The 59,299-nt window shown below is 39.9% G+C and overlaps 4 protein-coding genes across 9 annotated transcripts in view; 2 read left to right on the top strand and 2 right to left on the bottom strand.

The window, feature by feature from the left end:
* Positions 1 to 2,217, top strand: part of mtx3 (metaxin 3) — a 7,935-nt gene extending 5,718 nt beyond the window's left edge. For both annotated transcript variants that reach the window (XM_059337524.1, XM_059337525.1), the window contains one exon: positions 111 to 2,217. In XM_059337524.1, coding sequence (XP_059193507.1) covers positions 111 to 206 — 96 coding nt within the window. In that variant the 3' untranslated portion in view covers positions 207 to 2,217. The remainder of the gene's footprint in view (positions 1 to 110) is intronic.
* A 2,854-nt stretch (positions 2,218 to 5,071) lies between these two features.
* On the bottom strand, positions 5,072 to 20,552 carry cmya5 (cardiomyopathy associated 5). The gene is made up of 14 exons (XM_059336695.1): positions 20,446 to 20,552; positions 18,953 to 19,625; positions 15,400 to 18,744; positions 11,689 to 11,784; positions 11,370 to 11,588; positions 10,658 to 10,680; positions 9,800 to 9,924; positions 9,569 to 9,703; positions 8,864 to 9,010; positions 8,507 to 8,654; positions 8,146 to 8,279; positions 7,429 to 7,546; positions 6,298 to 6,474; positions 5,072 to 6,221 (listed from the first exon to the last, which is right to left on the bottom strand). The coding sequence occupies exons 1-14, from the start codon at positions 20,550 to 20,552 to the stop codon at positions 5,969 to 5,971; spliced, it is 5,700 nt and encodes a 1,899-aa protein (XP_059192678.1). The 3' UTR covers positions 5,072 to 5,968.
* A 1,447-nt stretch (positions 20,553 to 21,999) lies between these two features.
* tent2 (terminal nucleotidyltransferase 2) lies at positions 22,000 to 28,742 on the bottom strand. 2 transcript variants are annotated; one of them, XM_059338205.1, is made up of 15 exons: positions 28,684 to 28,742; positions 28,201 to 28,377; positions 27,638 to 27,766; positions 27,256 to 27,505; positions 27,049 to 27,163; positions 26,883 to 26,971; positions 26,716 to 26,773; positions 26,216 to 26,282; positions 26,018 to 26,094; positions 25,775 to 25,903; positions 25,634 to 25,677; positions 25,327 to 25,463; positions 24,134 to 24,225; positions 23,969 to 24,048; positions 22,000 to 23,847 (listed from the first exon to the last, which is right to left on the bottom strand). In XM_059338205.1, the coding sequence occupies exons 2-15, from the start codon at positions 28,317 to 28,319 to the stop codon at positions 23,761 to 23,763; spliced, it is 1,473 nt and encodes a 490-aa protein (XP_059194188.1). In that variant the 5' UTR covers positions 28,320 to 28,377; positions 28,684 to 28,742; the 3' UTR covers positions 22,000 to 23,760. The 2 variants fall into 2 exon arrangements, with proteins under 2 accessions (XP_059194188.1, XP_059194189.1); XM_059338206.1 differs by having other exon boundaries at positions 28,489 to 28,712.
* Positions 28,743 to 30,970: 2,228 nt separating this feature from the next.
* On the top strand, positions 30,971 to 58,352 carry homer1b (homer scaffold protein 1b). Of its 4 annotated transcripts, none has more exons than XM_059338208.1 (10): positions 30,971 to 31,037; positions 31,225 to 31,644; positions 38,573 to 38,729; positions 42,109 to 42,240; positions 44,443 to 44,535; positions 48,330 to 48,478; positions 54,170 to 54,326; positions 54,560 to 54,670; positions 54,772 to 54,852; positions 55,717 to 58,352. In XM_059338208.1, exons 2-10 carry the CDS (start codon positions 31,625 to 31,627, stop codon positions 55,906 to 55,908), a joined length of 1,092 nt encoding a protein of 363 aa, XP_059194191.1. In that variant the 5' UTR covers positions 30,971 to 31,037; positions 31,225 to 31,624; the 3' UTR covers positions 55,909 to 58,352. The 4 variants fall into 4 exon arrangements, with proteins under 4 accessions (XP_059194191.1, XP_059194193.1, XP_059194192.1 ...); XM_059338209.1 differs by lacking the exon at positions 30,971 to 31,037 and adding an exon at positions 31,071 to 31,105; XM_059338207.1 differs by lacking the exons at positions 30,971 to 31,037; positions 31,225 to 31,644 and having other exon boundaries at positions 38,427 to 38,729.
* The last annotated feature ends 947 nt before the right edge of the window (positions 58,353 to 59,299 follow it).

Genomic DNA, 59,299 nt, shown 5'->3' on the forward strand with positions numbered 1-59,299 from the left:
CCAAGGAATTGGTGCATCCCTAAAATATAGTGTCTCCTACTGAATCATTGTCATTGTATTTTCTGCATGCGAATGTTTGCTCTAACAAAACTGGACATTCTGCACCGTAGATGGATGACAACCTTCGCAGCAGCCCTCAGCACAAACCCCACAGACCAGAGCCCAAACCCAGTCTGGCCAGCGAGAAGAGCTCTACTCCTGCCTAAGCCCTGACCTGTCCACCCCGATCCAGCCTTATGAACGGAGGAACAACAGCCTGTTGATGAAAGGTGCAGCTCTGAATCTGACTCAGCATCCTAAAATTTAAGAAAAAATAGTCATCCAGCTGAACTATAGTTTGAATGGAAAGTAACCTAGTAATTAACGGACGTATGACTAAATAATTATTAAAGAGACTATTTTACAGAAGTATAATGATGATAGAATTCAAAGATGTTGGTCTGAAATAGTGGAAAGTGCATGTGTGAGGATTTTAAAAGGTTTAGTGCATGTATGTGGTTAAGGATGGAATGCTATGAAGCGGTGTTTGATGAGAAAGACACAGAAAGTTCAGAGGAAAGACGAAGAAAATTAAAAGTCCAGCAGGGAAAAGAAGTGGCACTGTTTGACCTCCGAGTGGACCACTTAACCTCTTCTTCCTTTTGTTTGCTGTATGTATATTCTGTTTGAAATTTTTGATTTTTCATTGCACTACAGTCAATACACCGTAGAAAATGTGTGAAATGTCCTCACTAGGGCTGTACTGAATATCTTTCTTTGTTTTTTTCTTAAAATTCAAAGCATGACTGCAGGATTGAGGTTTTGATTAAGCTTTGAATGTCTTTTTTGTTTTACATTATCAGCCTAAAAAAGAAAAAAATCCTCAATTTGAACAAAGTGTATCAACCTGGGAAGAGTGACATAGCGATTAAACTGTGGAATTACTACTTCCAGGTCCATCGTGCCCAAAATTACTTTAATAGCCCATTATAAACTTTCACTGTGAAAGAAAAGTCTGTAAATAAGTGCATTTTTTTGAGCGCCATAACCCTTAAAATGAATTATTTCAGAATTTGATCCATTCAGTCCAATAACATTTGGAAAGTCTATTGCACCCCTAAATCGGAAGTTCGTTAGCTCAGCTGGAAGAAGTCTCTGCGGCTCCATGGTAACCACAGAAGTGCAGAACTTCTGGCAATATTAAACAGAAGCTGAACTTTTTTGGCTTCACGTATCACTGAGTCACTTTTACAGGATTGAGCACAGCCCGGAATCCACTGCAATATCCTAGTCTCTTTATACATCCATTGATTCATGGGAATAATCAATTTGATCTTTCTTTCTTTAATGAGTCCAACTCTTCAGTTTCATCAACATAAATACATGTTAGATTGCTACGAGACCATCCTGTTAATACATATGTGTGCATCCCTTTGTGTGCAGAAAGTGCCAGAGCAAACACGGTTAAAAGGTTGTTTTTGAAAGGCTAAACACCAACAGATGTAGAATGAAGCAGAATATATTTTTAGACAACCACACTTTCGGAATTTCGGAAATGATTACATCACTCTTTTTAAAATACATCTTGACTTTTGGACTTAACAAGACTCTGGTGTTATTGGAAATGTTTGGATCACACGTGTCAGAGACAATCCTACGCAACAGTCTAATCGTACAAATAGTTTATATAATAATACTATTTATGCATTTAGTTGTTTAAACAGATTACGAAAACATGCTAAAAAAAATAAAAAGCTTACAATAATGTTTCGATGCTTCTTACTGTTAGGTACAGCCCTAGTCCTAACCTGTGTCATGAGTATATTATAATAAATTATTATTATTATCAGTTAAAGATGCAGTGGTCACTAAAATAGTACAGTGTTGTGCTTGAGCACTTAGATTAGTTAAGTTACATTATGTTACTTGAGGTTATAAATCTTTGTTCTCTGCTCTGTTCCCACGTCCTTCCTCATATCCACTGTAAAAAAAAAATTCTGTAAAGTCTAATGAGATTTAAATTAGTGTAATGTACAGTATGTCTGCAATCATGACTATAGGAATATCCAGTCACTCGTTCTGCTTTGCTCTCTCCTCTCTTGCTTTGTATAGCCTGTATAGTTGTAAATATTTTCATGATAAAGATCAATGCAATTTGCTTTTGGCTTCCTCTGATAGGGCTGATCAGCTTCTCCACAATCTTTGCTAGAGGTAATTTATACACACTGTGTTAACTTATTCATGCAAAATACATGGGACTAACTTGTGTCTGTGTGTGTGTGAGAGAGTTTTCCCAGACAGCAGTAATTATTTCAATCATAGTCTCTTGTTATAAAGATATTTGTGTCCACACACTGTTGCTGCCTTGGATTTCCACAGCCAATCTTGTACAACATTTATTTTTGTTTGGATTTTTCTGCTGTGTTGTCATTTTCTGTGCCTATTTAACAGTCACCTTGTTAAAACTGAAGTTTGTGTCCCATTTGGGAACGTCTCATTAACTGCCTTTTGTTTAAGACTTTATTTTTACTGTCTGTATTTTTGAAATTGGTTAGTGAAATAAGTTGCCAACTTTTTTCCATGTTCTCTAATATGGTCACAGCTCATATATTGTTTAACTGTGTCTACTCTGTGCGATTACTTTCATGATTTCTCTGTGTCTCAGTCTGAAAGTATTAATACTTAATAAGGCCTGGGCTACTGCAACTTAAAAAAGAAAATCTCCTCATGGTTACATTCCCTTTAAAGCACCATAAATAAAATCGTGTGCATGCGTGTGTGCGTGCAATTACAAAATGTTGTTGGACAACAAACAGGCTTGTGAGGACCATATGGATGCATTGTGCCTTCATGACTGCTGGTGTCTTTGTACAATTGTCCAAATGTCAACAGTGTCCTTTATAATTTTGATACATTGCCATGAATTATCTTTGTCATTTCTGTTACTGTTGCTCATTCTCTGTGGATGGTTGGTAACAAATGTTTCATTGAAATACAGAAATATGATAATCCGACCAAGACCGCTGTGTTTTTTTCCCCCTCAAGCAAAATAAACATCTTAATATTTAAACTAGAACATTTATAAAGAAATTTTGAGTGTGCTTGACTTTGGCCCATGACTCTCACCCATACGTTATTGACACTGCTGAGTAGTTTACAGTATATTGTCTCTATTGTTGCTTAGGTATGTGACTGATCAAGGCTTTGGTAGCAAAGCAACCAGGGCCAGGTGGCGGCCACCAGTCAAAGCAGAGCAATCTACTGCAGCTCCTCCTGTGACATTTGACACCAGTGAGAGAGAGAGAGAGAGAAAACTAGCTGAAAGTTCCCCTCTACAGAAAGGATTTTTGGCCAAATCGTAGCTCCTATCATTGAGCTCCGACTTCACTTTGAGCATCCTGAGTTCTTCCTGAACGTCTACATATGTGTTTTGTGAAGAAAAAATAAGAAATTGTTTTTTTAGAGTGATGAGAAGAAATTGGTACCTCTGCTTTCCTCTAGAAATGTTCCCACCTTTTTAACATGCCGGTCTATGAAGCTGTGGATGCGTGTTGGTGGCGCCCAAACTATAACTCTGGCAGCTTTAGCAGACAAATTTGAGTGAGGAGACGAATTTTCCTACGTTACTAAGTATAAATTACTTCTGCAGAGTGGCATTGGCGCAGTGCAGTTTCTGAATTTATTTTAGACAATTCTTTCTCTCTCTCTCCACTCTAGTTATGATGTCATCCACTGTAGCTTCTCCATAAGGTAACATTGGGGGGATTTTTTGGTGGGTTTTTGCCGGATACTTTGAAAACTATTTGCTGAAACCCTTAGAAAAGTCATAGCACACTTGTCATGGCCGAGCATTGTCAATTTGATACCTTTTTAGTAAATATGCGACCAAAACTCAAGGAGGAGTAGTCGACCGAAAAAAACACGGAAGAAACGGAAGAATAAATAGGAAGAAGCCCGGTGGATAGTACATAGTGTGGTCTTACAAGCACACTCAATAACACTATTCCATAGAAGTCCTTACTCTAGCCATATCTTACACATTGCACCTTTAAAATATACTGTAGATGTTTCCTCCATTTCTAAGCCTATTTAGCAAGCGTGCTATTGGGTGACTTATTTTCTGGATTTTGCTCTTGCCCATCATGCTTATTGTGTGATTGGCTGTTTAGATGTGGGTAGGACAAAGAGCTCTTTGTTTGGTTTTGGCCTTAGACATGGAAAAAATGAGTATTATTAAACTAAAAGGAGATGATGCACACCGACATCGGATCTTGTCGGAGTCATCCGTCATGTGAGGGAGAGACTCCTGCTGAGTATTCTGTTGGCTGGCCTTTTCATAGGTGTGGTTATGGGAAATAAATAGCACATTTGGGCTTTATGTCAATTTAGTGTTAAAAAAAAAAAATCTTTTTAATTACACTGATTTGTCAACACTATTGTCATTCTGATCGTCTACGTTTCTGAGTTACAAAATATACATTTGTATAATTAAATCAAACCTAATAGTGACAAAAAAAGTTCAGTCTGCAGCAGTGAGACTGGGTCGTGACTTTCCGCTGTAACAGAAACAGATCCTTCCTGAGTTCAGCTACAATAAAAAATGTTCCAACTACCCAACCCAGTCTTATCAGTCCTAGTAAAACAGGGCTGTCACTTTTCAAAGAGTCCTTCATCTTCCAGCTGAGCAGTCCCGTGAACGTCTGCAGCTGTTCCTGATGGTCTGCATGTGTTTGCCCCTCACCCCTCCTCTCTCTGTTTCCCCAGAAATGAGGAAAGGTGTCACAGCTGAGGGGAAAAGGTACCAGTGCCTGGAAAAATAGCTTTGTAATAATTGTGAAATGACATGTCCGCTTGGAGAACCATGTAGCTTTGACAGGGAGGTGTATGGCTCCCAAATCTAGAGTAGCTGCACATCATCACAAGCAATCTGGACGTCTAAGTGCATGATAGATTTTGCAGAAGTTGTTAGGATTGGTGGCAGAAATGTGATTGAGCCAGATTTTTGACCCACTAATGGAGTGCCAACGCCCTCTAGTGGTGAATGCATGCTGTCTTATGAAGCTAATGAGCTGAAAACAAACAATCAGTCCAGTTGTGCAAATAGAAAAATAAACATGTTCATTGAGCTCAGATGTGAAAATCAGTTTACAAGACAAAAAGGAGGAAAACAGTATCTCCACTTGTTGCGAGTTGAACGTAACAAAATATAGAAGAGATCACATATGTTTACAAAGTTATTTACATAATTTCACAATATCAAATACAGAAAGTGCCACAGTTTGATTCTTGGAGCTTTGAAGTCAGTGTTTAAACTTTGTGTTGACAAAAGATTTTGTTCTAGTTATGATGCAGTGTGTGTTTACATTTTAAATGCAGTCAGATCATGATGGATTACTGAACTCATTCGTATAATCCATCCATGAGTCAGACCCTTTACTCACAGTATCATTAAGGGTTTAACTAAAGAGGAGATGACTGAACAGTACAATCACATCAGCAAATGTTATGTGGTCAGATTTACAAAAATGATCCACAATATTTCACTTGAGGAAACAAAACAAAACACTCATTTGTGTGGAAAAAAAAGAAAGAAAAAAAAATCAAGGCACAAAATCTCTATCCAGTTGTATTTCACAGCATTATTCAATTTTACTGTCTCTGCTTTTGGTTTGTTTTAACAACTTTGAATTTTTGTTTGAAAAAATATAAATGTTGAATTGATTTCCTGTTAATGAGAGAAAACTTACACTAAATTGATGAGGTTTGATCTCATTAAAATACATGCATGAGGTCTGTACAGAAGAACGGGATCCAGTATCTCTTATCCTTTACTGTGAATATGAATATATTTCATGTCCTGTGTCATAACTGCAGTTTTCTTGGTAATAAAATAAAAGTAATTCTAATCATTATATAGTAAGATCATTCAAATTAACATACAGTATGTCCAACATGAACTGTAAACTCCTCAGTGAGGCAGGTAGCAGAGCTAGCTGTCTTTGGTAAACTCCGGCACCTCCGGCACCATGCTGACCTCGAGGCTGCCCGGCATCTCCAGAGCCAGAGCCGGGTGGCATGGCTGGGTGAAGCGATGGCAGAAAGTGCCTAACAACTGACCACTGTCAGCGTTGTAGAAAGATAAACGGCCGAGTTGGTAATCAAGGAGAGTACCCACCCGCTCCGGCATTGCAATCACAAACACAGTGGACTGAACGTCATTGTGCAGCAGCTGGTACCTGCAGCTGCAAAGAAGGAAAGAAATTAGAGCAGAGCAGAGATGAGAAGTACAGTAAATGATGGGAAATGTTTCATGCATACCCTGATGGTGATGGGATACTCTGCAAACACCATGACAGGCTGTTTTCTCCCAGTGGGCTGTTCATATTGGCTGTGCTGCACGCCACTCCAAGCCTGTACGCTGTGCTTCCCGACACGAGGGTCTCCCAGTAGTAAAGTCCCTGTGCCGGCAACAACTCACCCAGGATGGATGGACATCTAGAAAACAACACAAGCTCTGGTTTACACATCTTCTTTAACCCTTTATCAGGCGAAGAATGATATTTGGTAACTTCAGTGGATATCAAAATGGGGTCGAGAAAAAAGTTGCAAATTTACTAGATTAAAGTGGCAAATCTACAAGAAAAAAAGTTGCAGATTTAAGAGATTTAAAGTGGCAAATCTGTGCAAAAAAAGTCACAGATTTAAGAGATTTAAAGTGGCAAATCTGTGCAAAAAAAGTCACAGATTTAAGAGATTTAAAGTGGTGAATGTACGAGAAAAATTTTGCTTTTTTTCCCACTTCTCTCTCATAAATCTGTGACTTTTTTCCACACAGATTTGCTTCTTTAAATGTTTTATATCTGCAACTTTTTTCTTGTAGATCTGCCACTTTAATCTCGTAAATTTGCAACTTCTTTCTCGAAATATTTTTATTTTTTATTTTGGATATCCGCTGAAGTTACCAAATACGGTTCTTCGCCTGATAAAGGGTTAACCCTCCTGTTATGTTGTGGATCAAATTGACCCATTACAATATTTAAAAATCTAAAAAGAAAATAATAATAAGTATTTTTTCATCAAAAGATTTTTTTTATATAAAAAAAAAATCAATGTCATGTAAAACCATTGTATATTTTATATGTAGGTCTTTCCTATGAACATTAAAAAAAGTTTTAACATGCATTTTTTTTCAAGTGAATTATCGTCATTGCACCATGATCTGTGAGAGGTTAAGAACACCACTGCACTAAATGTTGATTAAAATGGTTGGTAATGGAGTTATTAATGAAATATGAACAATGTTTATTGGGATTTTTTTAGTTTCTGACACTTTTGGATGATTAAACATGCCCCAGGTCAAATTGACCCACGAACATTATTGCTGTTCCTGAGAAACGAACATAACAGGAGGGTTAAAAGGCTGAGTGGTTGGAGGGGACTGAAACTCACTGTTTGTCTGGAGATTCGGTGTTTTCATGTGCATCCTGAGAGTAGTGCAGGGTGGTCTGATCCACCGACAGATCCAGAGCAGGGTGAGCTGAGGCCTTCAGCAGGCGGAACCTTGTCCCTGAAAATAGTGACATGTAAAAGTAAATTATATTAAAATAAACAATGATGATAACGTAGCCATGGAAGTGTAATGCATCCGTGTGAGAAAACTGCCTCGTTTTTTCTGAAATGATGAAAAAAAAAAAGATGAAAAAACGAGAAAAGATGAAAAAAAAAATTCTTGGAATATTGCCATAATTTATTTCAATTAATTAAGTGAAATGAAAATCTTTGTCTAAATTTTGACATAATGATGTCATTTAATCATGAAAACGTTTCTCATATTATTAACATAACTGTCGTATTTATTCAGAAAAACAGTGACAAGTGTTTGTGCCATTAAGTATGTTGCTATAGTTTTGAGATAATTATCTAATTAAATCAGAAAAACAGCAGATATTACCCCATGAAAATAATTTCTCATAATTCTAAGATAATTATCCTGCTAATAATAAGGAAACACACTTTTTTCTCAAGTGAAAGCATTACATTTCCATTGTAAATTACAAGAATGCTCTACACTTTTTGTATCTGTGTTACAAATACAAATACAAATAGAAGTACAAACACATTTAAACTGAGTGTTTTGCTTCTTTTTTCTTATTTTTTTTTTATTACCTTTGGTGGAAATGAGAGCAGCCTCGCTCTGTTCGCTGGCTCCAGACTCATTCACAGCTTTGATGTAAAATAAATAATTCTCATTGGGCTGCAGGAGAACTTTCTGTTCACAGCTTTTGATTCCTGAGATGGACCTGCAATTAAAAAACAAAACAAAAAACTTGCTGTACAAAATGTTTTACTGCAGATTAATGTCTGGCAAGTATAATCAAGAAGTATAATTATGTCAGAGTCATGTGCAGTTTGTTATTTATTTGTTTTAATCCAAACTGACTGGCTGCCCTATTATGGTTAAATAACTACACTTTTTTTCATTCCCACCTACTGCACTTGTACCTATTTTGGTAAAACAAACACCCACCTGAGCCCCTCTCCCTCCAGTTCATACTGGCGACAGTACTCCAGGGTGAAACTCTGCTCAGGCGTCTGATTAGCTGAGCTCCACCGCAGAGTGGCTGAATCCCACATGACGGTGCAGCGCTCTGTGTCAATCACCGGCACTGATGGAGCTGCAACAAAGAGAACAAGATGTCAATAATAATTTGAGATTCATGTTTGTCTTACAAGGTCTTTCAGGACCCCTCAAAACTGTAGATACTGCACACAAGTACAAATTAACAATCCAAATTCCATTCACAATATCAGTAAAGAATGAAATGATGCTCTCCAGTTCTGTCATAAAAAGTTGTACGGTTTTTTTTCCAGTGAACAGACTGACCAGTTCTGAAGGCGAGTCTCTCGCTGGGCAGGGAACAGCCTGTATAGTTGACAGCCATCACCCACACCTTGTAGGTCTTATCAGGCTCCAGCTCCTCCAGGACACAATAACTCTCCTTCACTGTCACACGGTACTCCTCCGACACAGCTGTGGGCAGCAGCAGTCACAACACATGCACTATGTTGGTTTGGTAAGTCACAGTTAGGTTCCATACCAACAAAATGTCCAACAAAGTTTTCTGACAAAGGACACAGGGTGAGTAATAGAACATCTATGTTAACCCCAGTCTGTGGACACCTTTAAAAAAGGGCTTAAAACTTTTTTTGTTCAGGGAGGCATTTTTAGGTTGTCCCTAGATGTTTTTATTATTGTCTCTGCACTTTAATCTCTTAATAATGTACTGTGTCTTTTTTTTTTTTTAATCTACTGCTGATTTTAATGTGTCTGAGTTTTCTCTTAGTCTTTTGTCTATTTTGTTTCTGGTTTCTGTAGCACTTTGAGATTTCTTTATGAAAAGTGCTTTATAAATAAAATGTATTATTATTATTATTATTATTATTATTATATATTAATCATCACTTTGTGAATGAATTGTTCTATTGAATAAAACTATACATCAATATTAATTCATGTCAAAACAGTACATCACTTTACCTGAAGTAGATGGTGATTATCCTGTAAAAACATCATCCTGAAAGTATTTACCTCCATGTGGATCCTCCATGCAGTAGACCTGGAAGCAATCTATGATATCTCCAGGGTTGACCTTCCAGTAAACAGTGACACTGGTGCTGGTGGCTGAGCCTGGCTCCTGAAGCTGCAGCGTTGGCCTCTGAGGCACTGACATCAGAGACATAGAAGATTTATAACTGCCACATACATGCACAAGACTTCTTCTAGATACCAGGTGTATCTGCAAAGAGATGTCAGACCTACCTGGGATTCCCTTGCGCTGTGCAAGGTGAGAGCTGGAAGTGTTGCCCTTGGCATAGTCCTCGAACACCAGCAGTCCCTTTGGACCCAGCTCCAGTGACATGGCTGAGTCCAGAGCTGCTTTAAGACTGAACACAACCACAGCAGTTAACCTTTGGCCACAATCACAAGTCAGTTTAAAAAAAATGTCTGATCAGAGCAAAGGTTATAGCAGTGGTTTCCAACCTTTTCCCTTAATGCGACCCCTTTTCTATCATTGACTGACTGTATTCAATGCATAACAATAACAGTACAGCTGTTAAAGTGTACAAAAAGTGAATGCAACAACTGCAGGCTGTTCGTATAAAACAAGTGATTTGAATACATTTTGAGTAGATGATTTTGTAAATATTGCAACAAAAACAAATGTTCCTGTTATTTTTAGGACTTTTTAATACAATTCTGTCTGTATTATCTCCTCTTCTGTGAAATTTTAACAATCATACATACTTAATAAGCTTCTTTTTTGTACAAATTCAGTGTTTTTTTTCCCTTAATGTTTGGCCACTGTTCTATGAGCTTTTTTTTAATGCATGACGAATCTGTTTAGCAGCAACAGAAGGTTCTGTGAATACAGCTCGTGTGTAGATCTTCAATGTGTCCTTATTCTGTGAGATTTAAAAAAAAGTTTATATCTTGAAAAATAATTAAATCGCCCATGAAGCTTTGGTGACCTCTAGTGGGGCTTGGGGACCCCAGGTTGGGAACCAGTGGCTTACAGCTCTGCAAGTCATGCAGCAAACAGTATTGGTTATCACTATCTAGTATAAACTGGTTAGAAAACCCCACTAGCTGACGCCGCATTCACTGAAATCACCTTACCTTGCTTGAATGTCTTCAGGTGACTAGTGGGAGAACAGAAGAAAGAGATATGTCATATCAACCCTGATTATTGATGTGAAATATAAATTATTGACATTTAGGGCAATAATGTAAGTTAGCACAACAAAGGAAGCCAGTTGTATGCTCAAAAACAACTTTGTGAGTTGTTGTTACTTATAACTTTAAGCTGGGGTTCACAACAAGGGACAATAGTTCTGCTAACTCTTATTTTTTTGTTGTGAAATGCGGGAAAGCGGTGAAATTCGGTCATTAGCGAAAGCTAGCGGCTAACTGATGCTAGCGGCGCTGCTTGTTACAGCCATAGACATATATATATATATCTATGGTTACAGCTACAAGAGTAGCCATTAGCGTATCAATGCTAATTCAAAATTTTTAGTCGCAACATTAGCTGACATTTCATAGCGGCGTTACAATCGTGCCAATTCAGCACATTGCAGAAGTTAGCAGAATTAAAAGATTAAAAGTTATTATAATTTATAATGTAAAATTATAAGTTAGTACAACTTACAGTTGAGTTGACAAAAATCTGAATTCAGAGTTGAGCAAACTCAAGAACAAAACTTAAACTTAAAATATTTAGTTTAAATGTCCAACTTAAAATTTTATCGAAGTTTGTTGCCCTGAAATTTTGAGTTGACCCAACTTTTCTTTTTTTGCAGTGCACTGATCAATAGGCCTGAGGACTCACCCGTGCCTCAGTGTCAGCCTCTCTGGCCGTGGTCTCCAGAGTGCCCTTTGCGGAGTCGATGCTCTCCTGGAAGGAGACAATCTGGTCGTAAAGCTGCTCCAGCTTGGCCTTCTTTTCCTCCTCCATGCTGATAGACATGTTATTGTACTGCTCCATCACCTGAGCCATCATCTCCTCGTTCTGCGCCTGCATCGCTGCCTCGCTCTCCACACACTGGTCCTGGTCGAGAAGAGGAACATTCACAAGTGCAAGTATATCACAATGTGTATCATGTGATGTAATGGCAGTGTCATGTTTAGTATTGAATGTAAAGTTTTACCTCCACAGAGTTGTAGGCCAGTTCGAGCTCAGACACCAGATCCTCAATGTTCTCTGACCTCGCCTGAAGATCCGAGATCCAGTCACTCAGCTTCTCCTGATAAATTCGATTAGATCAGATTAGATAAGATAAGATTCAACTTTACTGTCCTTGCAAGTACAGATACTAAGAGAAAAAACAGCAGTTTAGTATCTAACCAGGCATACAGAAAAAGTGGAGAGGTTAAGAAGGAATTCTTTCATAGCCTGCATAGTGAGCAGGAACACTTACAGTGCAGAATAACACCTGAAATGTACATATGGGCATGTGAATAGTATCATAAGACAGACTAGAAAATTAACCTATCATTTGAGGAAAAAATATAGCAAGTTAATAGTATGATATCTGAAATATGATTTTTATTAAGGCCATGTGATGGATCTGTGGGTTCTTAGTTAACAGCAGAATGATTCTCCTTTGTGTTGTTATTACATTAACAGGGTCAATCTTTAGATAAAATGTTGCCTACTGCAGCTTTAAGTGGATAGGATATACAGGGGGGATATTGGAGGAGGAAGAACGGCGGCAATCCCCTGTCACCACCCAAACACAGACAGCTACGAGTCAGAAGACAGGTGTGTGAAGAATGTGAACCACACGTCCATGTCCTGAGAGGTGAAGTAGAGCACTGCACACTCAGAGAACTGGACTGGATACAGTTTTGCGTAGTTTGTTTTGGTAAACCTGGATCGATTTTCCATCTCTGTGGAGTATCTGAATAGGTTGCACTTCTCTGAGCTGAAGTCACACTTGAAATATTGCTTTGATCGTTTTCTTATTTACAATCCAGCTGTCATCATTTCACATAAATACAACATCACACATGCGAAAGACCTGGTTCAAATGCAATCTGGAAATTTGGAAATCTGATCATCCTCAGTTTGATCCAGCTTTCCTCTGATTTAGATGCCAGAAACATTACTCTGATTATTCAACACACATCACTCACTTCATCCATGTTGTCTAACGCAAAGGTTCTCAATCTTTTTGAGTTGCGACCCCAAAGAAAAATGTTTCTCTATCCCTGACTCACTTTAACACCACCCTCTCTTTGTTCCAGGACCTCCTAAATTTACAAACAATCTCACACAGTAATGTAAAAAAAAACTGTGTTATTTTATTAGTTTCTTTACAATAAAAATATAATAAAAATATTATTGTACATGTCATATACCACTTATACTATCCTGTGTATATGCTGTATCTGCATATATTTTAAATATATTTATTCACTGTCCATGCTACTACTACTAGATGCAACAACTTATTTCACCCATTTAACATGCTAAAATATATTTTCTCAAATGTGCAATATCTGTAGTACTTTCAGGAAACAAACAAAAAAAATAATAATAATAATAATAGATGCCAAAAAGGAGAAATGTATGTATATAATGTTTATGGATTGTATGTATATGTCTTATTTTTATATTCTTATTCTTATTCTGTTTTTATATCTATGTGTCTGTATCTTGAGCTGCTGTGACAACGAAATTTCCCCACTGTGGGATAAATAAAGTCTTATCTTATCTTATCTTATCTTATCTTATCTTATCTTATCTTGTCTTATCTTGTCTTATCTTACAAACATCTTGCGATTCCCATAAAACTATCCCACGACCGACTTCCAGGTGTAGAACCACTGCTCTAATGTATCATCACAGATTACAGAAAAAAAACACTGAAAACTTGCTCTTTGAAAACTCCAAGTAAAGGACAACAACAGGATTTTTTAATTGCTAGAGGCTGCTATAACATTAATAACGATTTTTTTAAAAGGCAGATGTCTGACCCTGTGCTGACCCACAGGCACAGCGGAGTGAACAGATCACATGTCAGTCTCCCCTTGATGATGTCAGGCTGGACCTTTCCACCGATCAAAGCGGAGCATTACATCACAGCCATTCAATGCGCTTGGCTGCAGCTGGAGAGCATGCAACCTGCCAGCGTGGATGGAAAAGTTATAGCCAACTAATTTAGGAGCACTTTAGTATATGATGACCCAAACTAATGCCAGTAAAGTGTGTGATGATCATAACCGTGTGTTGTAATAATGCTGGTAAAGAGTTTGATGATGAGCTGCTATTTGATTACAGCACGAGTCAGACGTGAGAACTGCTGCTGTGTCATTTCAGCAGCAGCCTGCTAAGATGATCAAACATCTTGGAGACACTGTCAGAGACTCCTGAGGCCACAAACACGAAGTAAAGACCCCAAAAAAACATATTTTCTGATCCATCAAGCTCCTCGCCTGTGGAACCAGCTCCCAGTTGGGAGAGACAAATATATACAGGCAGTATGAGGAAAAAACGACTGTCAAAGGACTGTCTATTAGTGGTCGACCTATACGGGTTTTTTAAGGCCGGTGCCAATACCGATTATTTTGACATCAGTCTTAACCGATCCCCGATATGTGCTGCCGAATTTTTTGGGCTGATTCTTGAAGCTGATATTGCCTTTTCTCCCTCCATTTACATGATAAATATGACACAATGATAACAAATGTTACACAAGTCTTAATTTAAACAAAAAAAGAAACAAAACAAACATTCTTCGGCTCGATCTTCCTTTCCTTTTTGTATGTTGTTATAGGCCTCGAGGTGGTGGTGTTTATCAAAATCGCTCTGCAAGTGGTCTGAGCATCATTTTTTTTGTATTTGTTTGCCACTGTCATCATTGTTATAGTCGTGGTGTGGACTCCATTCAATTGACTGTTAGCAAAAGGTCCGCCCCCTTAGTTACTGTTGCTATGCCCGTCAAGCTTCTCAGACCAGCAAGTGTTTTTGGAGTAATACCTCCATGAGGTAGGCTGCCCATTCACAAAATGCTACAAAGATTGAAAGTTATTGTACAACTAGTATAACTGTACAGCCCTGTATTATGTTACGCTCCTAGCAACATTGCTAGCTAGCTTAGCATTCTAAATTTACAGACTGTGTCATTAACATTAGTTTGTTGGACTAGTCCTACACTAGTAGTGGTAATAAGTTGACAGGAACCATGACTGTTAAATCCGGTTTGGCTTATCTCATCGAACATAGCTAGACAATTGTTAGTTAGCTCATGTTTGCTTGGTAGCAGCTTAACTTGGAGCAGACAAATGTGTGTCTTTTGAGCTTGGAAATATTAAGTTGTGAGAAGGGCCTCCCACACTGCTTAATCTACAGCCAGTAATGCCCCTCTTGTTTTTTGAGTTTTGGAAAAGGGGAAAAAACATCTCCTCCTGCTCAACCCTCAGGATCACTGGTGTCAGATTTACAAATCCCGTATGCACACGTTTCACCTTGTTGCTCACCTTCTTCTCTTTGTAACGGTCGCTAAGGTATGATTGGACGAGGAGCGTTTAGGGGAGGAGTTTTTTGCGAATACTCAATTGAGTTCGAATGATTTTTAAGACTATATATTTTAAGTAATATTTATAGTTGTCATTCTTGCTGTGGATGTCCCTGTTTAAGCATGTAAACATGTCCTAGAAGCAACACAAAATACAAGTATGAATCTGAAGCTCATAATGTTCCCTTTAAATATGTTTTGTGAGTTAAGAAGGAGCTGGGGACTCCAGCAACTCTTACACAACATTAGGGTTAAAACCCTGCAACAACCATCACTATAAACTCTAAACTGAATGTTAATGCATATATATAAAATGTTTACATTCACACAGTACATTACCTTTATTTCCTCGTAGGCTTGGTCCACAGCAGTCACTTCGTGCTCGTGATGCTCTCCAGACACACAGTCTTCCTCTGACATCAGACATCCACACGAGAGGCAGAACCAGTCCATCCCCTGCAGCTCAGCAGCCAGCCGGGCCTGACTCTCCTCCTCTGCATCGATGATTTCATAATCATCCTCAATGAGCTCTTCTTCAGGGGACAGACCAAAGAATTTCTCCTCCTTCTCCGTCTCCTCCTCCTTCTTCAATGCCATCGCCATCTCCATCCTCTCTTCTCTCTCCTCCTGAGCAGACTCAGGTTTTGGTTCCTCTGTAGTTTTCTGTGTTTCAGGTTCCGGCATCTCTTTTGCATCCTGTTTAGATATTACCTCATATTGAAGCTCCTCTGCAATTACCTCCAGAGCCTCTGCAGCTGCCTCCTCCTGCTCCATCGTTTGCTCTACATCCTCCCTCTGCAGAGCAACTTCTGGAATAGAATCCCCTTTTACAATGCTTGTTTCTGGGGCATCTTCCACTATGTGCATATCTACCTTTTGTTCCAAATCTTCTTTCTGCAGAGCAACCTCTGGTATTAAATCCTCTTCAACAATACTTGTTTCTGGGGCTTCTTCCACCTTGCTTATCTCCACCTTTTGCTCTACATCCTCACTGTGCAGAGCAACCTCTGGAATAGAATCCCCTTTAACAATGATTGTTTCTGGGGCATCTTCCACTATGTGCATATCTACCTTTTGTTCCAAATCGTCTTTCTGCAGAGCAACCTCTGGACTTAAATCCTCTTCAACAATGCTTGTTTCTGGGGCTTCTTCCACCTTGTGTATCTCTGCCTTTTGCTCTACATCCTCACTGTGCAGTTCAACCTCTGGAATTGAATCTTCTTTAGAAATGCTTGTTTCTGGGGCTTCTTCCACCCTGTGTATCTCTGCCTTTTGTGCCAAATCCTCCTTCTGCAGATCAACCTGTGGGCTAAAATCCTCTAGAACAATGCTTGTTTCTGGGGCATCTTCCACCCCGTGTATCTCCGCCTTTTGCTCTACATCTGCTGCTTCTGCCTCTGTATCCTCTCTGTGTAGCCCAGACAAATCCTCCTGGGGAGTAAAGCTCCTCAGAGGGGAAAAGACGCCTTCGTCTTCTTCAAAGTCCAAATCCATCCTCTGCTCCTCAGTGTTGACGTCCTCCACAGGTGCAAGAGGAGTAATGTCTAACTCTTCCCTTGGTAATGCTTCTTCCTTTAGAACAACATCTGGTTTTACGTCCTGCTCCTCTGTTGTTGTTTCTTCAGTTGGTGCCTGAAGAGTCTCCAGGCATGATGTGGTGATTTCAGGTGCTATGAGATGTTCACATGTGCCGTCAGCTTCAGAGAGAGCTACTGTTTCACTTGTAGTCTTCTCTAATGACTGACTGATCTCTATGTCCATCTCTACTGCTTGTCCTTTAGGGACAAGGAGGATTAACTCATCACCTGCTTTGACCATCTCCTGAGCAACAGCCCCAGCGTCCTCTGTGGGGGTTTTATCTTCAGTTATCAGCTCACTGTCAGTTACCGACTCCTCTTGCTGAAGCTGCTTGGGTTCAAGAATTTCATGCTGTTTTTTCTCTGAATCTGTCTCGACTTCTTTGGGCATCACAGTTACTTCAGTTGAAATCTCTGCTTTAACTTCTGACTCCTGATCAGCTTCAGTAATAAATCCATGCAACTGGCTCTCAACTGCAGGTTCCTCTGTTAGAACGCCATGTTCTTCCTCTTCTTTAGCTGTTGGAACATCTGTCCTTTCAACACTTGTAACCTCCTGAAGATCAATCTGAACTTGAGTTTGGATCTCTTTCTCATCCAATGCTTTTTCAGTTACCTCCACCAGCGCGTGCACTGAAGCATCACAGTCTGTAATGACCTCAACAGGTGCAACATCCTCAGGAACAACTTCTGCTGCTTCTTTTTCCTCACGCAGAGTCGTTCCAGCTGATGTTTCTATTTCAGAGGTGGACACTTCCTGTCTTTCAGTCTCAGGTTCTTTCACTTCAGCTGCTTTGACCTCAGCCAATACTTTCTCAACAACAGCCAACATCGTAGTATCAGTAACGGCCTCCTCAGACAAACTCCTCTCTGTGATGATGTGAGGCGCCTTGCTGCCTACAGGTGTCGTCTCCTCTGCAGCACTTTCAACCACCTGAGCTGTTTTTTCTGCCACTTTTTGTGACTCACATGGCTCCTCAGTTTCAAAAACCATTTCTGCTGGCGCTTCTCTCTGATGCTCCTCACCCTTCTCTGATTTCTTTACTTTACTGTCCACCTGCTGAGCTTCAGGATGTGGTTCATCAGTACTACTCTCAGGAGGATCAGTCAGGTCTCCCTTCACCTGCCCTTTCACCTCCCGATCCTCCATCTGATCCTCTATCAGTTTAGACTCCTGAATTGATTCTTTTTCTCTGTCAGCCGGTTCTTCAGTCACCGGGGAGAGTAGTACCTCCTCCCTCTCATTTTCTGTCTCTGTAACTATCTCTTGTTTTTCTTCAAATGCTGCTGTTAGTAAATCTTTGCGCCCCTTTTCAACTCTGACCTCCGGTGTCTTTTCTTCCTCTAACTTTGTCTTGTCCTTGTCTTCTTCTTTGACCACTCTTGTTAGACATCCTGTCATTTCAAACTTACTCTGCGACCACATCCTCCTCCCCTCCCTCTCCCTCTCCTCCTCCTCTGACTCTGCTGGAACCTCCACTGCAGGAATTTCATCCTTCAAAGTGAACTTCTCCAGGTACCCGTCCGCCTCCTCTGAATCTGACAAACGTCTCCTATAAGTCTTCTCAGATGCCACGCTCTCTGCTTCGGAGTGCTCCTCGTCACTCCTCTTCCTCTCGCCTACAGCGTCCTCGTAAAGGTCTGAGTACATGAAGGACATGGCGGTGGGCTCATCCAGCAGAATCTGGTCGATGATCTTAGGCGGTCCAGGGGAGATAAAAATGGGCGTGAGGATTGTCTCTTCACTCCCAAACAACACCGAACCATTCTGCTTCCCAGATCTCTGACTCTCTCGTCTCATTCTCACCCTAGCCTCCGCCTCCTCCTCTTCTCTCCGCTGCATTGCATCATCAGGAGCTCCTTCCCCGTAGAAGACCTCATCCAGGTGTTCCCCGACTATATCCACATCGGTAACAAACACAAAGGATTCCTCTGATGCAGAGGGGCTGTCTGCGGCTGTCTCTTTAGCTGGCTGTTGCTCCTCTACTTGGGGCTTTGCTGCAGGTTGTTCTGCCTCCTCCTGCAGCTCTGGAACTTGTTCCGCAGGAGCCGCTATATCCACCAGGGTAAACTTCTCAAAGTAGTCTATATCACCAGTGCTCTCTTTCTGAGTGGGTGTGTGACTGAGCTCTGTCTCCGCTGATGGCTGAGGAGAGTCCAAATTTGAGGACTAGGGAAAGATCACAATCAGCAAGTCAATCAACAGAGGAGAATTTAAAGTTAAATACTGCATTTTTCTAGATTAATAAATGTATTAACTTCATGTGGAAAAGGCAAATAAAAACCAATACTAGTGCACACTGCAAATGGAAAACTGCATCATGAATCCCACTCAAATCAATAAATACCTCTTGGTCATCCAGTAATTCCTCCTCCGCTGGCAGGACATGATTCTGTTGTGTCCACTCATGGTGGTTTCGAGACTTGATCTTTGGAGTCTGGTCCAAATAAGACAAATTGTCCTGCAGCTCTGTGCTCTCTTCCTCATCAACAGTGGGAAGTTTGGAGGGGACTCTGATGTTGAGAATCTCATAACCCTCTGAAATCAAACTAAACAGCTGCTGATCTTTGCTTTTGATTTCCTCCAAGTCCGGCTCTGTTTGGGTTTTCTCCTGTTTGACATTTGGGAGAGAAACCTCCATCATCTCCAGTCTCTCCACTCCCAGAGCTGAAGCCGATCTTGAACTACCAGGTCTGCTCAGCCTGTCCCCCAGCCGGCTCCTTCCTCCAGACCTTGTCCTCCTGCGGATTACTTTCTCCTCATCGAAGACGATGGTTATCTTTCCTGCGGCTCCGGAGCCCTCCATGCTGTAGCCTTCAGAGATAGAGCTTGTCTCAGAGGCCCAGGGGGTAGAGCAGCGGCTAGAGGCCGTCTCCCAAACAATACCACTGTCCTCGCTCTGAACTGTTACCATTGAGAATGATGGATCCACCATCAGGCACTGGATATTGGGCTTCACAGAGTGGTCCTTGGTAACCTCTCGCAGGCTGAAAGAGAAAGAAATGGACAGAGTTAGAGGAAGGAGAGCAGGGCATGACTAAGCTGCAAGAGGAGATCCTTTTGGCACAGCTCATGGAAATGCAAGCAGAGAACAAACCAATGAATCAAAACATATCCAAGCAAGATGTGCCTGCCTCGAAACCACATTCACGTTTTGCACTTGAGGCAACTTCGCAAATCTAAGCTGAAAACACGATGACACCCGCTGATCTACTCCCAAGATGATTACTTGAGAGGTGTAGATCTCCAGTATTAGACCAGGTGTCTGGTGCCTGGCTGCCAAAGTGAGTGATGAGCTGAAAAAAATAATGATCAAATGCAAGCTGTGAGCTGCTATCAATACAGCTCAGCCCCTGCAGGGTTACAGCAAGGTGACGTCCCAGAGCGTCATTCATGTAATATTAGAGAAGAGATGCCTGGCCTTTCCCAGACACCTCCAACATATCAGTGTCTTCTACTATTTATGACATGGCAAGGATAATTAGAGCTCCCAATATGAAACATGATAAATGAGATGTAAAATATTGGATGGTGAATAATATCAGATATTAGAATAGAGTTGGCTGTAGTGTAGATGAAGAACAGATGAGCATTTAGTCTGTTAAATGAAATAGAGTGACACTTGGGTACACAGGTCCAGTTACACTCTCCACACATACCTCTCTTTAAAGTAAAATGTGTTTAAGCTAGCACAGAAACAAGAAGTGTATCACAGACTCCATTCACTACATTTCATGGTAAGACCTCCCTGCAGAAAAGACACATTACACAATCATAAAGTGAGCCGCAATTGAGGTTATTTAGCACCTGTTCTGCAGTTCCTCCACCTCGTCCTCATCGTCCTGGCTGATGGCCTCCGAAGCTTCACTCTGAAGCTCCGTCATCTCCGAGTCCAGACTCTCACACTCCTCCATCTTGGTAATATCCTCCACTCTCTTCCCTTTGCAGTCCCCAATGTTGTTGTTTTTTTCTGTATTTTAGAGTCCCCTGGAAGTTTTCAGCCACTCTGATCGGAAAAGAGTTGGTCTGCCTGTTTGTGTCATTCTAAGTTGGGAGCAGTCCATCTGACTCAGCCAGGGACAGAAATAGATGGAGTGGGGAATGAAAAGAGGGGAGTGGAAGTAGAGAGGGGAGCAGTGAGAGAGGTTGGTCTCATAGGGGTCTTAAGAGTTAGTTGTTAAGTGTACTTCACCTAAGAAGTAGTTAAGATTTTATACTTATGAACAGATTGTTGTAGATTTGAGGAAAATCACCATAATCGTATAGTGTGACAAGCTGAATGAGCTGGTGTGACTTTAAGATGTAAATCCCCCATGCTAGGTTAAATATAGGCCATGTGCTGAAACAGTACCCCTCTGGTCCCCCTGCTGCTGCTGGCAACACTAAACAGGGCCACACACACACACACACACACACACACACACAAACACACCTCTTGTAAGACAGCTACCCCTATGAACTACTGACACTATGCAGAACTCATAAAACTAGGTGTAATAAGGTGTCAAACCACAAAACAAAAACCAAGCTGTTGGAGGAGCCCACAGAGAACATCTAAAGAAAAAGTGTAGATATCCAGGAGTCATCCTCAGTTTTAGCATTTTTTTTCCCAAGGCCTATGAATCACAAACACCAATGACGTACGACATGACATCAGAGCTCTTGATGAGGAAATTTAAAAAAAAAACTGGCATCAAAATATCAGGTGGATAGGACCAGATCTATGGGACAGTATTAGAGCTTCAGATTAAAGGAACAGTTCACCTTCACAATATTCACTCTTACCTGTAGTGATTTTTATCAATTTGGATTGCTAAGTGTTGGAGATATCGGCCGTGGAGATTCTGCCTTTTCTGGAATATAATAAATCGGTAACGCTTTATATTAAGGTGCTTGTAATAACCATTAATTACAAATAATAAGGCCCTTGTAAGTCCTTACAAGATGCTTATTAACATTGTGTGTTTATAAGCTTATATAAGTGTTAATAATGGCATTACAAACACCCATGACCCACCCATTATGTCTTTGCCATGCCTTTATTAATCTTATTTTGTTTGCTTATTGATATTAAAATATACTTTATTGCTCATCTATTATAAGTTAACTATAAGTTAACTATGCTTTTTGCAACTACCGGATCTAAAGCGAGAACAATGCCCTATTACTTGTTAATTAATGGTTATTAAGGACCTTATTATAAAGCGTTACCAATAAATCTATATGTCACTTTGCTTTGAGTGCTCAAAGAACCAAAACATACATTTTGAAAACTCCAACAGCAATGTCTCTTTCTAAAAATCATGACCCAGTCTCTTCAGTCAATACATCTGGATATAAATGATAGCTGCGAAAAAAGAATCCAATATACCATTTAATATGATTTTGGAACACCCAAGAATTCAGCAAAAATATAGAGTGAAAACAATCATACATCTTCAGAGATTTAATTTTTTTAAATAAACATTTTAAAGTCAGTAATGTACAAAAATGTACAAAAAGAGCTGAGGAAAATATAAACCAAAAGGGGAAAAAGTCACACTGAAGTGTAAGTTCTTCTAATAATTTATACATTAACTGAACCAAAAATGAGTGTGAAACATCAGTTTGTCCAAATAAATGAAGCAGATACTGAACATCCTGACACCCGTTTAGGGGAAATAACACAAACAAACAAAGATTGACAATAACCAGTTTGACCTCTTTACAGCCCTCTAAGGATCACCTCAATATCACTTATATTATGACAACTTATACATTGTTTTAACATCCGTTTTCAACGGAACTTAGAAACCTTAGATGGTGATAATGAAAAAAGGGCATTTAATGCAGCTGTAGAAAAACGTTTGTACCCACAATAGCTTCACTACTGACTTAGAAAAATAGAAAAAAGGCTTTGATGTTACAAGTTGGTCCAGACAGACTGAAGACAATATACTGTATATACTGTACATATATGTGGCAGAAGCAAATTATTGGCAGCTTCTAAACTTTGCTACTTGGCTCTAGCAAGTGGATTAAACCAAAACTGAGATCAGAGATAAACTTGGTTGAGATTGGTCAAACCTTAACGCTGTCGTTTCCTTTTAAAGTTGGCTTCAGATATGAGCAGAGTGCAGGTATTTTTTTTTGTCTTTTTCTACTTTGTCAATATATTTAAAAGGGATATCTCAGATTTTTAAAGGGGCTGTATGAGGTACTTATCCATAGTCAGTGTTTTACATAGGGTGGATTGCAGTTGGAACGCAACAGTTTGGAGAAGCCGGCAGGAGTACCCACACAGCAAATTAGAAATGTACTGCTTTGGACGGTGGCAGCAGCTAAATGCATTCAAGTGACCTGAAAAGGTAGCTATTCCTTGATATAACACAAACAAACTAAGCAATCGAGGGAGCAGTAGATTAGCAGCTCCTTTGTTCTACAAAGTGAAAATACAGTTTTGGTCTGGTGGCTTTAAGGAGAGCAGAGAAAAACTTCAGTATCCTGTTGAAAAGTGATGTCTGACGGATAGGTAAAGCAGTGAAAATATTCTTCACATATCATGCATTTAAAGAGATATTGATTTTTTAGGTGACTAAAATGTGTTTTGCAGCCGCCATCCACACCAGCACATTGTTCAGCTTCCGTGCCGATACTCCTGCTTCTTCAAATTTGGGATGTGCTGATCACCATCTACTGTAGTATATACACACACAAACTATAGGTGAGAACCTCATACAACCCCACTTCAATAAATCAAAACCATCCCTTTAACTTCGTCTCGGGAATGTTAAGTTGACCATGCAGCGGAAACAACCATTTCTAATACCACTGACCACTTTATGTGACAGGATGATGGTGTCCATCCACAAAAAATATATTTTTAATTATCAGTTTCAATCATTTGGCAAAGTCTGCGAAGCATTGGAAATTGAGTGCAGTTTTATGGATACGTATTTCACAGGAAATACAGTATGTGACTGATACCAAGGCAGCCAGAGCATTCAGAGTCTTTCTAGCTGTGAGGTGCGGAGGCAGCGGGGCTCCTCTCGCATCACAACCAAAAGCTCTCTCTTTGTTTCTGCAGACAGGCCCATCCTGAGGTAGAAGACTCCCGCCCGATCGTCTCATTAGGGGAGCCCCTTATGTCCTGGACGACTCCTTGTCCATGATGTTTCTGACTGGGAGGATCGAGTTCAGGTCTTTCTTGTCCCGTAGTATCCGATATGACTGTGCAGACACAGAGAGATGAGAAGCAGGAGGATTATGAATAACTCATGGATGGCCCACAGCGGCTTTGAGGCAGAGAGACAATATGTAGGGAGTATAGTTATCAGGATTAAGCGTGTACCTCAGCAAACTGAGCTTTAATGGCATCAAACTTGATCTTCTCATGGACTGCTCTGGCAACATTATTTTTTTCGAATGGCTCTGAAACACAAGGCATTTATGTTACTAATCGGGACATTTACTCCATAAATGTTTGGTGGTGGTGGCGTGTTATGTCCAGGTTTACCTTCCACACAAATGAATTTGTTTCTCCACTCTTTAGAGTTGTTCTTCGAAAAAGCCGTGGCCTCTCGAACAGAGATCACCTGCCTGTCCCACCTGCAAGACAAGAATTATTTCATGCTTATTAGACTGAAAATAAACAGAATCCTGACCAAGGTCATGGTCAGGACAAACTAGGGGCTGTTGCAAATTTCAGCTAATCAACTCCGAAAACATGCACATTTTACTGCCAACAAAAACAAGGAGAAGTTTTAGATCTGCTCGATTGCGGCAAAAATCATAATCATGATCATTTAATAATCAATAATGAGTTTATGATTATTTCACACTATTTTCATTGGTTTATTTTTCTCATAGATTTTGAAAATATCATGCATTTATTTAACTTGAATAGATGACATAAAATTAATAAATACAATAAAAAAATAGGATTAACTGTATTAGTGCACATACAGAACATACTGGAAACTACAAATAATGTATATTAAAAAACATATAACTATAAATAATACCAAAATAAATTTGATCAAATATTCTGAATTGCACTGCCACAACCTACTGAAAAACCCTTTAACATGTCGTAAACAATACTCAATATATTTCAGTTAGTAACTCCAGAGTGTGTTGGACTTGCAAACTCATTCCTATTAGAAAATAAAAATGCATCCGAGACTTGAGGGTCGATATATATTAACCTTCATACTATTTCCTGTCTTTCAAATCTTAAGTCTTAAATGTCTGGGTTTCATTGAATGCATCAAATACAAGGCACAAACATACTTTGCAAAAAAAAAAAAGACGGGATGAGATTTCAGTCTTTGCAAGTTTCGTTTGATATGAGGTGGTTGGAACAAATGGCTGCCAAGAAGCACTATTTGTGCCATGGATTTTAGTTCAACCTTGCGACTGTGGTGTGGCACGGTAACACACATACTGCAAACACAGAGATTGTGGTATGTCATGTTAGTGCCGTGTAAGGCCAGAGGTCCCACCTGCTCCTGCCTCTCACCAAGAAACATGAAACCAGAAGAGAGGATGCAGGATAGAGGAAAGAGAGAAGAGATGGGGGACTGGAGAGGGGAAAGAGGTTGGCAAGAGGAGCAGCGGATGAGGAATGGCAGCAAGAAAATGAGCAGACAAAAAACATGGGTGCATCTGAAACACTACACTCAGTAATGTGATGTCCTTGTGAGATACCTGAAGTCTTGGGCATAGTATTTGAGAAAGCCCAGAAGAAGATCGCCCAGAGAGGACTGGTTTCTTGACACGTAGGGGGGGATGTGTTTGGGTCCCTCTGGAACAGCGTCAATTTCCAAGAAGGGATAAAAACAGTCCTGAAAATAAAGTCAAAGGACAAATGCTTAAAAAGTAAACACATTCAGACATATTCTTTGTGATGGATTGAACAATGTTACACACTATTTGACTTAAGTCTACAGGTGCCTTGTGTAATTAACCTGGAAGAGAAGGTAAAAACAAAGAACTGCAAAAAAGAAACACTTACTGGGTAGTCCTTCTGTAGAGAGGGAAGGACAGGGTTTCTGCGAGCTGTAAACAAAACAACAAATTCAATAGAAGATTCACAATGAGTCAAAAGTACAAATTTAATAAAAAATATTTCGTCTGTGTGTGTGACTGGACTGACTTTGGAGGTAGTGCAGCACCATCAGCACGAGTGTGTAGCTGCTTAACGTTCCTTTGCTGGCATCGTTGATTTGATTGTGCCGTGCCCATTTCTTGATGACAAGGATCATGGGTCTTATCCTGAGATCAGCTGGGAGGGTAACAAAAGACAACAGGTCAAAACTTTATCGTCTTCCTTACAGGCATCAAGCGCAAAGTTGCTTTTTTAGTTAAAAATCAAGGTATTATTGACTGTCTCACATACCATAGGCATAACTCCTCAGAAGGAATGTGTTTCTGATGCCCACTGTGTTGTTGACATTCAGATCAAACTCCAGATCACTAAAAGAGGGTAGAAAAAGCAGAAGAGTCATATTTACAATTCTTCTTGTCATTGAGGATGTAAAAACAAAACAGAACAAACTAAATAAAAACCAGACACACTGGTCTGTTTTGCTCCTACCTGCCTCTCTCTCTGAACCTGAGGATCGGCACTTTAGCTCTGATCAGCTGAGTCCTCTCCACATATGCTATGAGCCAAAACAAACATCATGAGATTTATGGTTGTTTTAGTTTCATTTCCTTATAAACCTGAACCTCTTTATCCACTGGGCAAATAGCGCCTCCTGGTGGAGTCTGTGAAGAACATAAAATCTGTACACAAAACCCGATTCCAGAAAATATATAAAACATAATCCAGTCAGTAAGTCAGCAAAAATGAGCAAAAGCACACTGCTTTAATTTAACTTTAAAAATGCTGTATTGACAAAACTTGACAAAAGGAGAGCGCCATTTGAAACGGACAGGATCCATAATAATCATTGTATGATGTATGTCTGATTAACCGCCCAGCCCTAAAGGTAAGTAGGTGAGAGTTTTTCCAATGTTAAGAAGTTAATAGTGTACAATAAATTATTCTAAATTATTTGATATTTTTAAAAAAAGTGGTTTATTATTACTCACACAGTGACTTGAAAGACCTCTGGAGTACAGAGAGTACGTGAATAGGCTCATGTTTTTTCTGGAACAGAAAAGAGAAAAACGTGTTTAAGAGGAAGCGGGTATCTATGATTGTACAGACACACACACATTTTGGATGACATTCAGAATGCAGATTCAGAGAAACTCACATTTCCCTTAATGACCAGACACAGATCAGCATCACTGCTCCGACAGCCGAGTCCATTCATAGAAGATCCAGTCAAGTAAAGCCGTGATACTGTGAGAAACACACTTAGTGAATAAGGATCACAGCAGAAAGTCAGAGGGGAGTGTGACTGTGTATTTCATACACACATGGATAGTTAGTCTGTATGTCTGCTTGCAGCCGAGTCCTGATAACCTCCTTCCGGGCCAAATCGCACAATTGCTGCTGGCACGCCTCAAACAGCTCCACCATCTGAGTGCTTAACTGAGGGCACAAACACATGCACAGTGACTAAACTCAGCACACAGTCAGACTTTATATTTCAGCTGCAGATTGAGGTCAGTTAAATGCACTACCTTGTCCTTAGCGCAGACCTTCAGGCCACTGGAGGTATCTGGGACAGCAGACACTGGAGGGTGGGTATGGCCACGTGGGCTCGGATAGCAACCATCATAACCATAAGGTAATCTTGATGTCGAGGGCACTGGCTGGTCAGGATGATGTGGGGGAGGGGTCCGTGATACAGGGGAGCCTATTAAGGGATGCGATGGGGAGTCAAGGCGTTGGCGCTTCACAACATTGGGGCTGAATTCATCATTCGTCCTCCTGGAAGAAATATAATGATGAGGAAACAAGTCACAAGATATGTTATAGTCAAATGTTCATAATATGGAGGTGAATTTAAAGAAATAGAAGACAGAGCTAAATCAGTCATTAATAAATAGTGAAATAACATACTTGAGCCCATTGGTCATGGTTTGTGTGTGAGGAGGAGGGACTCGAGGAGGAATCCGTGGAGGGACTGGAGATAGTGGTCTGGGATTCCATTCATATGCAGGCAACCTTTCTAGTCTAGGGACATAAAAGCTACCAAACAGACATTCACAGGTTACTGTACAGGACACAAAAGTGCACATGTGATCTGATGTGGAAAACTTTGACTTCAGGTTATTGTTCACTTTGATGAATAACAGGATACACTTGTTTAGCCTCATTTGTCTTTACTTGATTATCTAAATTTATTATGACACAAATCTGGCCAAAGAAGTTTTTGGCACATGAGCATGTACAGAGATATACCAACATAACATAACATTGTACTCACTTAACCTTGTACAGTGTATCCAACAACCTAGAGTAGGGCTGGGCAATGATGATGATTTATATAGTTTAAAAAATAACAATAACAAACCAATACTAACTAAACTAAACAAAATAACCTTTTTCTACGTTTACTACTGTTTAAGTAAAGCAACTGATGTCTTGCACACAAGAGTGGTTGTTTTCTTTGTCAAACTCACTTGTTGACACCAGTCTGGCTCTGGTGGTTGTAATCGTAGCACCGGGGCACTGGCGGTGGCGGATAAAGGCCGTTCGGGTAGGCTGACCGCTGCCTCGGTGCAGCGCTGCGGGGGAACATGCTGCGGGTCTTCACAGAGCTCCTGCATCAACTTCAACTGACTAACTGACAACTCCTCCTGAAAGAGAGGCAACAGCTGGTAGTATCCGCAATCAAAAAGAACTGTCGCTACCACCAGTAACTACTGAACTCACCACCCGACGGTTATGGTACCGTCACGAAAACTTACCTAGGAAACCGAAACTTATAGTTAGCTAACCGACGTTAGCTCGTTAGCTATGCTAGCTAATTCAAATATCGGTAACGATTTTATCACAAAATTAAAACGCGTTCTATGTATATGTATGTGTAGGCTGTGTCTTCGTGTAATGTGCCACTAAATGTTAAAAACGTTTACCCCCAAACTGAACTCTGTAACACTTACCAAATTGCATGTGACATGTAAACAAAACTGAAGCTGTTAGTTTCCTGAGTACCTACTTCCGTATTGGTACCATGACGTAATGGAACTCGATTTAAAGGGAACGTGTCAACACTAGTTAAAGGGACAGTTCACCCCAAAATAAAACAAAAAAATACCTATTTTTTCTAATACATGTAGTTCTATTTATTAATCCAGATTGTTTTGTGTCTTGGGTATATCAACCATGAAAATATGTGCCTTCTCATGCATTTTAATCACCTAGATTTTTTTATCAATTACATTTTGTTACTTCATCCTATAAATAAAAAACCTTTTATACCTATTATTCCTATGCCCTCTATAGTTCAACCCCTACATCAAGACTTCAACTGATCTGCAACTGTAGTATTGGTAACATTGGAGTATGCTCTTTAAAATTGTATTTGCGATACCGTGTATCCAAATGAGTTCAATTTGGATGTAGAGTGTGGAACAGTCAATCAGATAAGCCCAGTAAAATCACCATGGCTGCAGTCAGGTTGTCAATTATCCATTGTCTGTGAAAACAGCCTCTAGATTATTCTTTAGATGACGTCCTCAAGACAGTCAGTCTGTCTCTACTGTTTTGCTGAAGTACTAATTTGCTCAAATTCAAACATTCACACTGATGTTTCAAAAAAATATTTATTTTAGGAGGCTTACCCTCTTGAAGGTCCACTAAATACATCAATGATTAGAGCGAGAAAACAATAGAACTGGAAGTCACTACTGGCACTAAATCTATATCGGCACTGTTAATAAACAGACTGACATTGTTTTTTTTTGTATTGATTCTTGTTACTGTTGTAGCTTTGTGACCTATGTGACCCACTATGTCCATCATTCCTGCATTAATTCATTATGAAGCAGCTAGATCATATATGAGTCTAGATTCTCAGGTCTGTTTTACTCTAGATATGACTGATTTAGATAAGAAATAGCAAAATAACTTTATTTGTGACCTAAATAGAACCAATTAGACATTAAGAAATAAAATTTAATAAAACAGCTCACATAGACCAGGACAAGAGAATAAAGAAAAGAAAAAGATGCTAAGAAAGATAATAAATAATGCTTTATATATTCATAATAATGCATAATTCAGTCATTTAAAAGCAAAATCCAGACTATGTTTGCAGGCTGTTGACGATTATTGATTTATTGACAGACAGTAGCCCAAAAACTCATGGAGCATGAATTGGGTTATTTATTGGGTTGTTTATTATTAAGTGGAGGCACTACTAGTGAAAAGGGGAAAACAATGAACTAATAGAGATTACCATGAAACTTCCACAGTTGATTACTTTTGTTGACTACATTTTTTGCATTACAAGTTTTGATAGGGTTGTTACAACACATATACTGGTATTATTTAAAACATGAAATACTGATGTAATTTTTTATAATGCACTTTTGATAAGATCATGTGTAAGTAATCAAGCCCATATTAAATGTCTGTTTCTTTCCGTTCTCACTTTTTCTTTATTGGCATTCATTTGCTATTAGAGACAAATAAACACACAATTCATACAGTTTAAGATGAATTTGACTGATACATTTATGTATATATAATTTTCAACTTCTCTATAAATATCACAACAATATGTCAATGTGCAAATGAGGCATTATTTAATGTTAACTTTTGATGAATGCGGGAGAAATTGTAGTAAAATTAACACTTAAATGTGTATTTTGGATGTTTACTCTCCACCTGTGTTTGAAAGACTTGTCATGGAAACAATATCTCAAAATTGACTAGTGCATGTTTTTGCCTGACATGTCTCACATTAAATCGTGTTATATTAAAAGGAGCAGTGACGTCTTCACTGGATATAATAATACAATAAACACTGAAAATGACTTATTACAGCCTTTGAATAGAATAACATTTTCTTTGAGCATCTGGTCTAAAACAATAAAGCGTCAAATGGCATCAGTCCCTTGGGCACCGAGTGACGTCACTGCGGAGGACGGTGCGTGACGTAGGCAGTTCAATACCGACAGTGATCTGAGTAGGAGGGAAGCGGATGCATCAGCCAGATGTGGAGCGGCTTTTGGGGGCTGGTGGGGGGCTGGGTACACATATGGGTCTGTGGATTAGATCAATGAAGCACACATACAGAAACTGCAGGATGTGTTCAATCTATGCAAACGGCTCCTGCCTCCAGCATTGATAAGGAGAGGAGGGATTTGTCACGTGAATCGGTAAAAAAAAAAAAAAAAAGGGAAAAAAAGAAGAAAAAAAGCATGAATCGATGTTGCATATTGCACAAGATCTACTGTAGGTTTAGTGTTAGAGCCACATCAGAAATCGGCTTTATTACAGAGATGCACTGGTAATACTGAGTGTGTGGAATAGCTGTAGTCTGGGCGAGAGAGTGGGGGTGTAGCCTGTGAGTCTATGGTAACGAGAGAGAGAGAGAGAGAGAGAGAGAGAGAGAGAGAGAGAGAGAGAGAGAGACGCGGGTGGACAGTGTGATGCTGTGCGTTATCTAGTGGCTAAATGAGGGTTGTCTTTCCCAGTTCAGGCAGCGGGACTTCTCCACCCTTCCAGCGAGGATCTGTAATTTACACGACAACAGCAGGGCGCCTGTCGGATCTCCATTGGACTCTGCGCTGGATCTCCCACAGCTCCACTGCTGCTGCTTCTGCCGCTGCTGCCGCTGCTCCATCACCAAACCCTCACCGCCAAAAGAGGAGCAGAAGACGGTCTGGTTTCCGTGCCATGTGCAGAACGACATGTATGTGTGATTTCATGCGGTGACAGCAGAGGGGAATGGACCAGTTGTCATCAAATTCCTGCAGACGCACCGACGGTGATACACTGAGAGCTGTCGTTTAGAGAGAAGACCTTCATACGCAGCAGCCAATCCGAGAGAAACGTTTTTTTTATTGCCTGTGAAAAGGATCAGAGATCGCTTCCATGTCTACCATAACAATGGGGTAAGTGTGATTATTATCCCACCGGGAGAATGTGAGTTCCCTGTCACTCCTTTCTGTATTCATATCAGCTGCGGCTGCTTCACAGGGTATGAACTTCACCTCCATGGAAACCACACCACACATAACGCAATAATGACCCGGGTGTATGCGTAAAATGTATCTCTGTCTTACGTGACGTCTAATAAACTTGATGGGAGATAGCTCAGGTAGGCTGTGATCTTCTGACGGCCTAGATGTGCTGCACACTGAAACAACATATTTTGAGTCATGTAGTGAGGCAAATTACTCATCTTTCTCCTCTCAATATGCTCTGTTTGATAAAATAGAGAAACGCTTAAGGCCCAACACGCTGGCACACAAATGCAGGTGCAGAAGTGGCCTCATCATCAAACTTTTAGGTTTAAAATAGTGGGTTAATCTGCAGTGATTCACAAAGTGGGACCACGGGGGATTTTGGGTGTTCTCACCAACATGAAGCAGAACTTAAATCCCCTTTTATTTGCACTAGAACAATGAGAGAGTCTATAAAGATGCTGTTTTTTTCTAGGTCCCTCTGTTCCGCTGTTTACTCCCCACCTACATTATAGACAGTTATGTAATTCTGAAAGAAGGCATGTGTGGCAACAGCATTTCTTATCAAATATTCTCAAACAGAGATCTGATTTGCTGTACATCCTGTTCCGGGTCCTGCTCCAGGGAAGGTTTGGGAGCAGTATACTGACAGAAGCAGGGGAATGTCAGCAGCTCCAATGCTGCACAAGGCCCTAGTGACAGAAAGTGGCTTCCTGTCTCTATGGCAGCACAGTGACCGCTACCTTACACATCCTCAACAGCAGGCGCCCATCAGTGAGATATCCGCCTAGTGCGTTGCACTGCTCATTTGCATGTCCCCTAACCCTGAGCTCAGCGGTCCGTTTCCCCCCACCAAGCCTGTCGTTCATTAACAGCTGTCTCCTGCAGTTCATTGTGATTAATTGCACAGCAGGAGGTTAACAATATGGCACAGGCATGGTGCGATTTCAAGGCATCAGCCAAAACTCCTGCATTAACTATTTACAATACACTGGAGGCTTCCCACTCTGCCCTCCTACAGTGTGGGCAGCACATCATTCAGCAGTCTCCCACTCAGCCTCGGCTCTCCACTGGGCTCTGCCATACTGGTGACTAAGTTACTGTTATGCAACTGACTCAATGACTCAATTGATCCACAGTGGAATAAATTGTAAACGGAGATTCACAGCACTTTGCTGCATACAGTGTGTGTATTAAAGTCTGATTATGTGCAGGTGCAGATGAAAGCACACATATGTGCAGATCTGGTGTCTGGCTTCCTGTCTGGCAGTAATGACACAGACAGATAGAGTCATATTTCACGCCCGGCCTCGTGGCTGAATACCAAGCCACTTACAGCTCTAATGGTAATGGCACAGAGGAGAACATTAGTGTTGAACGAGAACTGGAGATGCCTATCAACACTCTCTCTGGTGCGCTCTCACTTCCTTGGGCAAATACAATTAATGCACAGACGGACTCAGTTTCTCTGCCTGTCTTTGTCTTTGCTTGTTTGTGTGGGTGTGTGCGAGAAAGAGTGAGTGTTCACAGGCACATCTCAGGTCATTGAAGCTGCTCCCGGTAGGTAGAGCAACAGGGAGCTCTCTCATTAATGACCTCTCTCTACCTTAAATAAGATCTAGTTGCCTTCAAGCTCTACTCTGTTGAATTAATGAAGAACTCTGGAAACAAGGATAACTTCTGGAGAGAGGCGGATGGAGGTGGAGGTGGCAAGGGAATGTGAGATCTCCTGAGAGGGATAGTTTAATTTTGCTTCTGTTTCACTGTCAGTGTTTTCAGAAAGAGGGGCAGCTGCATAGTTAAAGGGGACACACTGAAGTAGAAAATAAATTGCAGCCTTTTGTGGGATAAAATGACGCATATGTGTGTGTCCGGGTACACACTGTGACGCAAAGACTGAGTGTTCACATCTGTGCATCAAACCCCTGAAGCACAAGAGGCGCTATACACCTGTTGCCACTGCTGGAACTGCAGTGTGTGTGTGTGTGTGTGTGTGTTTGTGTTCTTTTGCTTCGTATATAGTGAGGACTGGAACAAGTTTTAATTAACAGAGTGAGGACACTTTTGGGAAGTGAGGACATTTCGGCCGGTCCGGAGGTTTAAGACTCGGTTTTAAGGTTAAGGTTACAATTAGGTTCAGGGTAAAGGTGTGGGTTAGGCATTAAGTTGTGATGGTTAAGATTAGGGGAAGGAGCGAGGGAATGCATTATTTCAATAAAGGGTCCTCACAAAGAGAGAAGAACAAGGTTGAGTGTGTGCATGTGTGTGTTTTGTCATGTGAAAATGCCCTATAGGCACCGATGCAGTGTTGTTCACCGATCAATATCTCTGTTAACATGTGTAGAGGTGTGATGTGTGCCATAACTCAATATGTTTTAAAGGGCCAGTTCACCCTGATTGCAAAAAAAACAACAAATTTGTTATCCAGACCTGCAGGAAGTTTATGTTTTATATCAAATTCTACATCTTTTATACAATTTTGTATTTTAAATCGTGGTCCATAAATATGTCTGTGAAGCGTTTTCACGCAGACTATTTCATTGGTAGAAAACTGTTCCAAGGAAAGCTGTTCAAATTTAGATATAAAGACGAACAATAACAGTGTTTCTGGTAAAATATGGTACTGTTTAATTGTGTAAGTGTACTTTTCATTCACCTAATTGTACTGAGACAGAAATATCTCAAAACCTGGTACATAAAATTAGAACTAATATTTGTAGATGTCACTAGAGGTAAGCAAATTTACCACTTCTGTGTTAAAGCAGTTACTGTAATTTGACGCAAATTAAATCATTAACTGGTATCTGTTCCATAATACATTCATTTCTCTGGATTAATAAGTTCCAACCTTTGGCCATAATTGGTCACATTGTCATCGATGAAAGTAAAGGGCAGTCTGAAAAACAGATACATTTTAATGCCACAACATTAAAGCAACAAGGAACTTTCATTTTGTGTTTCTTTTGGTGCCCCCTTTGGACAATAGTAGTAGTATCATAAAGATTTTTGACCTAGCTAGCACTTTAGAGCACGATTTAGAAGCGATTGAAAGAAAGATGCGACTTATTTTTAATAATATCAATTGTGTTTCACCGTCATCATGTTACAGTTATTTAACTTACATAGCCACACATGGAAACATTACCTCATCACAATATACATCCTGCAAACAGCAAACTTAGTTACAACCACAATGTAAATTAATATATATTGATATAAATCCATGTCTCACTATGTATTTTTTCTTTTTTTACTTTGCTGATCCTGCTCCAGTATGAGCCATAACCACAAAATATAACGAATATAACGAAAACAAATTCTCTAAAGAAAAATCTGGTCCTCCTATCTGGTTAATGTACTACCCACTGTTAAACATTGTCTGGGAAAATGTAAACATGGGCTCTTCCAGTCTGCGAGACATAAATCGTTTAGTCTGATTTATGTGGAATCAGTCCCGGGGACAGGCATTAGGAATAACTATATAGATGATATGTCTTGTTTGCTTATGTAAGGCATAAGAGGCATCAGTATTAAAGTGAAACTGTTTCATAACCAGTTATAAACTCATTTTTAGTATTTTTAACATTAGCATCAATTCAATGCTCAGTTTCCCAGAACACACAATTTCTTAGCAAAAAATGTAAAAAATTAAATAAAATTATTATTATATATATTATTATTATAAGTATGACACTTATACAATCATCACTGAAGCCAAAGTGTTTCTGGGACTATTTGACCACCTTAAACATTCTTATTGGGTGCCTAGAAGTTCAGATTAGAGCACTCATAGTTTACACCACGTCTACACTGTGTGGTGGTTTAAAGCTTCCCACTTCCTCCATGTAGTTCTCAGCCCTCTCTCCTCTCTCCTACATTCATCACCTCCTCCACGTTCTCCTCATCCCTCCCTTCTTCTCTCACTTTATCACTCTCCCTCCCTCTCTCATTCTCCCTGCCTTCTCTCTCTCTCTCTCTCTCTCTCTTTTAACATTCACGTTCCATCACCTGCCCTTGTGTCACACAGTATACTCTGCATGCTAAACACCTCTTCCTCCTCTGTGTTTTTCCTTCCTCCTCCACACTTCCTCCTTCATTCGCATCCCACTGAAATTACCCCCCCTCGCCTATACTTTCCCCCTTCTCCTTTCAATTCTCCTCTTTCATGTCCTCTGACCGTGCTCAGAGGGGTGTTCAGCTCTTGTTTTCACATTCACACTCTTGCCTGCACTTCTTTCATGGACTGATGGAAGATAGACAGCATGCTGCTTTTGTTGTGTCCCTGTTGCTAAATCTGTGTAGCTGCCATGCAGCGTACATGCTGCAGCCGGAGTTCATCGCTAGAGTGCAAGAGGATCAACGCGTTCTGGACTGACCTCCATGCAATCCCATAACCGGCGACTTTGAAAGGCTGTAGGCTCAGACCAGAGTCGCTGTAGACTATAGTGGGAGCACATATAAAGAGCCTTTTGTGTCATAACAAGCCTTCTTTTGAGTAGTAAACAATGTATATAGAAATGATTCTTAGATGTATATTATAAGAAAGCAGAACAACAGTCCATCATTTATTGTGCTGTCTTTTAAAAGTTCAGTTGTAGGAGTAAGTATTGCTTTTTTTTAACAACTGGTGGGTGTCTTTTTGGAACAAAACTCTTTGGCACAGGCGTTCATGTAAAAATCAAAGCGCAGGAACGTTGCTGTGTTTGGTACAAACACAATCAAGCAACAAGAAGCACAAGAATTTGCCACAGCTCTGTCAAATTATGCAATGAAAAACGAAGCCAGTTGCCAAGCGGCTATTGCACGGATCATACGGACAGGCCGTTGGTTGTGTGATGTGTGCTGGGGGAGAGTTGAAATGACTCACAGTTCCGCCACTTACACTGCTGTCGATGATTATGATAATTCGCGCACAGCACTCCACAAGCAGCTTTGTGAAGCGGCATTAATCATCCCAGATTCACTCTCTGACTTCCTATACTCTCCACATTCCCCATCATTCTCTTTCTCTTCCTGTCTAACTTCCCTCTCTCACTCCCTGTCTCCATGTTTTTCTTTCTTTCCCAGTCTTGGCTAATCACACACAGGAGGGGTGCTGCTGCTGAATTTTAATATTCATTTATACAGCAAGCCTTTGATGTCCCCCATCACCCCCTCAGTGCAGTGTAAGCACTTCTCTATCTCCTGCTCTGCCAGCACTGCCAGCCCAGAATATCTCCCTCTGCACCCTGCGCTTTGAGTGTGTGTGTACTGACTGTAGATATTACCCGAGAAGCCCCAACAATGCTGGAATATATGAGGGCATGGTTAGAGCAAGCCGAGGAGAGAGGGATAAATGGACAAGGGTGAAGGTGACGCATGAGTGACAGACGAATAGCGGGTAAAAAAAAAAGGCAGTGCATATACTCTAGGGCTGTAGTTCAGTTCAAATTTGAGGATTTGAGGTACTCCTCTTCAGTATTAATGAGTATTATCTCACCGCATTACTAGTTACTTTACAAACAAAACATAAGAAGAGGTTATAAAATATGATTTTGTTATCAATTAAACTAATAAGAGTCAATACAATACAGTTGATTGACAGAAAATAAATGGAAACTATTTTTTTAATGTTTCCCGCTTCACAAATGTGAAGACTTGCTGCATTTTCTTTAAATCATTTTGTTTTTAATAATGTTGAGGTTTGTACTATTGGTTGGACAAAACAAAGGTTGTGAAGGTGTCACTTTGGGTAATTGTGACGATATGTATAGATATTTTTACAAACAGTATTTACAAACCAAACAAGCAATCAATTAATGGAGAAAATGATCAGCAGATGAATTCATAATGAAAATAGTCATTAGTTAAAAGTTAAAAATCTCCACCTCAACCAACTACAATAGTAAAATCCTGCTTTTACGTTATTGCATGAGAAATAAGTATCTAATGGTATATATAACTGCTGCTGCTTTCAGTACTTTTAGGTACTTTTAATACTTTTAATAAATTTTTCTGATTATACTTAAATAGTAAATTTTCAATGCAGAGCATTTTTACTATGTTGTATTAGGACTTTTATTTACCTAAAAGATCTGAATACTTCCATCACCACAGCAAAAAAACAAAGATGACTCTTATATAATCCTTTACATTAATAGGGGTGAATCCTAAATCTGGTTTGAGTGTCACATGGGGGTCAATAAGGAATTAAGTCATCTTAAACTGAGCCCACCATGGAGTTTTGATCGTCTGCTGATCTGCAGAGGCACAAATCCACATATACACTCACACATAAATACAGAATTATGATTCCATCACGTATGTGTCAAAGTGTGTGCATGTTTATGCATTATGTGTGTCTGCGTGGAAAGGGCAGCTCTGTGGGGTGTGTCTCTGGTAGTTAACCATGGCCCACTGTCTATATTTAGCCTTAAACCCTCTCCTTTCCCCTCCTGTGCTCCCCTGTGTGACCCTCGCTCAGTGCTGCAGGCATTTCCATATCAGAGCAGAGAGAGACGACGCTACACAGATTGAAAGACAGCGAGAGTTTGTGTTGAATAGCTGCATGTGTTTAGTGTATAGGTTTACAAGTAGAGCGATAATGTATGAGAGGAGACTCGAGGTATATGTAGGAACTCTGCTGTAGTTTGACGGCTCAGTTAGCTTGTTATCCATGTATACAAGACATGTAGTAGTGCTTTGACAGCCTCTCTTTCTGTGGTGTAACTATGGAGGATGGCGAGATGGTGATTCGGTTGCCAGGGCGATCTGACTCCCCCGTGGGCACTAGGAGTTGCGCCGCTGGTGGTGAGTTTGGTGAGACGTTGGTGTTGCGGCACAAAGAGGTTCACCACTTCTTCTTCGTCCCCTTCAGGGAGCAGCCCATCTACAGCACGAGGGCCCACGTCTTCCAGATCGACCCCAACACCAAGAAGAACTGGCTGCCCACGAGCAAGCACGCTGTCACTGTCTCCTACTTCTATGACAGTACGCGTAATGTGTACCGCATCATCAGCTTGGATGGCACCAAGGTGAGCAGTCGTTGTGTTTATTACTGTACACACAAAACAGATTTCATCACACCTCCCCTACTGCAGCTATTGTTATTTTTATTTTCTGCACACATGGTTTTATTGAAATGTTAAACAGCCTTCCAGGAGATTTTAGTGTCACTGTGATCTACTGAGTGTTAATGATGCTAATATGCTCTGCGCTGGAATCTAATGTGCAAACACATCTTAAAAGAGCTCAGTGTTGCAGCCTGTCCCAAGACTGACAGCTCATGTTTCATCGCGCGGAGGCATGCAACCACTGTATTTATGTTTGCATGTGTCTGTCTGCGCTTCAGAGTCGACACTTTCTGTCTCTGGATATTCTTGTTAGAGATCCGAGAGGGATATTTCTGCTGGGCCTGGTGTGATTTATAAAGACACACACATGCACAGTTATGGAGAGAGGAGGGGTGAAGGTAAATGAGAGAAACAGATGACAGAGTGAGAAAAATGGGCGGTAGAAGAAATAAGTAGAGCGGCAAGGACATAAAAGTGTGAAGCCAGGTGTTTGAGAAGAGCGGAGAAGAATGTGAAGGACCGATGTCGACGAAGCAAAGTGTGTGTGAACCGTTTCTGATGGTCAATTGAGCATCTCACATCTCACAGGGCACTCAGTAGATGGTTGAACACTTAATTCAACAATTGTGTAACGCACACACTCACTGACTGCTGCCCCTCCCAAACTCATCATCATATATTGATGCCAACCAGAATGCCAACCATTACACAACACTGCTAATTGATCATCCATTAATTTGTTCTCCATTAGTGTTATTTGACAAGGGAGGCTGAATTATATAAGGTTTAGAGGAAGCCTCCTATTTTAGCTCATGTAAATGAAAACAATATAATTTTAAATGTCAACAAATTTAATGAAAAGGCTAAAATAAATGTGTTTGTCCTTCTCTCATACTAAGCCCAAGCCCATTGATTCATACTGAAGATGTACATCTTTAAAAAAATATGTCATTGATACATATACTTTTTCTTTTCAGGTCAATGTGGTTTTTAGCAAACGTTACTCAAACAAGAGTAAAAGTGCATTTGTTGGGACTATTTTCAGCCACAAATTAGGTGCACTAGTAAGGAAGTGACTGACTCAAAATAATCTATGCTGCATAATGGCAGCCCAGGTTTATCTTGAAGCTATGTGTCAGCCATGGCACCAGTGTGGTTGGTTTGGTCCAGACCTTTAAATCTGCTGAGTTGACTTATTGACATCATCATGAGAGCACGGTAAGAAGACTTACAATTAGCAAATCAACGCCATGGGATTTTTAAAATCGTTTTTCAAGCTGTACGCCAAAACCAAGACAACATATCCTCATGAACAGTTTGTATGATATCTTAGGATATGTAACCGTTCAATTTAATGTATTAAACCCGTGGTCTAACGCTGTGAATCGTAACTACTAGGTTAGGCAAACAAATTGCTTGGTTAAGGTTAAGAAAAAGTAACAGGGTTTGGGTTAAAATAACTTCTTCTGTGTGTGACATTAAAGGGGCAGAAGGTGACGTTGGGTGACACATATCTGCATACAGAAGTTCTTTTACAGATTTGTTTAAAATAACCACCTTGACTTGAACACCAGTCTCGTAGGTTAAAGTCAGAGGTTTTTATTCAATCCATTCACCACCTCCCACCCGCCGGCCCTAAAACAGCCATTCCCAGTTTTTGATGAGAAAGTGGAAAGGCAACCAGATGAACTGAGAGAGGGAGACAAAGCAAGTAATGAAATTACAGAAATAAATAAGAGACTATATTATCATACACTGTAAAACTTTTTACTGTAAAATTACAGTAAATTACTGGCAGCAGTTTCTCCAGTAAGTTACTGTAAAATTTACAGTACCTCTACTGTATTATAGAAATACAGGTCCGTTTACTGACAAACTGTCTCGTAACGCAGAAAAAAATAGCATGACATTTAAATGTTTAACTCTAAATTATGTTACAACTAATCTATTTAAACTCTATATTAGGATTGCTGGAAAAACAGCACACTGTGATTATTTCAGCCCAGATAAAAAAGAAATAAAATAAAACTTGTCTTCTTTTCGAAAATAATGACTTTATTTTCCTGACATGCTCAGCTGAAAACAGTAAATAAAAAAAATAAAAAAATATAATTTTGAGCGTTGGAATGCCTGAGCAATCATGATAACTCCCACAATGCATTGTTTTCACAGCAATATACTGTACAATCATTATACAGCAAGTTACTGTTAGAATTTGACTGTAAATTTACAGCAAAGTCTTACAGTGTATGTATATTATCAACATGATATCAATATTCGTTTTGTTTTTTATCTCTGTTATTCTCAATACCAGTATATTGCCAGTACATAAGACTTGGAGTTGACAGTAAGGAAAATATAAATAATGCCAGACTTACCCTTTAACTTTAAGCTCTCAGTATGTCAGCATTCACCAACTTTTAGACTTTCTTCTACAGTTTTTCATGACCACCTCATTATCTAGTCTCCCCCCATCGGATGATTCTATCTGCTGCTCTGCCTCTCTTTCATCACTCTATATGTGTGCATACATGCACATGCTCATGTTTGTGTTTTGCTCTTTGAGCCTTACTAGCAGCAGGATACTGAATCCGTGGTGAAGGCTTTCAAAGTCAAACTCAGCAGCCCTCTGTTCGCTTTCCAAGCATGGATTTTATTGTTTTAGTGGATGTGAGCCTGTGCAGCTGCAGACCGGAAGCTTAACGCTGTTCTCTCAAGCTTCCCCTGTCTCTCTCACATATACATAACAACACAAACACAAACTGCACTATTTGTTCAGATAAAGTGTAGGGCTGCAACTGTGATCAGTTTTTTATTCATTTATAAAGTGTCCCGTAGCCCCAGGTGATGCATTAAAAGACATTGTTAAACCCAAGATATTCTGTTGCATACAACAGAGAAAAGCAGCAGAGAAGTTGTTGTTTGATAAAATTTCTGAAATTATAATTTGATCATCCAAATTGTTGACGATTCCTTTTCTATCAATCGACTAATGGATGAATTGGCTAATTGTTTTGGCTTGACTGCAAATACTGTTTGCAGAGTCTAATAGACATACAAGCAATAATCAAATATTGGCACTTATAGCAACAGTTACAGAAAGATAAAGTAGGGCTGCAACAGAGCTTTTAAAGTGTTTTATTGTGTGTTCCAACAATATAACGCTTTATTGCTATTTTAATCTGTAGCCCTGATTTGTGGTAATAATCTTCTTTCGGACGTAGAAAACACACACACACACACACACACACACACACATACACACACACACACATATTAAACACACTGCAGTAATAAAGTTAATGTAATACGTATTAAGTGGGCTCCCTCTTTCCTGCAGGCAATAATCAACAGCACCATCAGTCCCAACATGACGTTCACAAAGACCTCACAGAAGTTTGGCCAGTGGGCGGACAGTCGAGCTAACACCGTCTATGGGCTGGGATTCTCCACCGAGCATCATCTCGCCAAGGTACCACCCCCATCCACCCGCCCACACTTACACACACACGCACACACCACGTCTACTATAAACCACTTGGCATTAATCAGAGGGTGGTTCCTCTTCTCTTCTTCTACCCCGGTCTCAGAGAGAGGACGCCATTTCAACTGTCTTTTACTTCAGCTTCTTTGAAAATAAAGAATCTGCGTGGCAGTTAGCCCTAATTAAGCTTTTTTTCAGAGCGTGTTCATGAAAGTTTTGTATATGTTCACTCGTGTGTGAGTGTGTGTGAGTAAGTGGGTGGTGGTTTCTCTCCTCTGCAGTATGATTCAGCTCTGTCGTGAACTGGGGAGGCTCATAACATTAGCAGCAGTATAAATAAATATTACATAAATACAATATATTATTGATCAATCTGTATACTTGCACACTTTAAACTTAAAAGTAAAATATATAATCATTTTTACATTATTACCTAATCTGTTAAAATTATTACATCATCAGTTTTGAAAGAAAAAAGACCCACTTGAAAGGTATAACATTGTCTGTAAAAAATATGATTCCAATATCAGTCAGTCAGGACATTTTATTACATTATTGGATTTTATGACATTTTAAATCTGGTTAAGTGCAGCTTTGGTTAAATTTGTTGAATTATAAAAAAAAATCACGAAATGAAAGACCAAAGATGGACCTGGCGTTTTAGAGCTTAGGGCCGCATTCCACCAATTTAACATACTGGTTTCCATCAGTTTAGTAAATTTTTTTCCTCATAAGAAGTTCTACTGGAAACAGTAGACAGTATAACATCACATAACCGTGATGATGTCACCAAGGTTGGCTACGTTTTTGGCTTGGGTTTCACGGCATGACTCGTGAGGGGTACTAGGGGTGAAGAGACACGCTTCCTTTTTCAAATCTATTTCTCAGAAGGTCCCAAACTTTCTAAAAGTGCAGTATAAAGTAATGGAGTATCCCTGCAAGAAGTAAAGGTGTCATACACAGCAGTTTGTCACCAACTGATCCCTGCTTAAGCTTTGTTTGAACTTGCAAAAGACACCTTGACGCAGCCTCTGTACGAGATACTAGCATGCACAAAGACATTTATGCACAATGTGTTATTCATTGCAGTATTCTCCGAAACGCAGGCATACAGACAAAATATTATGTGAATAAGTAAGAAGTAGAGAAGAAGAAAAGTGTGGATGTAAAGGAGAGTAGGCTGCACACTGACATAAACATTGCTTTAAAAGTAATTCACTTCTTTTCTAAAGTAGAGCATCTTTGGTTAAACTGATTCACAGTGGTAATTACACCGGGGACAGGATCTGCGTCTGTGGTACATCAATATGCAGTTTTAACAAACACCTACCAGCTAATTAGAAGTATTTTCTGTGGTTTAAAGTTGAAATAATCAGATTCACCTCTCAGATAACTGCAGTGCCAACACTCCTGGAGCACTTACACTGAGAACTACTGCATTTAGATCACTGTAACAGAACTATTATATTGCACTGAAGTGAAATGATATTGAGTTACTATTGCAACTCCGCTAATGGCAGACACAAGAGCGGCTCCAGCAGCGTTGTCAATTTGATTTCCTCGCCACTCAGCCCTCTGCAGTGCTTTATATACTAAATTACTCTGTAACACTGTGGGAGTCATGTTGGTGATGTACCACACCCTAAAGGGACATTGGGGCGTTCTTGTGTGTGTGTGTGTGTGTGTGTCAGGGTGTTTATATTTGTTCAAAGCCCCTCAGCTGAGCTCACCTTACTGCTTCAGGCTCGCTGGATGTATCTTTGCTCTCGACTAAAATAACTCCGGAGATCAACTTCAGCCATCGACACCTTCTGATTAAAGAAAAAACTCAGCGAGGAAAACACAATGACACACTCTGCTCTGCTGTGTGTGTGTGTGTTTGTGTGTGTGTGTGTGTGAGTGTGTGTGTGTGTGTGAATGTGATAGGAAGGTTACTAAAAGTGACCTAGTTAGCTCATGTTTCTGCTGCGGCATTATGGGAAAGGGCTTTCTTTTCTAAGTTCATGTGGGTCGTTACTGACCACAGCTTCTCCCTATCCGTCCCCTGTTTTCACAGCTGACCTATTACACACTGATCTGTGTGTGTGTGTGTGTGTGTGTGTGTCCATGCACATATGGCTCTACTAAACAGATTAATCCACAGCATTGTATGTATTACTGTCCATACTGACTATTGTCCTCTGTGTCCAGTTTGCAGAGAAGTTTGCAGAGTATAAAGAAGCAGCACGGCTCGCTAAAGAGAAGAGTCAAGAAAAGATGGAGATGGCCACGTCTCCCTCTCAGGTACGTTCAGTACACACTATGATAACCCCTCCTCAGTTTTTAAGCCTTTTCTCAGCCTACTTGTGACCTGCTGTCATGGGCTGTGGTGTTTAATGAACAGCTGGTGAACAGATCAGCCAAAGACTGATGCTTCCTTTTGGTTTTATTTAGTTTGATTATTAATTATCAGAGGAGGCACATAGATAAATTCAGTGAATAAGAAAGAATTGGACAGAAAAAATATATTTACAAAAATACTGTTGGGTTAAAAAATGTTTTTAAAATGTTGACACTAATGGTGGAAGAGTATTCAGAGCATTCACCTAAAGGATCAATGTGTAATTTTCTGCTATTAGGACTCTCTCAATCAAAACAATACCAAAATTGTTGAGTTTTAATGTGGTGCAGACAGTCAGCTTCTCCTTCGAAGGATTCCTTCAGTTTGCAGGAGGTTTTTACCAGTAGACAAAGTATCTGCAGAAGTCTCCTCCTCCCCAAAACAAACACTGAATAAAGTAGTTTCACCTTAAAAATCTGTGTTTTTCTGGCACTGTTTGGCAGACAGCTGCCACAAATGTTTGCTCAGCTTGTTTCTCTGACGATCCAAGAATTAAAAAGTGTATGGCAAAAGTGTGGCTTAAACTAGATTTAAAAAAAAATATATTGAAAATGTAATGTTCCACATGCCCACACTGTAAAACCCAATGTTGCTTGTTTGTTATTATAACAAAATTTTCCTTTTCAATACAACATGATTTGTGCAAAAAGTAATTTTAACCTAAAATATTGAGTCAAATAGCAAGAATCATTTGAGGTCACTTCTTTTCCCTTGTTGTCTTGACATAAAATTATTTTGCAGCATTGACACTCAAATATTTAAGTTGAAACAATTAGTTGGGTTTTACAGTGTATAAGCCAATAACTCACCAGTAATTTTATCTGTCATATAATTGTAGTGGAGTGAAAAGCACAATATTGTCTTTGGAAATGTATAAAGTTACTCTATAAAGAACTACTAACTACTAATGCTGCACTCACGTACTCCTCAGACGTTCCCGTTTCCAAAGTTGGGAAGCAATTTTTCTGATTTTGGTGTGTTCACAAGTTTAAGTCGTTATACGGAAACAACACGGATAACAAAGAAGATGTCCATTCCCTTAAACCACTAAAATGTTCCTTTACTTGACCTTGCTAATAAACTCTACATGCTGCAACTAACGGTTTCATCCTAATACCATATTACAAGTTACATTAAAAAAAAGATGTCTAATACAAAGATGAACAGAAACCCAACATTTACTTCCGGCCGCCCTCTGTCCTAAACATAGACTGTATAAACTGCATGAATGCAGGATAAATTACCTTCCACTGCTGCATGAACCCCCGGGAGGTCCACTCCTAACATAATATACACCAATATAGTACATTTCCTCTGTATGTATTTATCCCATTCATTGAAAGAAAAAGACAAAGCTGTCTATGGACTCTCCATAAATTAGAGAGCATAATTAGCCTGTATGTAAGGTATTTGTTTGTGTGGGATATCTAATAATAGAGTGTTTTAGGGCATATGTAACTGCATCTGAGAGAAAATTAGCTTGTTTCAGAGGAGAATCCCCAGAGAAATCTGTGCTTTAATCTTAAGGCTGTTAACAGGCTCCTTGCCCTCGTCTGTTCATTACGGAGGCTAGGGGAGCAGCCCCCCGCTGTACTGCGGCCTATTACTTGCACTGTTAATGCTGCGGCCCACATGGGCTGAAATGCTACAGTAGCTACCTTGTGCTTCCCATGGGAGGATGTTTTTTAATGAAGCCAAGTGGACAGCTTCGCTCTCATCAGGGGTCGAAGGCTGCATGTGCGCCGGCCACCACCACACTGCTGAAAGTGGAGGCAGTGCTGTTACTGTGAAGGCTGCAGTCTTCCTGCTACAAGCCCGCAGTGCTCTACTCGCTGCTGAAAGTCGCCGTTTTACCCTCCAGATCCTTTCTTTTCTCTTCCCCGAGAAGCATTATTACGCTAAAAGAAAAGATGAGAAAACACAAATGCTATATGCTGCTCCCGACAGGCAAGACCCTGGTGGACGTGCATCATGAACACATATTAAATGGTATACTAATGAGTGTGGAGCTCAACATGTAGCGCTAATCTTTTTCTTATCTCTCACTTCCTTCTTGTCCATTAGAGACATACAGGCAGTGTCATTGTGCTACTGTATTGTGTCCAAGCCCTGAGACTTAATAGCTTTGTTTTATGTACGCGCAGCAGCTAAATGATTTGTCTGTCATATAATTCTGTGGTTGTATGGGATATAAAGATAAGCATTAATCTGTAATTCTGCAATTTCCCACTGCTATAGTGAGATATTTAATGGCCTATAGGCGTGTGGAAGTGTTCACATTTTTGCATCTGTGAGAGTGTGAGAGGCAGCACCTCCACCAGCCCTAAAAACACACAAACGCACTGCCAACATTTCTCACTTCAACTCTTTATAGACAGGAGAACGATGATGCATATTCATGTATGAAATTCTTCTTTTGATCTTGTTGCCACATCTGCTTATTAGAGGTTGTTAAGATCATTTAGTTAATTGTTACACATTTTATCAATTCCTTAGTTAATTATACTGTAGAAATGAATTATAAGTGCCTTTCTGTAAATGCTGTAAAGCTGATTTGAGGTACTTTTTTTCAGCCAAGGACCTCTTACAAGATAGAGGATATACCGTGTGTGTACCTTGGAAAAATTTGACGTCGCCGATCTAATTTGGAGTTCATTTCAGAACACAACCACTCACACTTGTGTTTCACTTTTAGTGCACATAGGCTAAATAAACCTTGAAATCGGATTATTTTAAATAGCATTAAAAAAAATACAAATATATTATACAATGTATAAAATCAATAATGTTCAAAAGAAATAGAAGTTGAAATATAAAAAAGTTCATTATTAATAATAATAATAATAATAATAATAATAATAATAATAATAAAACTAGTCTGGGACTTTAATGTAATAGGCCTATAGTAGGAAATAGTTTGTGTAAAAAATGAATAATTGAAAGGTCTAATCTTAATGTAATTGCAGACTATAACAAACTTTACATTCATACATCAAATTTCTGCGTTTTCTCTGTTTTTTAGTCCTTTTAGTCAATTAATCATCTCTGAATTTTGGATTTATGGTCCAAGAGAACAAGACATTTAAAGATGTGAGTTGGACTACAGTGCTGAAATTTAAAGGGTTAAAAAAATGAATTGATTAATCATAAAAAAAGCAAAATAATCAGTAATGAAAACAGTTTGAAAACAGCAAATTACTGTTTCTGCTTTGAGTGCTAATGTTAAATGCATAATTTCCTGTACGCTTGAGTCTCTGTCTCTGGGAAAAGCAACCAGATGCCATTAAGATCTAAAAAAAAAAATGTAAAAGCTTTTGTGACCTCACAGTATCATTATTATTTTCAATTATTGACGTTAGAGAGTATCATAGTGATATTTATTCATAGGGAAAGGTTATTGAAAAAGTATTTAATTCCTTATCTAATCATGACTAACAGTGTAAAGAACAATAAAATGGTTCAAATATATTAATAGTAACACTAACCTTCAACTCAGATACATTTTTCATTTTATTTATTTTTCTTATTTGAGTTTAGTTTGTACAACTTGGATGGGTTTGCATGAGGGAAGGGACCATAATATACCATAATATCAAGAATGGGAAAAATCTTACAAGAACTCAGACTAGTGTCTGATTGATAAAAATTATGACATCTAAGTATTAGTAACAACAAAACAACTTTGTTTCACTTGTAGGAGTCTCCAGGAGGCGAGCTCTCGTCACCTTTGACCCCGGTGACTCCGCCCATGGAAAACATCAACGGCACAGACGACATCTGTGACACAACTCCCAACTCAGACAGCCGTCCAGAGCCATCTCAGAACGCACTGGCCTTCGCACACAGGTACGCTCACAGCATCGTGATGTGTTCACTGTCCCGTGGTGTCATGTTCACTACAGTCTGACCATCAACACTCACTGGGTCTCATGCAGCAAGATTCTCTTAAATTTCTCTTATATTTTCTAAACACAAACTTTGTTCTTTTTTCCTAAACTTAACCAAGTTATTCCATCTCACAACATTAACCACGTGTCCCCAACAGCTAGGATTAAATAAAACTGATATTTTTGGTTGGAGCGTATTGCAAACGAATTTGTAAGAACCGTTCATTAGGATACTTTGCAGTAGTGACATCAACATTCTGTTAAATAAACTTAAGTTAAACAGGATTTTCCAGTATTGTTGTAGCAACAAAAGCAAAAACATAAGTTAATTTAAAAAATACATTAACAGCACAGTTACATTTTAATACAATATTTGAATATATATTATATATTAATTAAAATGTAATTATATAATATACCTGCAGGATTTTTGTGTTCCCCAAAAGTTGTGTTTTGTTGCATTGTACAACTATTTGTGGCCTGTGGAAATCAGATGGTGTTCTATTTTTTGTTCCCAAGAGAAGGGCAAAAACAAGAAAACACTGTTGAATCTTCAAAATCAATTGTTACTAACAAAATAAAAAAAAGCAAAATTGAGAGGAAATTTGTTCATAAATCACTTCCTGCATGAGGTCCGATGTCACAGTTACATTTAATTAAAATTGCACTCAAACAATACTAAATTAGTTTAATAATTATAATTTTTTTCTCTGTTCTTCTGTTTGTCTGAGGCACAGAAGTAGATACCTCTCGTCTTTGTCTTTCTTTCCGTCCACATGCACTTTCACTATATATGTTGCATGTCAGCATGGTAGTGAACTCCCTCTATTCACTGCTGCTCTCTCGTGTTTTTCCTCTCTAGGGAGCAGTATAAGACTTGTCGGGTCTGCTCTTTCTGATAGGGATGTCATTACGAGTCCTGACTACTGCGACATCATAACTACGCAAAACAAAAAAATGTTCAGACAGGAACAAACTTTCCCAAAAATAACAGCCTGATTGCAGGATAGCAACAGGGAGGGTCTTCGATACAAAACCTGGTGCACTGCCTGTTTACTAACCTCTAACGAATAAGGTAAAACAGCACGCCATCGTCACTCCAGTCAGGAGGAATATTGGTGCAATGAATTATATCAGTGACACTCTGTCACGTCACACGGACCAGGAAAAGATGTTGAGTGTTTCTCAGGAATGAGGAATTATTATTTTGTCCAATCTGAGCATGCTTGGTAAAATACATATTTATAGTTATATGTATGCATAATGCAATGCAATAATATCTTTTTAAATGCAAATTCAAATCTTTTGACTTTTGTTGTTTGGTGCATTACGGAGTATGTGACGGTGTCACTTCTATGCATGCAGCACTACTGTTACACTGTATACATTCCTGCTGTTTTTGTGTCCTGTTTGCAGACTGAATATTGAAATTCATTTTCCTTGTGATTGTCAAAACTGGTTCATATGCAGTAGATTGTATAAGATAAAGAGGTCAAAGTTCCATGTAAATATTTCTGATTTGTATAATGGCTCTCTGAGGAGGTGTGGCTGTGAGGTTCATCACCAAAAAGGTGTTGATGAAGCGTTTATGTAAGCCTTATATAACATGCTGTGGGTAGTGGGAGGCAGAGAAGGAGCAAGACAGACAGACACACAGAGTGTGTGTGTCAGAAGCTGGAGAGAGAGAGCGGTGCATTGTATAAAGTCTGTGCATGAGTCACTGATACCTAAACATCCACCAACTGCACACACACTCACTACAACAAATAAACTGAACAGGAGGGCATGGGCGATGAGTTTGAATCCTTTGAGTGAGTGAAGTGTTTTTTTCTCAGGAGAGGAAATGTCCCTGTTATCTACTGTACTCACAGGTCTTTTCATTTGTAAAATCTCTGTAATCTTGTGCCACTCGTTTCATTATTTCTCTGGCTGCGATTCTTACTAATTAAAGATATCAATCAATCGCTTAATGTATTATCATTGCTTTTTTTTTTGCTTAACTGTGGGTGTCTGAGAGAAGGCTTGAAACATTTTTTGGATATTTAAAGATCATTATAGAGACATCTTTAGAGACAAGGGTATTTTTTATTAAAGTCTCTGACAATTGCAAAAGCTTAGAAATCCCTACCTGCTGCTACATCATGAACTCTATAAGGCTACACAGATCTGAGTGTGCAGTGAGAGCAGAATGTAGAGAGGACACCCACTGCCTGCTGCAGCCTTGCTGCTGATGTGTCTATTAATGCTGCATGCGTGGGAGACTGGGTCGACTCTCTGCATTCACGATGGCAAGCATGGACGTAACAAGCAAACCTCAGTCTCACAGTCTCTCACAGGCATATGCAGAGAGGGTGGATGCCAAATATTTTACCACATAACCGTCTCTTTTTATGCTCTCTATGATTCATACATCGTCAATTTAATATGTGCATCATCTCACATGTCTGTGACCTTTTACAGTCTTGTGTACCACAAGCTGCATTTAAACTAATGGTTGATTTAATAGAAAAAAAAGAATAAAAGTGTTTGTACTGTATTTTAATTATGTAGATTATTTCATTAAGGGTTTAGACACATGTATAGAAACACACCTGCACATACAGGTGTTTATTTTTGCACCAGACCTCTATGATGGTCTTGGTTTGTGTCTGTGTCATGCGTCTGAATTAGACGGTGACTTATCTCCATTACATATACGCCGCACTGCTGCTTAGTGGGGCTGTGTGGGCAGGATTGTGTGGGTGCGTGGGGCAGTGGAAGAGAGAGGAGGATGAGAATCAGGGGCTGTGAGAGGGGTTTTTTTTTATATCGCAGGATGTAGGCGGGTTTGGCAGATCTGCAGTAGAGTCATTTTCAATGGTGTTTGTTGGGACTGCCTTGGCTGCATGTGAATGGTCTTCTAGTGTTGGAGGGATGTAGGCGTCTGTGGTAGGCTTGTGTGAGAGGGAGACGATGCCGATGTCATACGTCAGGGTGCCTGCGAGCGCCTCCGTTCCTCAAAGTGCTGCCATGGCAACCGCTCCCTGCTCCTTGAAGTGCACCCGCAAAGGAGGAAGAACCTACCTGACATCGCACAGCGGTCAGGGCACGGCAGAAACACAAGAGGGCTGTAGAAAAACCTTCAAGTTTATGTTTTGTGTTTGATAGTTTTATTGAGCCTTGGAGGAGAATTGTGAAGTAGTACAGCACAAAACAGAGCATTGATGTTTTATTCAAGAGTCATGGTGTATTGGCAGTGTGTACAGGTTATGTTCAAACCACACAAAAACATTCAGAATTCAGCTTTAAAAAATGGAAAAATACATTTGAAACCAATTTAAAAAACAAAATAAAACACAATAAAAAAAAGTATCCTGACACCGCTTAAAAAATATGCTGTATCTGTTTTAGTTCACATGACATAGATAAAAACACATAAAAGTAAACTCTGTAACATGGATGAAGTCTTCTCTACAAGATACAGAAGTCTGTGATTTTTTTTGGTATTCATTTTATTATTATATATAAGATATAACAATTTCAAGCTCATACAAACAATAAATAATTGCTTTTTCAGTTTAACATCACAATTGGCTCTTGCATGACCACAAATTGAATTAAAGCCAAATTACATAATGATCAGCAACTTGGAATTATCATTAGCTTATAATAAAATCCTCATGATTACATATTGTGTAAATAATCACATCATCTTTACAATTAGCAGTTTAATGACACAGTCGCGGCTAACTTACCCTCCATGAGTCTCACACACCTCCAGCTCTGCTCTGCTGTCCTTAGCCAGAATTGTGCTCAGGTGCCCCCTGAAACCTTTCAGCCAGACTCATTTAATGAAGACGAACACCAGTGACAAAACATCTCGCACTCTTGTCTCTCCTCTAAATCTCCCTCCATCGCTCTCCCTTGCTTTCTCCGTCTGTCTCCATCTTCACATCTTGACGTCTCGCCTGCTCTCCTGCTCTCCGAGCTGCTGTGTGGGGTTTATACATTGGCGGGGCTGTGTGCCTTGGTGACAGCATCGCTCCATGTGTGTATCTGTGTGTGTGTGTGTGTGTGGTTGTGTGTCAGTTGATATGTGCATGTGTAGGATGAAGTGTCGTCTCCCTCCTATGCGTCACACACGCAGACACACTTGCACTCACAGAGGGGGTGGCTGTTGTGTAAGAACTGAAGGCGCCGTGGGAGTCCTGCGTGAATTGGATCTGAGTTTTCTCTCTTTTACACTCACAGAGTGGGTGTTATGGCATAGTGGAGTACTGCTGCAGTGTGAGTTTATATATGTGTGTGTCAGTGAGGGGGCGGAACAAAACTGAAACCAACCTTGTTATGGGTCATACACAGACCCTCATCACTCCTTGAGCGAGCTAAGCTTCCTTTTGTGTTTTTTTTTTTCCTGTGTGTGTGTTTCCACCGCTGTGAGGAATTACTGTGAAGTATGTGGGAGTGGGAGCTCCTTTTCAAAGGTACTTGACTCAATGTCAGTACTCGACAAGGTTTAGGTCTCTCATACATTCTCGCGCCTAAATCAGACATGATGTGAGAGAGGAAGTAGGCATTATGTAAATCTTATATGAATGCCTGCAGTGCTCATATTGAACAGGGGAGATGCACTGCAGAAGCATGTTCCCGCCACAAAGTTGTACATATATCTGATATTTCACTTCAACTCCGAACTATCGACCAGGCAAGTATTTCTCTACACCGGCGTTTTTCTCCCACATATGCCTCTCCATAATTTAATTCAATCACATTCAATCGCTGCTCTCTTATCTCTTATCTCATCTCCTCATCTGTGAGTAGCTGGACCAGATTAGGCTCCAGCCAGTCTGAGGATATAATCTCAGATTACAACTCATGTGGCAGACAGCTGCTTTTACAGCTACAGGCAAGTGCCGACTTCCAGTTTGAGTGCCCGCTGCAGCCTTTGTCTGGTTTCAGTGTTGATGGATGGATGGATGGATGGATGGACGGACGAACGGATAGACGAACAGATGGATGGATTTTTGAATGGGCCCAACCAACACAAGCTTTGCAGTTGACCTGCAAAATGTCAGTCAAAGAGACACAAAAGGACTCAATATGACCTCAAAGAAACTAAAAATGACCACTAAACCATTCAAAAGATCTTCAAATAGATAAAAAAATAACTACAAAGAGACTCAAGATGACCAAAAAAAGCTCAAACGAATGATAAATACAGGCAAAATGACCACAAATAGATTGAAAACATCCACTAAGAGACACATAATGACCACAAACAAACTCAATATGTCACATGGAGACTCAAAACATTGACAGAGAGACTCAAAATGACAGAGACACAAAATGATGACTAAGACATTCAAAAAGACAGAGGAGACAACCACTGGGAAGATACTGGACCCCCCAAGGGGTTTGGGGGTCCTGGTATACATCCGTACACAAGGGCCCGTAAATCTTGTGTGTCTCATAATCTATGGATGAACAGACGGATGGATGTTTACAAACAGTAAAGGTTCTGATATGTTGTGAAACATTCATAACTTGATTTTGCAGAATTACACATCATGAGTTTTCAGATGTATACATCTTGCATCAATAGCATGAAAACATGAACACTAACGTTGCTGCTGTGGTGACCTGACAGTATGAACGTCTCTGTGCTCTGCAGCCCCGCCATGACAAAACACTGGGAGGCTGAGCTGGAGGCACTAAAGGGGAACAATGCCAAGCTAACGGCAGCTCTGCTAGAGTCCACAGCCAACGTCAAACAGTGGAAACAACAACTGGCTGCCTACCAGGAGGAGGCTGAGAGACTACACAAACGGGTGAGGGACAGGGCACAGAAATGCTTGTTTTCATGTGTGATTAATTATTCAAATCAAATAGGAGGGATCATTTGGATGGGATGGTGTGAAGTCAAGATGAGAGGATTATTGTTGGCAGGAGGGAGAGGACATAAAAGGTAGCCTGAGAATAAAAGATAGGTTGAGACCATGGTTCTGTTGTGTCCATCTCTCTCTGTGGGTCTAAATCTTGATCTTTCATTTTGTCCTTTTAGGTGACAGAGCTCGAGTGCCAGAGCAACCAAACCCCAGTGATCAAATCACAGAAGACCGAACTCAACCAAACCATAGAGGAACTGGAGAACACGCTAAGGGATAAGGAAGAGGTGTGTGTGTGTGATAGCAGGAAGTGCCTCATTTGAAATTAATGGCTCATGCAACTACACCCATGCTACACAGCCTCTTAATCTGTTTTTCTTTGCTCCAGGAAATGGAAAAGTTGAAAGAGGAAATGGAGAATATGAATGACCTGATGGAGCAGAAAGACACCCTTACGCAGAAACTTGAGGTGAGTGATACAAAAAAGCATTATACATATACAGTAATTGTTCCAAAGGGTATGTGCACTCCCTCTGTCATTATTAACTCACTGTAACACCACATATTGTTTGTTCCTACCCTCAAATATGAACCAGTGTCAGGAAATCAACTCGTTCTAATAACTAAATGTTACAGCCACTGGTTTAAATGCGTAAACATTGTGAAATGGCTGCAGTTTAATTGCGTTTTCTCTACAAAACTACTTTACAAACGTTATTATAAAAGGTGTGAAGGGTAAAACTTGATTAGTTATGTTATTAGTAAGTGATTTGTAAGTAATATTACTTCAAATAACACGGTGCACATATAGAATTCCTGTATTTGTTTGATCCATGAACAACCCAGATGTATTAGTTTTTTAAAAATATTTTAATATATCTTAAGAACAATGCACACACAAAATAATTCAGTCAAAACACAGGAACACACACTTGGCATCCATACAAACAATGTCAGAGCAGCGACTCCAGGGTGTTAGATCTCAAAAAAAACTTGCATAATTGAACATGACTTCTGATAAAAACAAACATGGCAGTATAATGTCCTCTTCAGCTGCTTGCACTTCTGTGTGCTATGTTTTGCACCAAAAGAAGAAAAGAGATAAAAAAACTTTTGAGAGCACTTAACTGGCCATACTGCTCGCTGCAACTCCGGCTTCCTTAGATTCTACTGAAGTTTTACAGTTTTTTGTAGTATATAGATTTTTGTAAGCTGTGAATCGATTTTGAACCGTAGAGGATAAGAATCTCAATTCTTACATGTATCAATCCCCCCCAACCCTATTTTTTTACCTCCTAATAAACCAAACAAAACTGCTGTCTCTCTTCTCTAGGAGACGGAGCTGCGCAGTCGGGTGCTGGAGGAGCAGTTGGCGGGGGCCGAGCAGCGGATGGAGGAGAACCAGGAGGAGCAAGAGAATTTCAGAAAGAGCCTGCGGACGCTGCTGGAGCTGCTGGACGGCAAGATCTTTGAGCTGACGGAGCTCAGAGACACCTTGGCTCGGCTCATAGAGGAGGCCAGCTAGAGACGGAGCTGCCTAATCTTCACAGACAGAGCCATATGATAATTTACACCCTGACACCACCCCCCCCAACTCACCCACACCCAATCCACCCACCTTCCTTCCTTCTTCACCACACACACATTTAAACTGAGACACTACACTGCCCCCAATTCTGATTTTGCTCAAAAAAGGGCAGCTAACATCCAACCGCAGGCACTCCTGTAGTTCAAGACAACGCAGGAACTACCTCATCTTGCCTTCTGATTGGCTGGTGTAGGAGTGACCTCGGTTGAATTGATCTCCCCACAAGTAGAGATGCCTGTTGTGGCAACTGCCCCCTAAATCCACCCACTCACCCACACACTCTCAAAGAGTTAACTTGAGATCTGTGCCTCAGTGCCATCTGCTGTTTGACCGGGAGAGCTGCAGCACAGCTTGGAGCATCACAACAACACACACACACACAAACACACCCCTCTCTTTCTTCCTCTCTAAACTGCCCCCCCAAGGGGAATGTTGAAAGTCATGTGGAAATAATTGCTGTTAAGACTCAGAGAACTGCGCCAAAGCTGCCAAATCCCCCCAAAATATTGTCCTCTAACTAGCAGATGCTTTGATCCAAAGTGACTTACTGTACAGAGAAGTACTGAACAGAGAGTCCTATGTTTGGGCTCGGGCTGCCAGTGGAGTGTCACTGGAATTAAAGGACGGCTCTCAACAAGCCAGTCAGTCTTACCTATTGGCCAGGACACACAGGGCTGCTGGGAAAGTCTACTAATCCAAAATGACTGCTGTAAATTCACACCCTATTAAAAATCCAACATGATAGATGAGTATTGAATCTTCCAGAGCCGTTGCTTGTGCCACACCGAAATTTTAGAGGGCCCGTCTTAGATTCATGAGAGTTCATGTATCCAGACTGCTTCCACCGTCACAGACACCTGACCTGTCTTCCTGCCAAACTCAGTGTGGTGTGTGTTCCCCAACAAGGCCTGACCTTTGACATAACGTGTGCCTTCAAAGCACATATGCGTGGACACATGTTTGTATATAAAATATGTGTGTGTGATTTGTGCTGTGAGAGAAAGACCCTGTTTTTGGACATCAAGGCCAACACACACTGAGCAATACCAGACAGGCTCTATACGACACCTCATCTAACTATCTATCAGGTACTCTACTCAGTGGACTCATGCAGATAGGTCAAATGCAACTCAGCCGATCCCCCCCCAACCCCCAAAGCCCTCCCCTCCCACCTCCCTCCCATGTCCGACAGAAAGTGAACTACTGTTGACCGCGAAACCTGTGTGGCAGCCGTGTCTGTGGTCGAAGTAGTGCATCGTGAAGGGCTTCTAGAGTGTCATCTACGTGTTCGTAAATCTCCACCCTCAGTGAAACTGGCCGCAGATTTTCACTCCTCACGGGTGAATACAGAACTGTACTCAGTTTCTATTCTTTTTTACACAGGATATAACACTGATGATATAATTATACAACTGTATACGACAACTTTCTACTCATGACATTGTAAATGAATGGATGAAAATGCAGTAACGCCCTGCAGTGGCTTATTGTCGTGTATTAACCCACGGAAAAGTATTGCATAGTTATTATAGAGTATCTAGTCTGTAGGTAAACAATGAAAACCTCTTCAATATATATTCAAATGCGTAACAACACAATGTAAACACATAGTGTTAAACGTTATGTACCAAAACGTACTTCTGAAGCAGCTCCTGTACCAGTAAAATCCAAAACTGTCTCTTAAAATCTCTTTCTTTAAACACACAAAATTTCTCAACATCCTCACATGAAATGCTGCTTATGTTACCTTTTAATTGAGCACCCTGTTTGCACTGTGTTATTACACTGTTGTAACTACATTATATATCAAGAGATTTGCATTAAATATTAGCACAGCATAATTCTGTACGTAGATCATTGTAGTTAGTTACACCGGTTAATACACTGGAATAAGACCCATGTAAAGGAAGTTACCCAATTTTTTTTTTCTGGTTTAACTTTGACAGTCGAATGACAGACATGGAAAACCTTGATATTAATGCTATTGTTAATGAATGCCTTTGTACAGTAGTGGATAAGAAGCTTTTCATTCTCCTGTTTTGTAACTTATGGTATTTAAATGTAGGTATTATTATTAATGTATTTAGAGGTATGAGAAGACTGGCAATATTTTTGACTATTTAAAGTAATTTTGAACTCATGATATTAAAGAGGTACCTCAGGCTAATGATGTTCGTAGATTGGTGAGACTTGTGTGTGTTTGCAGGTGAAAGGATTTGCCAAATGCTGGTGAAAAAATGATCAGCAGACACACCTGTTGGTGCTTCAGCCAAACTGAATCATTTGTTGAATTCAAACAAAGACAGCCCTACCAGGCTGAGAACACACCTCTGTGAACTGAGAAATGCTATGTTTTATATTCAAATACAGTGGCAGCAGAATTCAGTGTGTGCAAATCGCTTTTGTTCGTTGTTGTTGTTTTTTTGTTTTTTTTAAAGAACCACATTATCAGCTAAATTATTCAGCAGTGAAACAGACAGCCTCAGAGTTTGCTTCACAAGGTTTTATTCAAATGCAGGGGGCAAGGTTGTAAATAAAAAAAAGGTTTGAATAAATGAAAATGGTAGGACTAAAGGCAAAAAGGTATTCTTGGAACAGTGTTTAGACACTACTGTGTAAAAACAACTGAAACTGAAAAAGTCCTTTGTTTTAGGCAATCAATCTGAACTCATTATCACTCATTAACTTGTTTCATCACTTTTTTTGTATTTCTCTACACTGATATTGCACTTTACTGGCTTATTCAGACAGCGGGTCATATAGTCAGCCTGTGTGGATAACAGGTCTACATAGGAAATGTTCAGAAGCAAAAATATCACAAAAAAGATTTTGGCTGGAAATGCTTTGGAAAAACAAAACAAACGGGATACAAATGAAGCAATGGAATGCAATGTAAAATTAAAGTTAGCTGTGTTAAGGTTATTTATGGATAAAGATCAGTGTAAAACACATAACAGTGCGTTTCTAAGGTCAGTCAGGTGATGGATAGTTGATTCATGGAAAACGTGTCACATTCTGAGCAAAGTATCCCAAAAGTTTTGAGCGCATTTGTGATTGTTTCGTAAACCTTAGAACTTGCATCTTTTAGGAAACTGTGCCCTGGTCAGTTATAGAGACATTAAGTCAGGTACGGTCTGGGTTAGGTTTAAGTTAATGGGGCAGTGGGTAATTCTTGGCCACATGCTTTAAAAAATAGAGGGCGGTATTTCACCTTGTGCAGGTTTTACATTATCTACTAAATGCATGTGTACAGTTAAGAAATGCATTAAACTTTGCAGATGTATAGTGACCTTTCCAAACTATAATTCAGACCTAAACCCGAACTGAG

Source organism: Centropristis striata, chromosome 7, assembly GCF_030273125.1.
Source record: "Centropristis striata isolate RG_2023a ecotype Rhode Island chromosome 7, C.striata_1.0, whole genome shotgun sequence".
Lineage (NCBI taxonomy): Eukaryota > Metazoa > Chordata > Actinopteri > Perciformes > Serranidae > Centropristis > Centropristis striata.

Excerpts from the sequence above, each read along its gene's own strand:
- cmya5 (XM_059336695.1), bottom strand. The coding sequence starts at position 20,552 with ATGGAGGAGTGTGAGAGTCTGGACTCGGAGATGACGGAGCTTCAGAGT. Across the intron at positions 18,745-18,952 it reads TGAGTGGGATTCATGATGCA|AAAGAGAGCACTGGTGATAT; the intron begins GTTTTCCATTTG and ends ACACCCACTCAG. Across the intron at positions 11,589-11,688 it reads TGGCCTACAACTCTGTGGAG|GACCAGTGTGTGGAGAGCGA; the intron begins GTAAAACTTTAC and ends CTTCTCGACCAG.
- homer1b (XM_059338207.1), top strand. The coding sequence starts at position 38,427 with ATGGAGGATGGCGAGATGGTGATTCGGTTGCCAGGGCGATCTGACTCC. Across the intron at positions 42,241-44,442 it reads CCGAGCATCATCTCGCCAAG|TTTGCAGAGAAGTTTGCAGA; the intron begins GTACCACCCCCA and ends CTCTGTGTCCAG. Across the intron at positions 44,536-48,329 it reads TGGCCACGTCTCCCTCTCAG|GAGTCTCCAGGAGGCGAGCT; the intron begins GTACGTTCAGTA and ends TTTCACTTGTAG.
- tent2 (XM_059338205.1), bottom strand. The coding sequence starts at position 28,319 with ATGTTCCCCCGCAGCGCTGCACCGAGGCAGCGGTCAGCCTACCCGAAC. Across the intron at positions 26,774-26,882 it reads GTCTGGTCATTAAGGGAAAT|AAAAAACATGAGCCTATTCA; the intron begins GTGAGTTTCTCT and ends TTTCTGTTCCAG. Across the intron at positions 24,226-25,326 it reads TACTATGCCCAAGACTTCAG|GTGGGACAGGCAGGTGATCT; the intron begins GTATCTCACAAG and ends CTTGTCTTGCAG.